Consider the following 72089-nt stretch of genomic DNA (forward strand, 5'->3'; position numbering starts at 1 on the left):
ACTAGAGTCAACTATTCTCAAAACTACTGTAGTATGCAATAAGTGATCCAAACTCAGCTCTTTCATTGTAATAGCATTCATAAGATTTATACTAGATCCTCCGTCTACTTGCACTCTCGATAATAATAGTCCATCAATTGAGACATCAATTGTAGGTGTACCCGGATCGGGATTCAAACTTACTTCTCGGATTTCTTTATTTCAAGATCTACGATAAATTAATGAAGAATTCAAGATAGTTCGACACTTAGGTGCTACCGCCAATAATTGCTTCATAGAGATCGTGGGCTGTATGGTGCCAAAATCTTTTAGAATATCATATGGTTCTGTATTAGTGGTAATTTCCAATGTCTGTTTCTTCTTCCCAGTCCTAGACACCAACGTAGATAAATTGGTTTCTTCTATATTGGAAATTGATTAAGCTACTGGAATTGAATTTGATGGAGCATGTAAAATCATTTTTTTCAACAGGTAAGATTGTTCTCTCAATTGGACTGATATTGGTTCCTTGGAATTCACGCCTTTGAAAAGATCTTTCAATAGAAAAGATGTTTCCCAAAACTGTGTAGAGAACAGAACATCTTAAAATGGAAGCAAAGCCTCTGTAATTAGTACCTCACTAGGGTGCACAACCGATTTAGATCTTATACTGAGTAAGAGATCCATGTCAAGACTTGGATTGGATGTCCCCATAATTGGGTCCAATTGGTCCTTTGCTTCAAGATCACCCAAATGTTGAATTGGTCCTTTCCTCTTTTACTGACTTCTTGTAACGACAGCTTGGACTACTTCTACCCAATGAATTGGTGAATCTTCAGGACCTTGATTTATCTCCTCCATTTTTTCTTGGCTTTGGATCTGTTGATCTCAATTATTAAAATTGAATGGAGTATTACATTGCTGATAAGTATGTCCCGACTACTTGCAATTCACATATACTAGCGCATAATTGTCACTAGCTCTAGGATTGAGACATTCATTAACATAATGACCAATCTGACTGCAATGGAAATAATGAAGTAGTCTTCTTGTACCTCCATCCGGCATATTAGGTATCTCCACCGGTATATATTGTAGAATAGATATTAATTTTTTTTTGAAAGATATTGATAAAATATATTAATAGTCCATATAATAAGAAATTCAGGAGGATAGATCAGTGATTTAGTTATTAAAAGTGGTTAATTATAGAATCACAATTAAAATTTGAAGAATCAAGGAAAAGTATATAGGAGTTGTAGAAGTTAATTAGAGTGCCATCGTTGTGATAGTTGTGAGCCGGGGTAAGCTTGGTACTACTTCTTTTCTTTTGTTTGTTATTTACTTTGAATAAGAGGATTGAGAGTTTCTGAATATTGTGAAGTGAATTATGGAATGGAAGTGTGATTGGTATTATTTGAAAAGAAGAAAGAATGAATGCCGAAATCTGATTGTAGTTCAGCACAGAGAATGAGTCTGTGTTTGTGTGAAACACTGTAATGTGAATGGCAGTTCTGTGTGAAGAATTCCAGTGATTGGAACGAGGATAATTGTGTCCTGAAAGCTGTGAGGGTGTAGTATCACAGTTGGAGATTATGAGGGTGAATATACTGGTGGAAATAGCAGTTATTGGTATAACTGAATTACTGTAAAGAAGAGACCGATAAGGTGAAGGAGGAGATTATAGTTTCCTTGTGTGTTCAGATATTGGAAATAGAGACGATACATTCAGGAGGTAATTGATTATGTGACCCTAACGTGAACGCTTAAGCAACTAGTCATTCTCCGTATTTGAATCTCCCTATAATCGTTTATGCTGGGAGATTTCTTTCGGAATAAGTAAAACGAGCAATCGTATTTTGGTGCTGCTATCAAGGAGTGATAATAGCTTTGAGTGTTAGGAATTAATTATCAAACGTATAAAAAAATTTGCAATAGAAGACGATTTTAGTAGTATTTAAAGCAAGATTATGGTTATTAAGAATAAAAATTTAATAGCAAAGAGAATAAAGCAATCAAAGGAAAGAACAAAGAGATCACAAGCAAGAAATTTGTTACGTAACAAGCGAGATCATAAATTGAAAAAGAAGCATAAATAAAGTTGGATTAAGCCATGGTTGCATGCTTGTCAACATATTCGATCGTACCCAGAAGACCATTGACCTCTAATATTTCAGAAGTATATACCGTTAAAAAATTGCCAAGAGCACTCGTGGGGAGTGCTGCTAATAGTCCAGCATACCTCTCAAAGCCACTAACGGAAAGCGAGGAAGGCACAGAGGAATTAGGTACCTCATTGGATATTTTCTCAATTAGAGATACGTTCAATTCTAACAAGACTGGTTCTGAAGATTGGCATAAATCACTTGTCGGTAAAGACCAATTTAGAGTTTATCAAAAATTATCATTTTTACCTCATATTCAACTAGTAAAATTATTTGGAGATAATAATAGTCAATCGAGAAGGCCTGGAAGTCTGAAAAAGACTTTTACGAGAGACAATTTTTATTTTAATAAGAAATTGAGCAGAACACCAACATCTTTAATGGCATTCGAAAGACCAGCAGTTCCGATTGCAGTTCAAATGGGTGCAGTGGACGATCGAATGACTAGTGTCACTTCACTACCTACTTTTTGGAGATTTTCGGATGCGGATCCCGATCAATATTTGTCTCAGTTTTTTACAACATATATAGCTAATAATGGCAAAATTAAAGATATTTGATTGCGATGGCTGCTAGTGACCTTAAAAGACATGGCATTTGAATGGTACAACTGCCAACTTGTGGGAAATTTTATCAATTGGGAGGCATTGAAAAATATATTTTTAGCCCATTTTCAATGAATTGGTTTTGAAGAATGTCTTAGAGAAAAATTAATGAATAGCAAAATGGTACCATGGGAAGCGATATAGTCATATTATAGTCGTGTAGTAGATATACTTAGGAAATGGCCAAATAACCAAATGTCGAAATCATTTATGTTGTCCATATTAATTAACGGACTACATCCACCAAAATTGAAGATGTTTGTAAACAAGGTCCAATCAGCCACCATTGCATCATCTCTTGAGTGAGCAAAAGTATGAGAGGAATGTCACTATGACCAGAACTTAACAGTTGGAGCCACAATGATTCTATTCCAAAGAGGTTATTAAATGACAAATTGGAATGACACATCAGAAAGTTATCTGGGAAAGAATGATTATAGTATAATTCTATAGAGAATAGTGGATGTTGTTCCATTGCAGGTTGTACCACCATCATCATTACAACCATATGCGTCTTATTCCACGTATCAAAAACCAATATCTACAAAGGAATTACCAAATGCATTAGTATCAAGGGATCGCAATTAGTCATTGCTGTTAACATTGACAAAAAAATGGATGAATTGGCTGTGAATCTGGCCAAGGGTAAAGAAAAAAGGTATAAACCAACCAATATGCATCCCAATGTCAAGTATAGCAATTGTAAGGGACAAGGTCATTTAGTAACAGAATGTCCTTCACGTCTCCAAATGACTATACAATGTACCTTTTGGGGGGGCAAGCATATTACCACCAACTGTTGGAATTTACGGAAGCAACAACAACTCAGTAATCAGATAATGACTGAAGCAACTTTGTGGGATGTCAATCAAGTACAAATGAATAATAGGTTTGGTTGGAATGGAAATCGAGCGAATAAACAAAACAGGAATTATTCCAATTTTCTAAACTTTGAATTTTACCAAAAAAATGTATCCAATACTCACGGATTGGCGATGAACCAACTAGGATACCATCAATATCTACCCATGACGAAGCCGATGCTAGAGTCTACAGTAACAATGGTTTAATTATGATCCTTTATTCATCCGACATGGAACAGACCTAGTCGTTATATACCAGTAGAGACACCCAATATCCCTGAAGGAGTTGGCACAAGACAACTTTGTTTCTATCGTTGCAGACAAATTAGATATTATGCGAGTGAATGTCCTAATCCAAGGGCCAGTGATGACTATGCTCCAATATGTGGAAATTGTAAGCAGTCTGGTTACACTTATCAATAGTGTAATGCGCCCTTTAATTATAATAACCAAGACTAGCAAATACAAACAAGCCAACTGGTGGAGGACAAAGGCCCTGTTCAACGAGAGTCACTCATACATCATGTCGAGGTGGTAAACGCAGTGCTTACCAAAGGCCAACAAAAAGATAAGAATCCAATTCATGACCTGGATGAATTAATTGTAGGAGAGCAAGTAGCACCGTCCACGGGGCTAAACGAACCAATATCAATATTGGGACGTATCCCAATATTGAGACCTTAACGGACTAAGGAACCCAATTCGATTCCACTTGCGAATTTGCTAAGACCATCAAGAACAATCTCAACTAACCAAGTACCAATACCTATACAGTCCAATAAAAGATCTTACGCATTAAAAGAACCTTTAGTGATAGAAAAGTTGGCGAAGTTACCAGCGGCAATCTCAATCGCGATGAAGGAATTATTGCCAAATAGAGTAAAATCAAAACCAATGAAATACAAAAGAACATTGGAAATTACTCTTTATATGGAACCCTATGACATTTTGAAGGATTTAGATGTTATTCAACCTTCAATTACAATGAAACAACTTTTGGCTATAGCATCAAAATATCGATCTACATTAAATTCAGTGCTAATACAACAAAGATCCTACACTAAAGAAATTCATGAAGTTAGCTTAAACCCAGATCCGGGAGCACCAACAATCGATGTATCAATCGATGGCATTTTAATTCCAAGGGTACAAGTCCATGGTTGCTCCAGTGTGAATTTAATGAACGTGGATACACTGGAGGACTTGGATCTAAAGCAATTGCTACTTACGACATTGGTCTTGCAAATGGCAGATCATAGTCGGGTAAAGCCAATGGAAATCTTATAAAATATTGCCACTAAAATCACGAGATTGACATACAAAATCGATTATATTGTATTTCAATTATAGAGTTCTATGTTATCGTATTCTATTTTATTGGGCAGACCTTGGCTTTATTAAGCCAAAGCTAAGAATGATTGGGGCCGAGGCACATTGACAATTGGAAAAGATTAGGACCAGATTGTTCTATAGATGTACCTGGTACAATATCATGGAGAATCTCAATTACCAAAATCAAAATTTACATCGGACAACGAGAGTCAATTGATTGAGGAAGATGCCAATGCTATAGATTCACCACAATTTGGGGTAGGACAAAATACTTCAATAGCAAAGGTAGGAGTCTACCAATATAGAAGTCATGACAAATATTTATTTCATCAGGAGGATCATGCTATTGCCGAATAGATGAACAATTCCGTAGTCAATAGACTCAACACATTGGAACCAAATTTGGATGGTTCCTATATGTCAGATAATACAAGATATTCAAATCAAGAGAAGATAATTAAATCAGAGGTTGTTGAAAATCCTGTGTGTCAATCTATTAACCTGGGCACCAACAAAATGCCACAGCTAATTAAAATATATGCCGGTATTATCGGTATAGAATTGGATGCTTGAAAATAGTTTTTTGTCCATCACAAATCTACCTTTGCATGGTCGTATGCAGATTTGAAAGGGATCTGGTTGACATGTGTGAACACCACATTATTTTGGAGGAGGGTATTACGTCAGTTCATAGAGGCAACACCAGCTTAATCCAAAATATTTCCTTTTAATGAAAGAGGAATTGGATAAACTTCTCAACATGGATTTTATTTATCCTGTTTCACATATTACATAGATGTCGTCAATCGTGACAGTACTGAAGAAGAATAGAAAAATCAGGATATGTCATGTTTTTTGAAAGTTAAATGTGGCCACCAAGAAAGATTACTTTTTATTACCTTTCACAAACAATATGGGTAACCTGTTGTCATTATCACTAGGTGATAAAAGAATAGGAGTGGGACACCAGTTAAAGTCATTTGGTGGTATCTTTTTGGGTTGGCTGGAGTGCCATTTTCTTGTATTTCTTGTGCTTTTGAAAGTAGTAGTTCTAGTTAAGAGTTAACAGTGAGGAGCCGGTCACAAGTGTCCATTGAAGATGTTCTAAAATGGATGAGTCAGCAATACCAACAATTGGAACTTCGGGATGTCGAGATCTTGAAACTAGAAGCTTAAGTCTATGTACTCGGTGAGTATAATGAAGATCTCTCAAACCAGTTGAAGAAAGAGTCAATGGACAGACTGAAAGAGAAAGAAGAAGATGTGTAATTGGAACCAGATTTGGTCAAACCTACATTCAATAATACAGCAAATGATTAATTAGGTTGACCAAAGGAACTAGTAACTTTGTAGAGATTTGTTAAGTATTTTTTACATAGGAATCAATTGAGTATTTATGAGGATGTTGCACAGATAGGAGTAGAGCTATGTAGAATAGATATTAATTTTTTTTTTAAAAGATATTGGTAAAATATATTAATAGTCCATATAATAGGTAATTCAAGAGGACGGATGAGTGATTTAGTTATTAAAAGTAGTTAATTACAGAATTACGATTAGAAACTGGAGAATCAAGGGAAAGTATATAGGAGTTGTAGAAGTTAATTAAGGTGCCATTGCTATGATAGTTGTGAGCCGGGGTAAGCTTGGTGCTACCTCTTTTTTCTTTTTTGTTATTTTCTTTGAATAAGAAGATTGAGAGTTTTTGAATATTGTGAAGTGAATTATAGAATGGAAATGTGATTGGTATTATTTGAGAAGAAGAAAGATTGAATGTTTAAATTTGATTGTAGTTCAGCAGAGAAAATGAGTCTGTGTTTGTGTGAAACACTATAATATGAATGGCAGTTCTGTATGAAGAATTCCAGTGATTGGAATGAGGATAATTTTGTGCTGAAAGCTGTGAAGGCCTAGTATTACAGTTGGAGATTATGAGGGTGAATATATTAGTAGAAATAGTAGTAATTGGTATGACTAAATTGCTGTAAAGAAGATACCGATAAGAAGAAGAAAGAGATTATAGTTTCTTTGTGTGTTCAGATATTAGAAATAGAGACGATACATTCAGGAGGTAATTGATTGTGTGACCCTAACATGAACACTTAAGCAACTAATCATTCTCCATGTTCGTATCTCTCTATATAGGTTTATTTCCATTAGATTAATTTGGACTAAGTAAAACGAGCAACCATATATACCTACTAGGCTTGTTCCATGTAGAGTTAGAAAATGATCCTAGTTATCTCATTTGTACGGAGGATACTTAGTTTGATAACGTCGATGGAGCATATTACTGATTCTTGTGCTACTCCTTCTCGTAGTTTTGGGGGTTTGATGCAGGCCCGTTGTCGTATTACGTGCTTTCCTGCTCGAGAATGCGCCTGGCATCTGGCTGTAGAAGGTAGTATGGAGATTCGCCGATAGTCAAGCAGTCTATCAGTTTTGACTGCTGGAATATAAACGACTGCAATAATGTACCGTAAATCTATACGGATGCTCTTCGACTGCTTGTCGAAGTCCTTTTTACCCCAGCCGGTAGGTCTCTAGACGTTACAGAGAACCCCGAACAACCCAAACTGTTAATCTTCAATACCGCTTTGTACTTACGATCTTGTATCCACTGACTGTCTTGTTAGATTAAGCCAATAAATTTCATTCACTCCGCATACTCAATCTTATAGACACCCTTTTAATCCTTCAATCACAGACATAACTCGATTTCACAAAACAGACAAGAGTATTCAAACCCACTTCATTAAAAATCCCGATTCACCATTACAATACTGACTTCAGCAGCGATTGCTTCACCCTTCCCAAAACTCTACGAAGAAGAAAAATCCAAATTCTATGTCTTTCCTTCCCCAACCCGAAGCATGAAGCTCCTCTCTCTAATCCCCTTGATCTTCAAAAACCTCCAATGAAAACCGAACTAGTAACCTTGCAAAAGCTTGCAAACTAGCTCCCCCCGATTCTCAGAAAAAAAAAAAAAAAAAACCCCCCCCCCGCCAAAAAAAACTCTCTCTCCTAACCTTATCCTCTGAATTTCTTCAATCTTCCGTCTTGGATCCGGAATTGGCTCTCGCCATAAAGGCTTAGATCCAAAATTGGCTCTCGCCGTCAGAGCTTTTTTCTCCCTCATTTTTACCTTTAAGAGATCCTTTTACCGAAAACAAAGTTCCCTGAAACGGCACAGAGAACAGGACAGCCCGAAACAGAATCAAAACCCCGTAATCGAGAGCACATTGACTCGCCTAACCAATTCAGGTCCCATATTGGATAAGATGCCCATAATAACCTGGATGTTCCCGTAATTGGGTCTGCATTGGGTTGCCCGGCCAATTCAAGTCTCATATTGGGTAAGAGGACCCGGATTGGATTCTCGAAATTGGATCCAATTGGCTCTTTGAACCCATCGTGTGAATTGGTCCTTCTCTTGCTACTGACTCCCGTTATTGAAATTGAATGGAGCATTTCAGTATGCCCCGAATGACTGTAACGGGGTGACTGAACCTGACCACTCAGTATTTGTACAGGAGTTGGTCAATGCTCCCAATATTCGAGGTAACTAAATATTAATAAAATTCCCCTTTCTTTTTATTTTCACTGTATACTCGTGTTACAACACGACATCCACCCCCTCTGAACCTGTGCATCCTCCGGTATGCACCAATTTACCCAATTGCTGTTTGATTCAAAATATATCCCCTACGTCTTTGTCCAGTTCGTCTTCGTCACCTTCATTATCCAAATCACTTTCATCTTCTTGCTGCGGAATCTCTATACCTTCATTAAGGTCTTCCATATTCATCTCTGCGTGTCTTCGTTTAAATATTTTTACTCGCTTCCCTGCAATTGGTATTTTCAATTTTGTACCATCTAACTCCCGTAATGAGTAAGTCGCATTATCATGAACAGTTGTTACCACATATGGTCCAAACCAACGTTTTGAGAATTTCCGCAAAGTACTATGTTGATAATTCAAACTATTGTCATAAACAAGTACCCAGTCACCTTCCTCGATTGCTTTAGGTCTCAATCAATGTTGCTTATCAAATCGCGCCTTGTTTTGTAACCTTGTTCTTTTTAACCTTCCCAATGCTATCTGGACATCTTCCGTTCTTTGCTCCAATTGTCGAATCCTAATAGCCAGAAGTTCTTCTCTTGTCAATCCATCTTCCCATGGTAGCATACTCCAAGTAAGTACCTTTTCTTCAATCGGCATAATTGGTTTTTGACCTGTCATAAGTTCTACTGGCATATATCCTATCACCGAGCTATGTGTTGTTCGATCAGCCCATAATGCAAATGACAAAAGCCGTGGCCACTCTTTAACTTTCCCATTACAAGCTTTAACCAATGCTTTTACAATCGGTGGGTGACCACGTTTGCTTTTTGCATTCCCTTCTGGATTATAAGCAGTAGTCAGTGATAGTTTAACTCCACATCTTTCAAAGAACTTACAAGCTTCTCATGTATTTAATTCTCCACGATCTGCAGTGATTTTTCGTACGCACCCGTAATGGCAAATGACATCTTCAAGCAAAAACCTACAAATCCCCTCTGTAGATTTTGTCCTCAATGCTCTTCCTTCTACTTGATTTGATAAATCTTCACGAGCTAAAACCAAATATCTCATCTGCCATAACCCAACCGACATAATAACCAAATCAACAATCCATTTAAAATGAATAGCTAGAGGATACATAGGATGAAGACCATCTCGATGTCGGATATTAGAATACGATTGACAGATTTTACATGATTCTACAAATGAGAGCACATCTCGATACATATTTTTCCACCAATATCGTTCCTTGAGTTTAGCAAAAGTAGCCCAGATTCCTCTATGCCCTGCCCATAAACTATCATGAAACTCCTTTAATAATTTTAGTTTTTCTTCCCTTTTGCCTATCACTCGTTGTCGCATCCCAATTCCTTTCTTCGGTCTCTTCCATAAGAATCCATCTCAAAGTAAAAATCCATATGCTTTTTTTCTTATTTGTTTGAATTTTTCTGTAGACCAATTCCCCTGCTTAGACAAGGTATTCAAATAATGACCAATATCCAATAATTCTCCTTCATAAGATTCTTCAAGAAATAGCTTCTCTTCTTTGTTGAGATTTGATATTGAATAAAATTTCAATCCGACGTCATCAATGTCTTCAACCATTTTGTCCTCCCTCTCGTATCTTGCTCGAGATAGCATGTCTGCTACTAAATTGTCCTTCCCAGTGATATGCTTAAATTCTAGATTTAGTGACTTAATATAAGCAATCCATCTCAACATTGCAATATCTGGCGTTGAACAGTTAATAATCATTCCAAGCAATGGCAAGCAATCTGTTTCAATTACTACTACTACCCCAATCAAATAGTCCTTTTCAGCTTTCATAGCCGAAACGACTCCCCAAAGTTCTCTTTTGACTTGCGAATATGCACGCTGACGAATACTTAAAACTTTAGCCCCAAATCGAATTGCAAATCTACTCCCATTTGAATCATCTTGACCCACAGCCCATCCAACGGCAATTGGACTAGCGTCCGTAGTAAGAATCACAGGTCTATTGCACTTATAATCAACCTTCCTCAATATTGGAGGTGACATCAATAAATTCTTCAATCTTTGCATTGCTTGAATATGCCTTTCTTTCCATTTAAATCGGTTACCCTTGCATAACAATTCATATAATGGATCCGCTATGTGAGCAAAATGAGGGATCTAGATTCGATAAAATACACATGCACCCAAAAACCTGCGAACCTCTGTTAAAGAATCACAATCCTCTTTCATCCTTCCAATTGCATCAACTTTAGTCGAATCTGGTTTTCTTCCGTAGGATCCACATAAATGTCCAACAATTACAACCTCTCGTACTCCAAATACGGACTTCATACCCAATAATGTAAGATGAACTTCTCCAAGCCGAGTTAAAATCTTTTCACAATCTTGTATATGATCAACAACATATCTGCGACACCCCCTCGTATCTAAAGTTTCATCCTTGTCTCCTTCTCTGCACCCTTTTATAGGAACATCATCCAGAAAAGGCATAGTCTTTTCTGGAATAAAATCTCTCAATACCTTATTCATCCCATTCATCATATGCGCAACTGAGTTGGTCGTGCCTTGAGGAAGAGTGCACATTCTAACCAATCCAAGCGGTGTCCTCATCGTTGTCATATCTCTACTTCCTTCGCCAAGTTGAAATTGATCATAACCTGAATACAAATCACCCATTGAATAGATTGCCCTTCCGGCAAACGCCTCAGCAAATTCATCCACAATAGGTCCAATTCATGCATTCTTGACAGTTACAGCATTCACCGACTGCATATCTTCAATAAACCATAGTGACCCATTCTTCTTAGGTACCGTAAACCATCGACTAGAATACGGTGCAAATGAAGGTTCCAATATTTTCATCTTTATCTTTTCTTTCAATAGTTCCACCAATTTAGGTAAATGTGCCCTCAGTATTGGAATCGGTCTTAGATTCCAAGGTACATGCGGTACAGTGAAGATAACCATAGGTGTTATAATATTTGGATCCACACACCCAATTTCATGAGATTTGAAGGCAAACGATCTACCTTGTTTAGTCAACATCTTTTTGAAGCAAGTAATTTCCTCCGGCAATAAAGAACCATCAGAACCAATCTTCAATTCTTCAAAAGTCTCTTTAGTAAACTGATGTCCAATACTCATTGGATCTCTTAAACTTGGTTCTTTTGATGCTTCTCCCATTTGTTCTTTAGAATCCTCTGGTAATGGTCCGGCAACAGGCTTTACCTTCTTATCTGCCGTTTTATATCTCGTCTCTACTGTGACTTCTGGTGCTTGAAAAGATTCAAGCATGGTATAAACCTCTCTCGAATGAATCTCAACAATCTTATCATTATCCCCTAACCCAATAGATGTAATCAATTCCAATGAATCTTCCAGCCCATTTTCTTCATAAACACCCAAAATCCTCTCATCATCTTGCAATGTACCTATCTTGCGTAACTGTCCTTCAATATCATATAATCTTTTTCTTTCTTTTCTTTTAAAATCATCAACTTTCTTATACATAATATTTTCATTCTCCAATATACCAATAAAACTCGCATCAAAGGCACCTTCATCTCGCGAGAGTACCCCCTCTTTTGTACCTCCATAATCTCGCTTTACAGTGGTACCTCCCCAAAATCCTTAAATCCTTCAACAATCTTTGGCAATGGTTTCTCCCTCAACCTATCTCGATTCCGTTCATGGTTAGGAGGTACTGTTAGAAATTGTACAGCTTTCCTCCCATCTTCGCTCCGTACCCTTGCATAAGCAGAACCATCGTCAAGTACCTTTATTTCCATCCGTGTTGCCGTGATATAAGGTTGTCCTAAAATCAACAGATAAGACGTTGTATCTTGAACGAAGAAATGTTGCTCCGTAGCAACATCCCCAATCCGAATTTTGACATCTGGACAAGCTCCATATAATTCGCCTCGTGTGTTATTAGTTGCTCGTATTGCCCATCCATGTTCCATATCAATTGGCCATTTTTGCTTCTTATAAAGATCTTTAGACATGAGATTTATTTCAGAACCATGGTCCACCAAGGCAACTATTGGTTCTTCTATATCTCCTACCTTCACCAATACCTCAGTAGTTGCCCTTGCCCAATGCTTTCGAGTATAATGGCTCAAAGTTTCCATTTCCTTGTCACTAGAATCTTCGAAACGTACTCGCTGATTATACCCATTCTTTTCATTTGTTGGTTGCTTGTAACCAATATCAACCTCTTCTTCATCTCTACATATTCTTGCATCAATAGCATGACTCATTCCAGTTTCGCCCATTAATTGCCTCTTTCGCTTAATGCTGTCAATGATAACATCATGAAACTCCTTCTTTGCAATTCCCAAGACTTCTTTCAATGTGAATTCCACCTTAGCGTTTAATATACGTTCTTCCAACACCCCTTTCAAATTTGTTGCCGCTTCAATGTCAGAAAGTAGCTTATAAGCAATTGATTTGTCCTTATCTTTTGTCTCCGTTGTTTTTCCTTCCAATGATGATGAGGTATCCTTTACAGGCAATTCTTGTGAAGCTGCCTCCTGAGCCTTGTCTCCTCGAGTTTGCCTCTTAGAAGAATTTCCTTCTCTAGTATCATCAAAATTTTCTCGTCTCTTTTCTTCCATCAAAGCTTCATGTTGGCTCTTAGCAATATATGCATGAACTGAAAGAGACTCAACAGGATCCTCCCAACCTGTTCTACCTTGTATTGTAGCTGCAGTTCTCAATAACGCTTCTCGAGGTAATTTCCCTTCTTGCATTGTAGAAACGGCAGAAGCCCAAAACTCACTAGTTTCCGTACTTCCACCAATTTCATCATCTACTCTAGCACCATAACTTGCACTTTCTCGTGCTACTGTTTCATGCTCTTTTAAGTAATCTTGAACCAATGCTCTCATTCCTCCTTTGCCAAAATTGGTTTGAAGAAGATCCTCCCTATCTTTCAATGCTATCTTCCCATCTTTCCAGCAAATAATTTCCTGCCGTATCATATTATTAAATTCATTGCAATCTTTTCTAGTGTGTGAAGCATCATCACACCAAATGCATCTTTGTACATATCCTTGTTTTGAAACATTCTTCGAATTGTTTATAGAAGTATTCTCTTCAAGTCTTGCCAATTTGATTTGAAGATCTTGCATTCCTCGTATAATTTCTTCCATACCCATATCTGCTTTCTTTGACAAGGATGTCGAAGGTTGAACTGTAGGCATTGTTGGTGGTGTTGTACGTACTGGAGCTTTGGGTGCTTGTACTGTTTTCAGAATATCGCTCCTATCCTTCCTCCTTTCTCTTTTTGTAAGCAACCCCACCGCATCTTCAACGTTCTTCCACTTCGTTGTCAATCCTTCATCTTCTTCTTTGTCTTCAAGAAGGAGTTCTAATTTCTCTTGCAATTCTCCATCAGCAGCTTGAAGAAATAGATCAACTTTGTTCGGCTCCAATGTCAATTTTTCTACCTTCGATAATTGAGAGTACTGCCTCTCAAATTCCCTTAGTAGCTCTGTTGCTTGCAAATTCTTATTGGGCCATTCAATCCATCCCAGAAACAGCTTCTTAGTAACGCGATCAGCATCTTCCAAGAAATATTTGTCTTTCAATGCATGTAAAAAATCCTCCCATGAATTCCCATAACGATCTGTAATCGATGTAATGTGGTCTCTTATCTCTGGTATCGTGGCAAGTCCAAATAGTGCAACCATTTTCTTCTCAGAAACCCGATTTAATTCCATTTCATGAACATAACATCTTAAATACCTTGAAATATTCCTCCCATCAAATTGATCAATTTTATTGACCACTGCTTGCAATGCTTTGGTTGCCAAAGCTTCCTTTCGATCATTGCTTTGCTGTTGCTGCATTGACAATGAGAAGGCTTGAAACAAACTAGCAATAGACAGATCCATGTGCATACCTTGTCCTTTAGAAGACTCCCTACCAGAAACTCCTCCCAAAAATCCTTCCAAATTTTTATTTTCGTTTTTCATAAAATAAAGATAAAATCAACCGAAATCCAATACCTTCTACCTCAAGCTTTCACGTCGGGTTCACCACTTTTTGTCGTATTACGTGCTTTCCTGCTCGAGAACGCGCCGGGCGTCTGGCTGTAGAAGATAGTATGGAGATTCGCCGATAGTCAAGCAGTCTATCAGTTTTGACTGCTGGAATATAATTGACTGCAACAATGTACCGTAAATCTATACGGATGCTCTTCGACTGCTTGTCGAAGTCCTTTTTGTCCCAGCCGGTAGGTCTCTAGACATTACAGAGAACCCCGAACAACCCAAACTGTTAATCTTCAATACCGCTTTGTACTTACGATCTTGTATCCACTGACTGTCTTGTTAGATTAAGCCAATAAATTTCATTCACTCCGCATACTCAATCCTATAGACGCCCTTTTAATCCTTCAATCACAGACGTAACTCGATTTCACAAAATAGTCAAGAGTATTCAAATCCACTTCATTAAAAATCTCGATTCACCATTACAATACTGACTTCAGCAGCGATTGCTTCACCCTTCCCAAAACTCTACGAAGAAGAAAAATCCAAATTCTCTGTCTTTTCTTCCCCGACCCGAAGCATGAAGCTCCTCTCTCTAATCCCTTTGATCTTCAAAAACCTCCAATGAAAACCGAACTAGTAACCTTGCAAAAGCTTGCAAACTAGCTCCCCCCGATTCCCAGAAAAAAAAAAAAAAAAAAAAAACCCCCCCCGCCAAAAAAAACTCTCTCTCCTAACCTTATCCTCTGAATTTCTTCAATCTTCCGTCTTGGATCCGAAATTGGCTCTCGCCATCAAGGCTTAGATCCAAAATTGGCTCTCGCCGTCGGAGCTTTTTTCTCCTTCGTTTTTACCTTTAAGAGATCCTTTTACCGAAAACAACGTTCCCTAAAACGGCATAGAGAACAGGACAGCCCGAAACAGAATCAAAACCCCGTAATCGAGAGCACATTGAGTCGCCCGACCAATTCAAGTCCCATATTGGATAAGATGCCCATAATAACCTTGATGTTCCCGTAATTGGGTCTGCATTGGGTTGCCCGGCCAATTCAAGTCTCATATTGGATAAGAGGACCCGGATTGGATTCTCGAAATTGGATCCAATTGGCTCTTCGAATCCGTCGTGTGAATTGGTCCTTCTCTTCCTACTGACTCCCGTTATTGGAATTGAATGGAGCATTTCAGTATGCCCCGAATGACTGTAACGGGGTGACTGAACCTGGCCACTCAGTATTTGTACAGGAGTTGGTCGATGCTCCCAATATTCGAGGTAACTGAATATTAATAAAATTCCCCTTTTTTTTTATTTTCACTGTATACTCGTGTTACAACACGACACCGTGATTAAAATTGGAACTTTAAAAATTATTGAATGTTTGATTTTGTTGATTAGATCTATTTTCAATCCATCCATACATATTTCTCATTTAAACTTAATTGACTTTCCACTGAGTCGATGGGATCATGGTCGGATTACTGAATTGTTGCCTTTGTAAATGCCAGCAGTTTTTGGTAGGGTGATTTCCTTCGCAGAATGTACATTGAACACTCGTTTGTCTAGGTGATGGATATTCCGTATCAAAATAACCTTATTCCTTATAATTATTATACCATATATTAGGTCTCATATTAGAAGGCTTATGTCGTTTCTCCTTATCTTTAGCCAAATTCACGGCCAATTCTTTCATTTTCTTTGTTAGATTTAATAACAAGGCTTCGTTTGGATCTTTAATTATCACATTTGTGAACATCTTTGGTTGTTGATAGGTTGGCGATATAAAATAAGGTGTCATCATTATTGGCGCTATTGCTTGGAGTGGTATAGCATTAATTGGTTGTTGCAACATAACATTCTTCACATTGGAGGCAGTCATTTGTGGATAATTACCCATTCACACATTTTTCTATTATATTTGTTAGCTTCCTGAACTTAGAATCATCGTGGCCCCCACTGTTAACAGTTGGTCATAATGACATTCTTCCCACAACTTTGCTCGTACCAATGATGTTTCTATCATAGCTGATCGAGCCTCTTTTACAAACATTTTCAATTTTAGTGGATGCAAATTGTTAATTAATATCGACAATATAAATACATCTGGCATTTGATTATTTGATCATTTATGAAGTATATCCGTGATCCAGCCATAATAAGATTCTACGGATTCCCCTGTAAACATCCTATTATTCATAAAACTTTCTCGAAGTCGATCTTCAAATCCAATTGGTCTAAAATGGTTAGGAAGACATTCCTCAAGGCCTTCCAATTGGAAAATCTACCCACTGGTTGCCGAATATACCATTCAAAAGCTGTATCTTTTAAAGTTACTGACAACCATCTCAAGCAAATGTCTTTAGTTCTACCATTATTAGCCACATAGGCTATCAAGAATTGAGATATATGGTGATGAAGATCAGAGCCCAGTCAACTATTAAAAGTAGGTAATAGTGCCACGCTTGTAGTTCGGTCTTCTACTGCTCCCATTTGTACTGCAATTGGTACTTCTGGCACTCCCGCAGCCATTGGTGTTATTACTAGTCTCTTTACTATTTGAATCTGAATTTTTCTTCTTTTGGTTTTTTTTGAACCTGCAATTCCTTTTTGTCGTTCACGTAGGATATTTCTTATGCATAATTGCTCCTATCTTTCTTTTGTTTGTTGATTAATTCTTTGATAATCCTCCTTTTTATGATTATTATTCATAATCTATCATTCTTCTTTATAAAATCAATATTGTCTTGAATTATAACTCACATATTTGTAACCCTAAAACTGATTCTTCTCACATTTTCATTCAACATATAATTCCATCTCCCATACAATCAATTTCTAACATTTCATATTGTTATCATTTCTCTGGCAGCGGCACCAAAATGTTATTCTCGTTGCGTTCAAGCTTCAATAGACCAAAGCAATTGAATTAATAGAGGTAGGTTTGAACACGAGGAAAGACTGGTTATATGAATTGGGTCTGTTAGTGTCACAATTGACTATACTCTGGCTATTTGAAATCAATTATCAAACTACAAAATACTAAGGCTTACTACTTTCATCTTAATTCAATCTATAATCGATTCTACGATTATTAATTCAACAATACTTCTCTCAATCATAATTCTTCATAAGCAAATAATAAAGAAAACAAAGAGGTAGCACCAAGCTTACCCCAGCTTACGATTCTCTTAGTCTGGCTCTCGGCTTACAACTCTCACAGATTGGCCCTCAGCTTATGACTCTCACAATCTGGCCCTCGGCTTATGACTCTCACAATCTGGCCCTCGGCTTATGACTCTCATAATCTGGCTCTCGGCTTACGACTCTCACAGTCTGGCTCTCGGCTTACTTTCCTCAACCTATTTATCCTACCAAAAAGATGATCCATTGGCCAATAGATTCCAAAGGTTATGAGCCTTTGAATTCTTAACCATTTATTCCACTAACAACCTACTGTTACCAACTAAACTGCCTAACCATCAGTCTAATTCTCAAGGTTGTTAATAACCAACTAATAACTTACTACAAAGTTTATTTACCTATTCTACATTATATAATCTTACATCTCTAAATATTTGTAATATACAACAAACATGAACTTCATGCTCTTTTATATTCTTAAAGTAGATTAAAATATTGCCTAATTAACAAACAATAAAATCATCAAGAAATTTACAAAAGATATTATTTATTAGATATTGAAAAGTAATTAATTTATTTGTGAGTCCAAAAGATATGACTTATATTCAAAATATCTATACTTAGTTTGAAATGTAGTTTTTCATTCATTTCTTTCTTTAATGCATATCAAATTATACACTCTTCATAGATCTATTTTTGTATAGATCTTTTCTTGATTCAATTGATCAAAATGTCCTAAAATCAAAGTTAGAAGATACCTATTTTTGAACGTGATCTTATTGAATATTTGATAGTCTACACATATCCGCAAAGATCCATCTTTTTTCTTCACAAATAAAATAGGAGCCTTCATTAGAGATTTAGAATGACGTATAAAATTCTTAGCCAAGTTTTCATCAATGTATTCCTTCAATGTAATCAGCTCATTTTGTAATAGGCTATAGATTGGTCTAAATGGTGGTTGAGCTCTATCATAAAGATCAATGAAATAATTATAAAGACAATACTTTGGAAGAATATTTGTATTTTTTTTTTCAAAAATATCCTAGAAATCTTGATATTAGCTAAGAATATGACTTGATGTCTTCTTTCCATCAAAAATAGGCATGGCATATAAAGCAAAAGATAACCTTTCTTTTGCGGCATGCATAAAAGCTCTTGCACCTACCAATATGGATTTGGATGTATTAAACTTATGTATTTCTACTTGACTAACAAGATTTTGGATTAAACTTTCAAAAAACTTAAGATTATAAGAAATTCAATCTATTTGAGGATTATACTTTTTTAACCAAAATAATCCTAAAATAATGGAATTGAATAGAGATCATATTATAATAAATATTATTATATTATTATGATCTTTAATTACTACATCTAAAAGAATAATCTCATGCATAATATCTCCAAAAGAAAATAAATGACCATCTATGACTTCTACTTGTACAAGTTTAGTTATATTAACCAACAACATTTCTTATTTTTTGACAAAATCTTTGTCTATAAAATAAGCTGAGGCTCTTGAATCTAACAAAGCTAAGACTTTGTAATTTTTTAGTCTTAAAAAACTTCTATTGTAAAACAAGGTGAAGGATGTGATGAGAGAACAGATCTTTTATTAGAAATTATACAAGATTCTAATTGTACAATTCCTATTGTAGCTGGAAAAACTTGTTTTCTAACACCTCATTTTTTTTTGGCAACCATACTTTTTATTTTGTGATTGCATTATTTTTTTGGACAATGTTGAGCAATTTCTTTAGCTTCTCCACAATATAAGCATAAACCCTCCTAACATTATCAAGTCTTTTCTTGCTCCATGAGGGATTTAAAATATATCAAATCAATTCGCATTAGTTTTGGCTTTGATGAATAAGTTTCTGAAAACTTGGGAGCTGCCATCATAATTTGATTTATTCTACTCTAGCCAAATTTTTTTTCTTGAAGTCTTTCAAATAATTGATTTTCACATGTAATGGCTTGAGCAATAAATTATTCTAAATATTTTGCCTTTGACATTATCAATAAAAAATCTTTGACATTATCAATAACAAATCTTTGACATTATCCTTCAATCCATATCAAAATTGATTGATAAGAGCTTTATCATTCCAATCCACATGACAAGCTAGGTTTTAGAATTCAATAGAATTTATGGTGGTTGACCATGATTCTTACCATAAAGATAAGAGCTTAATCTTTGCTACTCTTTCTTGATTATTTTTTTGAAATATTGGCATAAATACTTCTAAAAATGAATTCAAATTATAAAGAAATTATAAATCTTTTCTTTTAAACATGCAAATCAAAAGAGAGCACTTCCTGATAGAAGTGCATCTATGAATCCGACTTGAATAAATCCATCAGAATATTAGAAGGTATGCAATTATAAATAAAGCTTAACTTATTAAAAAGATCTTCAAAATTTTGATCTTATTCCATGAAACTTCTCAAGTATACTAATCCTTCTCCCTCTTATACATATAGAAGCAAAACTTCTTAAATTTGGTTGTGACATTGATATACTTACTTTCTTCAATTGTACAATTTTTTTCCTCAGACTCTAAACTTCTTTTATTGGTATAGGTATAGTACTTCTATACTTCACATTAGAAATATGTGAGAGTTTTACTTTTAGAATATTGACAAATTCATGAAGATCTGCAATAGTTGCAAATCTATTGTCTTTTTTGCCAAGAATAATATCTATGATCTTTCCTTCTATAGACAACTCAAATAAATTCAAAAAATTAAATTAAAGGAAGATAATCTGTAATCTTTAATATCAAATGAAAATTTCTATAAAAAAAGATAATCTACTCTTTTTAAGGAAAAAATCAATGTTAGAAAATAAAAAAAATTATTTAAAGGTAGATAGTCTATAACCTTAAAAATATAAAAATATAAGTAGAGTACTCTACTTACTTCTAAAATAAGACAAAATTAGTAAGTTAGTATTCTTGTCAAATTACAAAGACATGAATCTCAAAGAAAGAAAATTCTTAATATATTCTTGTCATACTAAAAAGAACTAAAAAGTCACTTAAAGATAATATTTTATTGAATTAGTATAAGCTATCAACATGTGGTTAATTTGTTGACCAAGTTTCTAACCTACCAATCAACTACAAATACATGTAAAATCAAATCGACATCTATAAAGCTTCTAAAAATATTTTTTAAATATATTATGAAATTAATCTATTTTTATTTATTTTTACTTACTTCTATCTAATCATATAGGTATTTATTAGAATACCTATGTATATCCATGACATATAAAAGCCAACTATAAGTCTTGCAAATATAATAAGAAAAGTTGATAACATCTATCTAAACCAAGATGAAGGATCAAAAAAAAAATTGTAATAAAATAAAACAAATTCAATAAATATTTTATTTTATATTCTATCTTTTTTATATTTTCTTTATATGTATAGTGTTAAAATATAATAAATCAAAAATCAATAGATTCAAATCAAGAAGTATCATATTTTGGATTATTAGAGATGCCATTGAGATTTTTAGAATTTTCAAGACAACATAATAGAAATGAAGACTCTTAAGAACAACATGTTATTTCTTATTTAAGTAGCAAGATAATTTGCAAGATAGGTATCTAACTGACAAGGCAAGTTTTTAACATATGCACCATATAACTAACTTGTTGGCAAATTTTTCCTATTAATTACCTACAAACACTTATAAAGTCAAATTTACATCTATAAAATTTCTTAAAAGCATTGCACCAAGATATTAACAAATTTAACATATTTTTATATACTTCTATTTACTTTTTTTTATCTCATTAATTTTTAATATTAATATTAATATCTATATAATTATTCCTTCTTATAAAAATAAGTTCTACAAGGAATATTTATCAAACATTGAAGAAGTTTAAGATACAAAAATTATATTTTTTACATATTCCAATTTTTGCTTACTTCAAAAGTAATTAATAGGTCTTTTCAACTATTAATAATGTTTAATACTAAGATGAAAAGATTACCTTATTATTTGATTGTTCTTAAGGTCTTTATAATTTTTTAAATAAAATATTAAAAATACCATTAGATTTTATTATTACCTCAAACAAGATTATCAAACATCAAAAGTCTCTTTCAAGGTTATGATATCAAATTCATTATATCTTGCTATTTATTCAAGTAATAATATGTCATTTTTAAGGATCTTTGTTTCTATTATATTATCTTGAAATTTGTGACTAACAAAATAGTTTTTTTAATATCTTAACAAACAATAGCTCTTGAATTAAATATTATGGATGTTGATTCTTTATTGAATATATAAAAAATATCACAAATAAAGATAAAAGATAGAATGTAATCTTCATTGAACATATTTTACTTTAAAGTAAAGAATATATTTTCTTCTCATGTTAGTTTTGATGGATGTTGTTGATAAAAAGTACCAACTTTTTTTTATTTCATTTACAAGATTTCTAGATTGCTACTATGTACATTCAATAATTTTTAAAGATATGAATGAAAAAATAACCAAATTGTCTATAAAATCCAATATTACTATAAATATATACTTAAAAATAATTATAATATTAAAAGTATAATAGCTAATACCAAAGCTAAAAAAATTAGAAACTCTTGAAACAATACCTAGAATAAAAAAATAAGAAAGGTCTTATTTTTAATTCTATTTTTATTATCTAGTTAAAGAATTATGAGGCAATGTTCTATATATCATATGAGATCTATCCAACTTGTAAAATATTTGTCTAATTTAGAAGGTAAGTTTTCAACATATAAGCTATATGGCCAACTTATATTACAAATAGCTAAAATGCGCAATATGTGTCAACTTATAAAATAATTGGTCAATATGTGTAATATATAGCTAACTTTTTTATTAAGATTTTAACCTACCATTCACTTATAAATATTTATAAAATAAAATTTGCATCTAAAAAACCTTTAAAGAAGCTTATTTATAACATATTATTAAATTTATCTATTATAAAGTACTATTATCTTATTCTTCTTATCTTAATAATTATAAATATTAATATGTACATCTATGACATTATTTTTTTAAAAAATAAGCACCACAAAGAAGGGTTATTACATATTAAACAAGTCCAAGGTGTAAAAAATTAGATTTGACACATATTTTGATTTTCGATTTTTTTAAAAGTTAATTCATAAGCTGTTTTATTTACTGATAGTGTCTATATAATAATTAAAATAATAATATATTATTTAATTAATACTATTTTTTTATAAAAAAATAAAATAAAATATTTGAAACACAATCAAAACTAGTCTCTATTTCTATAAGTATCACCAAACATTGAAAGTCTCTTATAAAGTTGTAATATCAAATATATTGTATCTTTTTAAGAAATAAATGCAATGCCTTGGATATACCTATTAAAGCTTCAGTATACAAAGCCTTAAAATTTCAAAATAATTTCTTCTTTTTTTATTCATAAAGACTTTAGTAGGTGATTCAAAATAAGCCAACATACAATCAAAATAAGCCATAGTTGCCAACTTTGAAGAATTTTGGGACAAAGCCACGAGTTTAATTTTCTTACTAAAATGCTTCACTATTACTAAAATATATATATTTTCACATGGAATAATAATAAATAGCCTAATAAAATCAATAAACCAATAATAGTCCAAATCTATGACTATTAAAAGCCTCGATTAAGATAATAAAGTATTAAAACTCAACATAATTTAATTATATATTTTACATAAAAAATAAAAAATAAAAAAATGTGGCAATCTCTTAATACAGGGCAATTCACCATCATTGATTGCATAACATAAAATATATTATGTGCACCTCAAAATGTCTAAATTCCTTATTTATTTATTGTATTAAAAAAGCTTTATGATCTAACCTTGGAACTATATTCTTAGCTTTATTAGACCACACATAAAATAAAAATTATTTTCTCAACAAAATATTATTATTCTATGACTAATCCTATCTTGTTTCATAGCAAAGGTAAGTAAAAACAATGTCTCTTATTGAAGTTTGTACAAGACTACAAGGTCCTTTTGTACATGGCTAATCACTTAGATTCTATTAATTTTTTTTATTTAAGCATTAATCAAGCACCACAAATGTAGAGCTTGATAATAAAATAAGATATGTTGTTGCATATCAACTAAGAATTATCTCTCTATTTTTGTTGTATTATGTAAAAACTAACTTGAAAATACACCAAAAATTTGATAAAAGAAAAGTTTAAATTTATCTTGAAGCTTGATTTATAATCCAAAATAATTTATAAGATATTTATAAACACTATTTTTTATCCTTGGACAATCCAAATAAGCTTGTAATTATCTTTAAAATATCTTATCAAATTTTAAAAAATCATAGATAAATCATATCATACTCTAATTAATTTTAAAATAATCCTTAAAAATTCTTTAATATACTTTAATTAAATCTCAATAAAATTCTATTAAAATTTTAAACAAATAATAATTAAATTTTAATTAAATTATATCTAAATCCTAATAAAATTCTAAGAAAATTCTAACCAAATTCTTAATCCTAAATTCTAATCAAATCCTATTCAATCCTTAATAAAACTTTAAATCCTAAAAAAATAATAATAAAATCTTAAACAAATCTTAAACCTTAAATAAAGCCTAATTAAACCTTCACCAAATTCTAAAGCAAAATAATAACTTAATAATTAATAACTTAATTATTACTTTCAATTCAAAAAAATTACAACCTTTAATTTCTTAGTTGAAAATAAGTACAACAATTTTGAAAAAAATCAAGCATATCAAATAGAAGATAATCTTTATAATCCACTTGGATATTGGCTAGCCTCAATTTCCAAACCTTGATGTCAATCTTCTAGAGCTAATATCTCTTGAATTCATTATTTAGTTGCTTTTAAAATTTTCACAATTGAAAAAAAAAACAATTATGTAATTAGTTTCCAAAATTTTATCTTAATCCAACTAAAAAATTACTAAAAATCTTAGAAATCTTTTATGGTCCTTCAAACTTCAATATATATATTGATTTCAATAATCTTCAAATCAACTATTTCATCAAGCTCAAACTCAAAATACACATTCAAAATAAATATGGTTACACAACTACAAAATTTCACTTGTAGATCTATTCAAATTCTTTCAAGTATAAATCTTGTATATTTGTATTAAAAAAAAAAAAAAAAAAAAAAAAAAATCCAAAACAACCTTGATTTTGTAAAGCCTTTACAAAGTCATTACAAATACAAATCAATCAAAACCAACCTTCAAAGAAACTCTCTATAATATGCTCTCAAACCTTACTTTTGATTAAGTAAAGAATACTTATATCACCATAAGTGCGTGGTTTTATGCCTCAAGATTTGATTTCAATCCTAGTTCACAACTGGTCCTCTCCAAGTATCAATTTCCAAGTTTTTAAGATAATTTTTACTATAAACTTTTTTTAAACTTTTTTTTAAAATTTCTATATTATTTATTGTTCTAATCTATTTATTTTTTACCTTATTTATAGCTATAAAAAATAAATAGAAGCCTATTTTACTAAATAAAGTATTAATATCTTTTTTTTTATCTTCTGGACTACTGTCTATATTTCTAAGTTAATTTGTTATAATATTTTGAAGAAGCTCTTCTATAATAATAACTTTATTTTTCTCTTTTACGTAATAGACATGCTACAATACACCATTGTAATCCCTATATCATCTATCTTTGATTAAGTTCTCTTCTAAAGGGCTTAGATTATGAGAAAGTTTGTCCAAATCTCAATTAGTAATGTCTACTTGATGCACAACTTCAAAGTCATACTTTTAAAGCAAGTAAGCCCATCTAACATGCTTGCTAATAAGTTTGTTTAATTCCATGAGCCACTTCAACAATTGATATTTAGTCACAAATATAAATCATTGTCCACATAAAATAAGGTTGGGAGTGAATAATAGTCTAAACTGTTGCCAAAGCTTCTCTCTTATAAAATAAATAGTTAGAATTTATATTGTTATTACTTCTAGAAGAAAATACAAGAACATATTCTTCCTCTCTATCATCTTTTTATATCAAGAATATTTTCAATCCTATTATACTCTAGCTTGTGTACAATTGAAAAAGACTAATACATATTGAAAAAGTCAATATAAATAAAATTTTTATTATTTTTATATAATAATTATATATAATTACATATAATTTTGTCTAGATTTTTTTTCAATTGTTGTTGTGACTAATATAGTTTTTACTTAAAGAAGAATGTATTCTATTTCATAATATTTATTTTATGTCTGAAATATAAAAATCCTAATACTTATGGAATTTAGTAACCCTGTGAATTGAAGTTAAATTCTATATTTATTTTTAATAATAAAAATATTTATTTTAAGTCTATAAAATATTTTTTTAATATATTTCATTTTGGTAAGATAATTCTACTTAAAATTATTTGATATATATATATATATATATATATATATATATATAACTTCATATTCTACTAAAAGAATTATCTTATATTTAAAAAATAATAAGTTTAATATGTGAAGCCCCAATTATATAATTAAATATACTTAAGTATATTTAAATATCACTTTATAAGAAATTTTCTACCATAGAATTTTTTTAATTTTTTTTTTCTCTAATTGAAACAAAGATATACATATAAATTCACATTTTATAGTGTTGAAGACAATATTTGAATTTTTGCTTCAACTTGTGAATGAAGAATTTAATTGTACTTTGAAATACTTTCTTCACTTCAATACTAAATACCTAAGTCCAATCAAATATATTCTTCAAATGTAGAGATAAATAGATAATATGTTCTCAATATACAACCAAATTGGATTGTGTTGATTTACATTTATATCCCGTGTCAATGCTGAATAACATCTTAATTATACTATTTATATTTATTTATTCTTTTATTGATAAATATAAAATTATTGACATATTTTCTTGTTAGTTTTTATATTATTCTTTTGCAATAGTAAAAAATTATTAATAACTTTTTATATGTTTCTTTCTAAAATATAATATTTAATATTTTTTCTACTATCAAAAATAATTTGGAACTAAAGGAAAATATTACTTCATTTTGTTAATTATTTTGAATTGTTAAGTTATGAACATAACAAACTGCTAAGATTAGGGACCAACAAAACTTATTTATATATTTATAAAAATATATAAGTTATAATGAAATTCTCAAGTGGATGAATCAAGTGAACATTCAAGGTCACTGGTGTTTCAATCTAGTCCTGGACATTTTTATTTTTACGTTTCGGCTTTGAATACTTCTTTTTAATGTTACATAGTAAACAAACATTCAGGTGTGAAATCTCGAGAAGGTAGATCGGATGTCCAAGTTGAGCCTCGTGCTTAAGTACTAAAAATGGACTGAGTATGTGGAAATCGAGTCTGGTTCCCTTTTTTAGGGATGACTATTTGTTAAACATCTGTGAATGCTCCAGCGGCAAATCTGGGATAATACTAGTTGCTGATATCAGCACCTGGAATAGCAGTCTCATGCTTTGCACATGGGATGCGAGATAGGGAGAAAATGCTTTCTTGTGATAAATAGTATTGTCACTTTTTGTTGAATTTTTCCCACAAGCGACATTAATGAACTTCGCACAGAGTCTCACGTCATGCTACAGGTGGATATGTCAACAGCCTCAGGCTACTCAAGAGCACGATTAGAACCTACATAACCCTAGGGGTGAAGCCTACATGTGCGTGCAACTCTTCGCCCTTGGGCTTAAAGATACGTCGGCGCATCAAGAAGGCATTTGTGTCAAGGCTGAGGTAGTGAGTCTTGCTCGATTTGCTTTTTAGTTGCAGCTCGTAATAGGTTGAAATCATGATGAATCTGGTACAGTAACGCCTGAGAATTCTTGTATTGCTTTGCGCAGTGAGTCATGGAGGCGATTGTCATGAAATCTTCGTCGACGTTTGCACTTCTGTGCGTGTTGGCATTGCTGTTGGACGGCAGCGCTGTCACCGCAACGACCATCGATAATGTTGCAGTGCAGTGGAACTCACTGCTCCAATCAATCATCTGCACTCGAGGCATCCTATTCAATGATGCCAGTGGCTATTTGTCCCAGATGCACCTGGCCCAGTGGCATGCGCTTCTGGCTCTCAAGAACACTGACCGCTGCAGTAACGGCGCCACTGAAGAGGCCGCGGTAGCGTACGCAAGTCGTGCCGTGCTCGTGCAGTATCTGGGCTTCGACACAAACACCATCCTGGATCCGTTCTTGCAGAATCAGCTTGAATCGCTGGACCTCTCCGCTTCTCAGAAAAAAACTGCCAAGGAGATCGGTGAAGTGGTGGCGTTGCGGCTAGTGCAGTCTCGAGTGGGTGGTGACTTGGGGAAGGATTTCGTGTTGGATGCTGTAACTGATGCACTGGATGAGTCTACTCCTGCACCTGGAATCTATCGGTACCAGAGCACCCCGGGTGCTGCTCCTTCCAGGTTATTCTCCCAGCTGGGGCAAACGAAGACTTATGTGCTGCCCAATCCGGTCGCGATGAGGAAGCACTTTCTGAAGAAGTACAAGCCCCCCGCCGTGCCCTCGAAAGAATGGGACACTGAATACAATCAATTGAAGGACATTGGTCGCGCAGATTGGCCGGGGCGCACCCCCGAGATGGATAATCAAGCTAGTTTCTGGTTCGGAGGACCGAAGAAAGGCTCCCTCTGCACTCAGGACTCGTTCTGGAATGCCGCTGTCTTAGCTCTGTTACCAGCAGGAACCTCCCTCTACGACACCGTCGAATTGTACGCGAAATTGCACGTCTCTATACATGATGCGATTGTGTTAGGGTCCTCTATGCAATGGGCATTCTGGTTCTGGCGCCCTCCAACGGCCTACAAAACTGGAGACCCGGGTCACGCCCCACTGCCAAATTGGAATGCATGGTTGGATTATAACGCCCACCCCGAGTACCCCAGCCTCACCGCGGTGATCACAGCCGCAGGCGCTAGTGTGGTGCAGAAGTATTTCGACCGCAAGAGCATGAAAGTTAAACCCTTCACTGTGGTCGGAGGCAGCCTTGGCCCAGTGTGCGACACGTCGAGCCCTGGGATCGGTCCCAGACACTACGATTCCTTATCAGCAGTAGTAAAGGATGCACAGCTGGGCCGCATGTACGCCGGTCATCATTTCAATGTGTCTGTCACGGATGGCGCCGAGATTGGAGCAATTGTGAGTGAGTATGTGGATATGCATTGGACTGAACCTGGTGGTCCATCGGGCGTGCTTCCTGATGCCGCGTATCTGAGTGTCTTCGCCCGCGTGCCGTCGAAGGCCGGAAAATCTAGCGACATCACATACAAAGTCTAAGCAAGGTTTCAATCCTCCGGTTGATGCGTAATCGATCAATTGCTAAACATGGGGAACCTCCATTCTCAATCAGAAACTGAAACAGTTCACAAATCTATTGACTCCGTGTACAGTGTTTTACAAACACACATAATGGACAGAAAAATATGAATTCTCTGCTCTCTGGTGTGGCTTACTTGCACTATACCTCTCTTGTGTCGATCTGTCGTTAATTTTTCTTATTTGGTTACAACTAGTTGCAAGTCATTCTTTCGTCACACAATGTTCTTAGTGCATTTATGCAAGTCTTCTTTTGGTGTGGGTTGAGCATATTTTATAGTATGAATTATGCAGTCGTGTGTTAATATATGACGTAGAATACGATATAAATTTGAATATTTATCATAATTGAGAATATGTTAGTTTCACAGCGGCTTTGTACTTATTACTTTTTAAATGTTCTTGAATGAAGAATCTATTATGTAAATAGAGATCATAAGACACAACAAATTGGAAGTACGAAATCAATATCAAGTGTGCTATCTAGATCAAATAAGAAAGCATAAGCAACATTCCTTCAAGGAAAGATGGAAAATCTGAACACAACTTAGTCAGGCTATCTCTCACATCTCAAAGGGGGAATTCAAGAATTCAGAGAAAATTCTAAAACTTTATTAAATGACTAAATCATTATAAACAAGCATAATTTTACAAATATAAGGTCAACTAACAAGGTCGACTAACATAAAATACTAAAAATAAAAACCCACTTAACAAAACTAAACTATACTGTCATGTAGAACCTAATCCCACATCATTTGACATGTCACTAACTCTTATTATGTAATATATTATTCAAGATTTTTGAAACATAATAAAAATAAATAGATAAAAATCTCTTGCAACCATTTGGATATAATATCTTTTCACAAATTATTGCTCTATAATTTTACAGTATATTGAAGGCTACAATTGTGTCCAATGTACTTGTGAATGATTAGAACCACATCATCATCACAATAAATGATTGTATAATATAAGAGAAACAGACACATGAGGATATTTTTGTGCACACCAATATCTCTTTCTAGGGCTGAGTGGATAACAAGTTGATGAGATTCAGATTGCCTATGCTACTTGTCTTCAATATTGACAAGAACTTCATCTACACCACTTTATCTACTTTATCTACATTTGTATTTATTGCAATCTACAAAGCTTCACTGTAAAAACGAATTTTTCTCTAAAACAACATTGGAAGAACTTCAGTGTGGCTTCACATTGGTGTACCACCAATGTAGCACACTCTTAAGCCAAGACACAAAGCGTTGTAAAAACATGTCCAGCTGGTGCAAACCAATGAGAACACTTCAACCCATATTCAGTAAGCAATGTTGTGGAAACTCCATCATAAAAAAGCGCATCGATTTCATTTATCAGCATTGGGAAAAGAAGCTGGTGCGGGGCAGGACGTGACCAAGGCCTTGCTGACTTGTGGCGACCATATTCCAATCGTCTGTCATTTGAAATGAATCATCAGTGCTCGTTGACCTTAGGGAAAGGTGTTCCGTTTCAAGATGCGAGGCGTGGTTGGGTTGCAGAAATCGGTACCGGACGGTGAATTTGCTATGCATGGATGTCGTGGTTGTGCCAGTTGGGCTGTCGCTTGACTGGTTTCTACCGATTCTCGCATTCCGGCATGTAGTTATGGCATCTTGCCTCGCCGGTGGCTTGCTTACGTTTGTGATCCGCGCTTACGTCGGTTTGTTTGTGGGCTTTGGGGGATTGTTGGTGTCATGACGGGATCAATGCGGTTCTAGGATATGGAGCGAGGAGTTCTGTGGGATTAGTTCCGTGTGATCGTTGATGATCGAGGAGTTGGGAATCGCTGTGAGCCGAAGTTCGTTGCAATTTGTCTTTGCTAGTGACGATGTCGATCGTCCGTCACTTTTATTCCTCTGACCGAGGCGGTGAAGAAGCAGGTGATGAGAGAATAGCTGGATTGACATTTCTGCGAAGGAGAGGACATTGAATTGTACAGGGAGTTGATCTTAATTTTTGAATCAACATTGTAGAGCGGGAGATATAGCCTATAGGGTTTGATTGTTTTTTCACTGTTTTTCGTCGGAAGCTTTCACGACTTTTCTCTCCCTTTTAATTGTTGGCACATAGATATAACCTGCTGAATGCATGATGAATCCGTCGAATACCATGTGCCCGGCCCTGGCTGCACCCAATTGTAGTACATTCACATGCTTGCGTTACTTCTTTGCTGGAGTTGTGGGACTTGGTCTCGTTGAATTGGTACTCGCTTTGTATTTGCTGAACAAAGTTTGGATAGTGAACTGTAGACCAAGACTACCTGTTAGCTCTGAGTCGATTTTGAATATTGACTGTGAAGACGGCTCTATCAGCCTTCAGGTTAGTTTTTCCTTTTCTACATTCTCTTTCTGATGTGCAGCATGAGCACCAGTATCCTCTGCTTCTAGTGGTAATTGTTGACAGTGATCATAGGTTTGCTGTGTGATTCTTAATGTGGTCAGATCATGAGTACCTATTCTACTTTCACTTAACTAAGGCGCAGACTCGCAAACGTAGTTGAAACCATGTCGATCACGTGTCCTGTCTGAGTTTAAGAATGTAATTTATGTTCAGGGAAACGCGTGGATAGCCCCATTTCCTGACGGTGATTTGAGCAAACTAGTTATAAAATATCCTCGAAAATACAAGAAGAACAAGGATGGCCAAAGAGTGGGTTCAAGAGTTGATGGCACGTTAGGGGATGTACTGGAAATTGCTCCTATGTGGAGGCGCGCTTCTCTGAAGAACAAGGTTTTATTCCTGAAAGCAGTTGATGGAACTACTGAAGAAGTCTCGCTCGAAGGCTGTGAAGTATTAAGCGTGTCAAGTAGCCCAGGACCCAACCGCAAATGGTGCTCATCTTCGTAACACATTTTCACTAATGGCTTACATTCTTTTCTAGAGGTTGTTCAGGATATTATTTACATGCCTTGTATCATAACACAACAAGAAAAATGTCAGTTTGAGTGATAAGCACTTTGTGCGATTGCGCAGTCGCTTGTCGAGTGGTTCTATTGGATTGACTTGCATGCCCCTGGTCGTCACCTTTAAGATTCAACTAGTGATCCTTGTTTTTGTGATTGACTATGAGCTGCTTTGTGTATGTTGGGTGCACAATTCCTTTAATTGCAGGGGAAAGAAGTTCCCAATCAAGCTTCACCATCCAAGTCGTGACATATACCGGGGGTGTAAGCAATTTCTATTCTATTTAGAGTCAGGATTTGCGAAGGAAACTTGGTGTCAAGGATTTCGAGCTGTAGCCAGTCAGGGAATAAGCGATTGGACTCTCTTGATGAAACGTAGGTACAAGGAATATACTCGAGTAGCTGAAGGAAACATGCCATATCTGACTAAGTTCTATTCGGGAGGCGAGGATCGGCTTGTGAACTTCAAACAGGAGGAGGCTGAACGGCGTAAAAAGAGACGGATAATATGGAACATGTTGGCGCGGCGTGTTTCAATCGGGAATGGTCACAAGAGATCAAAATTCGTCATTGCCGTCGACGAAATTCAGCGTGGAACAGAACCTCTTTCTCAACAGCATGATGACAAGAACAGGAAAAAAAAAGATACTGATCTCCATGAGGGTCGTAGCGCCACTAACCCCTCTTTTTCAGAAACCGCAAAAGTTAATGATTCCAATCATGTCCATGACTATCGTTGTACACTTCCCGAAAAGTTGCCAATCTGTGAGCCTGATGTGAATGCCGGTGAAGGAAATAATCCTGCTTCTGGATGCACCCAGAGCGACGATCTTGATGAAGTTTCTGCAACCTACCGGAAGTTCCAGAAATCAAGGGGGGGCAAGGAGATCGAACAAGGAGTGCTTTGCCTGAACATGATTATTGCGAGGCTTTACTTTGACTTCAATCAAAGTATAGAACGGCTCGCAAGTGTAGATCGGTTTTTTCAGGTGTGTTTTTCCAATTGTAATATCCTCACGAACACGTTTGTTGCTGAATGTTATGACTACAACTGATACGTGCTTTTCTTCTGACTTATTTTTCTTCAATTTTAGTGCAATCTATCTAGGGTCCCTGCATGATTTTCACAAGTGAGCAGTGACTAAACTTTCACAAGTTTAAAATTTGATACAGTTATGTCCAAACCTGTAGTCATCTTTGTTGCCGTTGTCGCAAATAGATGACCGTCCCCTGGATATTAGCTCGTAATGAAGTTACCTAGCATGGGTTGCTAACCTTCGGATGTGGTTGATTATCAGAACCTCATTATGAAGATAAAAATTCCAAGCTACATAAAATCAATTGATGTCAAAGAATTTGACCTGGGGAAAAAACCCCCTTTTGCGACAGCCATCCGTATTCTCCCTGCAGATGCTGAGGGGACCATAGCTATGGAGTTGGATGTGGAGTGGCATGGTGGGGGTTATCTCACGTGTGAGACACGTTTGGATTTGCGAGAGCAATCAGCACAGGAGAATGTTGCCGTTCAATTGTCTGGATCAAGGTCAGAGGGGGATGCTGCTGCAGCAGTACTATCCGGTATACGAGGGGACTTTGGTTTGACAGGTTCATCAGATTTGTCGGCTGCCGTGCAAAAGGCAACAGAATGCAATCTTTCAAACAGCTCCGAAACAGGTACTGGAATTGTAATGATAACATTTAATTCTATTTCCATTTTCGTTTGCTCTTAGAGTATTTTTGTGTATCCTTTTTTTGAACAATCTCTCCTTTATCGTAGAACATGTTTACTTGTAATTCGAAGAATACATGACGCATGCTCGAGAAGAACTATGTCTACATCTAACACACAAGCATTGAGTTACATGAATCTAAATTTCCTTGCAGCATTGACATCGAACATTGAGTAAATGGTTACGTTTACTAAAAAAATAGAGTGTTTTCGGAAGTATAGTCAATGGAATCATTATTGTACATTGGCTTTACAATAAGCTTTGCAAACGCATCCTGGCAAGCTACTTAGGTGTACTCGAAGTACCTTGGCTTCTGTTTATAGGTGATGAAGGAAGTAGTAGGAATGGAGGGTTGAGACGACCATTTAAGAGCGTGATGTCTCGTGTCGCAGATCATGTTTCTCAGGTTTGTACCTCTCTCGCTAGCTTCATTCTAGTGAACGTATTTAATTGCTTCGATTGATGTAAATCGATAACATATGGCCGAAATTTCCTTAACTTTCAGTTGAATTGGAGCTACTTTATTATCCAGTGAACACTCATCTCTTCTGGATATCTCTATAATTATTGCATGCGGCTGAACAGGTGCCAATAACCTTGAAGATCAGGTTAGTGTCGTTGAAGGGAACTATCGTATTGAGGCTGAAAGCTCCACCATCAGATCGGGTTTGGTTTGCATTTAAAGAAGAGCCAGAGATCAACTTTGCACCAGAGCCATGTATCGGTGAGCGTCGGATCAGCAGTACTACATTGGGAGCATATGTTGGTAAACTCATTAAGGTATAAAGCAGTTGAAAATTTCTAAACCTTCCGTTGTAAAGGGTTCCTTTTGTAGCAATCGCTAGTGTGAATATCTACAGGTCTGTGAAGTTTACATCTGAACTTAATTTTTCGGTGGAGACTTGTTTCTGAGCCCATCTATCCTATTTCAGATTTAATCCGCTGGGTTTGCATCGGACTCATTGCTGATGAGACCTTAGATCTTGAACGGAAATTTTTTCGTCGTTCGATTTATAATTTATACATTATAATAAACCTAGCATTTGAACTAAGCTCAACACATTCCTTTCTATTTTGACCAACTCCTTGTATTACCGCAGGCACGAATTCGGGAGTCTGTTGTCATGCCGTTTTGTGAAAGTTTTCATCTTGATTGGATGGTAGCAGACAAAGACAACTGGCTACCTCAAAGCCAATTCCCCTTATCCTTCTTTGTGGCGAAATCCTGGGAAGCTGAGCGCCAAGCCTCCAAACAGGAACTTGAAACGTCTCATTCGCCTTTAAGGGATGTGGCATGTAGCCCTGATCATCAATCACTTTCTGGCTCACAAAGCAGTGACAGCGGCCGAAACAAACCTCCCAAGGCTCAACCCTTATGCTTTCGCTCTCGTTCTCGCTCTCAAAGTGAGTTGCATAGAGACTCATCCAGACTACGGAAAACAGCATCATCATGAGCCAGCCACAACGGCGTTTCAGGATGTCATTCTTGAGGAAGAAGGACGGAGCAATGCTGCAGAAAAGCTGCACCGCAAGAGACCAGGCGATCTGGATGGTTCGCCACACTCTCAATGCATGGACACATCTGCACATGAATGCAAGCACCTCATGGTTGTAACTGATCTGCTCTACATCTAGGTTTTGATAACCGAGTTTCTTCGGTGGAAAGCATCATCTGGAGCGTATTCAATGACTTAGCAGATTGGCATAGAAGCAATTGGTTGTTCAAAACAACAATAGCGGTGATAAGTGAAGTGGATATGGAACTGGTTTGGACCCAAGTGAGGTATACAAAGAGTTGATGATTTCATAGGTTTCTAGGGGTTAACAGCAAGTGGGTGCTCCCATACTCGGTTTCAATTAAGAGGTATTTGAGGGGCATGGTCATTGCCAAGGGAATTCCCTCGAATGGAGGTCTGATAATTCCTTTGGCAATGATTTTCTTACAATTTTAATTTTATTCAGTTACGTTGGTTGCCGAAGATATTCTAGCTTCATTATAAACTTGAACAACATTTAACACTTATTACATGTGCTGAAGTCTTCGCTATATATTTATTACGTTATATCGAAATGTAAATTTAAATAGTTGTGAATGTCTGCATGAAATAAGTGTGAATAAACGAACAAATACATGTCCTTCCAAGTAATTATTTGGTCATCACTATTTTTTTTTGATATTCAGGTGCAAATCCAAAATTTGCACTAAACATTAAACTTTGCATGTAACATGAATATAAATGAGACTCATTCAGTGCATTTGTAGCCACAAAACTCATACTTTTTGAAAAATGTTTTGTAACCATAAAATTATATTTTTCTATAATTAAATAAGTAATTTCTTGTGTAACTTAGCTTTTTCAAAACTAAAAAAATATCAACGTTGATGTAGTCATTTACATTATACCTTTTTTGGTGATTAAAAACTACTAGAAGTGAATTTGTGGTTTTAATTGGTGTCATCAATAAATATATATATATATATATATATATAATCAAGTTTATAATTTTTTTATTTCATTGTACGAATTTCATGATGTCTTTTTTTTATATCTCTTGCTGGAGAAACATGGAAATCATTAATATTTTACAAAAGTAATCATGGATTAATATAAAAGTTGGAAAATACATGTATAAAAGTTCGATAATCATACTATAATATTAAAAAGTATATTTTAACTGTGTAGCAAATTTACATACAAAATTTTAATTATCTATTTAGAAAATATTTTAAATTCTCTTAATGCACATAGTCGGATACACATCTTGATTACAAATACATCAATTGAGAACATAATGCATGTTCATAAAAATATCAACCGTATTGTGGACGCAGTCTCATACAAAATATAATAATACAAGATAAATCTAACGACTAACAAACAAGCTCAAAGTCATGATTATTTAACAGCTGCCAATCAAATAATCTACAACCTTCCACTTTCTAGTCATGTTCATGTTGTGCAACATTTGCCCATATAATCGAAAGGCTCATTACATATTTTGTTCCTCTTATATCTTCTATCCGATAAGCTTACTCAAATGTGTTTTAGTGACTACTGACCAGTGACAATACGTAACAAACTATCGTAGAGAATACCCCTGCAACATTACAAATTTGAACGAAACATCCAACTTGGTGGGATGTAGTAATTATGGCACTCCCAATTGATACATGATCCAACACAGTAAGGTTGTGACATAAGGTACATGACAAAGTTGGTGCGGTGTGATCAGTCTGTAGACGATTCAACTGGGAGGTGTGTTTTTACTTCTATAGACAATCGTACTTAAGCTTGCACATAGAAGTGTATTAAACAGATGGTTAGTTATGGCATGACATTTTGTTCAGTCCGCTGTGTGTCCACCTTAGATAAAGATTACAATACCCTTAAATTGAATAAACTAAGTCGTAAGCACAGTTGTCATACACAGCCATGTGTAAATGTCTATAAGCTACATTATTCCATCAGCTGTGCTGCACAACAGCATCAATCAACTTTTGTACAGACGTCAGAGGCCACGCAAAGCCACCTAAACCAAAATTCTCAAGTTGGGCATGCATGAGCCACCAAATTCTGCTACACAATGAGCACCTAATCGGCTTCATGAGTCTGCACCTTCCTTCTTTTTTTGGCGACGCTTCTGATTCTTCAAGGCGCTCTTGCTGAGACCTGCGGATGACCTGTTAATAAGCGCACGCCACTGAATGGATTAAGAATTTACAAGACCATATTGTCAGAGTACCACCAGACCACAGAAAAGGGAATACTCAGGTAGAGTATAGGAACTGTGACCACTGTGTACGAGTATCATACACTGGATTTGAGTACACATTCTTAGATAACTGCCTGGACTGTAAAAACGAAGTAAACGAGGTAGCTGGGAAGGTGAAGATCGCTAACCCTGTGCTAGCTTTAGATGTTTCGTCAAGTCCAAGCAACTGCAAGTGAAAATAAACACTGTTATACTAAACTGGTAATGCACGAAAAAAATTACGAGACACCAATCATTTTATAAGCATGGCACTGAAACTTGGGTGACCACATCAGCTAAAAAGATTCCAAAGCATATTGACGTCACACAAACTCATCCTCATTAACATTCTTCTATAAACAAAAAAAATGATCGGAATTACCTGAGCTTTAACAGAAGCTGCCTGGCCAGCATGTGGTGGACGATATGCTCCTGGTTTAGTGCCTGCCGAACATGCCAATTGTATGTGATCATTTGAATGCAGCATTAATGGCATGAAGCAAAAATTATTGTCTTCTTGTTTCCTTAAAATAGAAATTAAATCAACAATAATTCAACCTCATCCTATTGGACCTCAACAGCGTCTGATACTCATTTATAAATATTCTTAGACCACAGTGAATATCTCCAAACTAATGTGTGCGTGTATGTGAGTTCTAAAGTCTAAAATACCATAGAGTTCCGTGGTATAGGAAGTCTAGACCTCACAGCAACAAGGAAAAACGTTGGCGCATACCTGTCCTGGGTTGGACAGTTTTTGGTGCCTCAACCTTGCTTTCAAGCTTTCGGGCTCCTGGAGATGGGGGTCGGTCTGGGTAAACGTCGCTTGAAGCAGGGCGCCATTCAGCCTGGAACACCCCAAAGGACGACCGCAAAAATTAGTACTCTGATCTTTGGAAACTTTCGCTCCAAAAGCAGTATCAATCGAAACCAAAAATTCGAGCCATACAAGAAGTAAGGAGATGGCCAGAACGGCATTCGGAGAAGAAAAAACCTGATAAAGTTTGTCATATTTTTTCTCATAGTGAGGGGTACCATCATATTTAAACACCTTGAACCTGTTCAGCAAACAGACAACTCATTACTCAAATCTAACTACAATAGTTGGTTTTTTAATTTTTTTTAAAAATAAAGTCTACAAAGACAGGAACTGATCAAAGAGATAACCTCTGAAAAATTGGTACAAAGATGTTGAAAAAAGTTCACCAATTTTAGGAAAGGGCCAAATAAGTACCCATTGTCTACTTGAAGACGAGGCGCAGTAGTGGCTGTCATGAAATAGCGGCCATCAGGAGACCATTCAGCTGTAACGGTCACAGGAGCTTTTAAGGTGTGAAAGCATTTCAGACTTTCTCGATCCCAAAAGGCCTGTCCAAAAGAAACATAAACATATTAACTACCCCATAATTTGATGATGCTGTTCAGCCACAAGCGAGTGTATATGATCGAAAAAGTTCACTGATACTTACCACGTCTCCTGGAAGATTCCCAAAACCCGCCAAGCAGATGACTGCAGTTGATGTTAAAGGCACAATCGAGATGGATTCTTCAGATAAAAAACAAGAGTCTAATGCTTTAAGCACGACACTCTTAAACGCAACGTCATACAACACAACTTAGGAAATCACAAAAATGGATTGAATGAAGTCATTTATCCTATTCGTCTCTCTAAACCATAGAACTCTACTCACGGAGAATAGATGAGGGAAGTCGTGTTTGAACCAAACAACAAACTTAAGGTGTAGCAATCCTGCTTCATGTACAATACCCCAACATTGATGGGTCTTTCATAAGGAGGATACAACTGCCTTGAGGATTCCACCGCAAATAGTTGTAAGGGCCTTGTCCGAACTCAAAGAGTGGCTTGCATTGAACATTGAATAGGGTCACCTTTGCAGGCATAACTGCAAAAATGTCAAGGACTAACAGAAACCAATATAATAGTCACAGAATCTACTGCAAGTGTAAGAGCCAGAAATTAGATAGAAGCAACTATATATATATATATATATATATATATATATATATATATTAAATAAACTGATAACGGCCCTCTTCTGCGATGGAAGTTCGCAAGGTATGAAAAAGCACAACAGCACATGATTTGGCAACCAACATCTAACTACATTCAAAAAATACCACTAAATAATCGTTAAGCATATATACTCATTAAGTATAATTGGGCAATGCTAGTAACAAGTGGATACAGCCATAAACGACCAGAAATTCTTTGCCGTTTGGAGACCACTGCACGTCATATATTGGACCCTCCTTACCTGGTACATCAAAACAAGCACAACAATTTGAGGGGGAAAATCGGTCACATGCTTGAAATTCAAAGCATTTTCCAGGTGCGTATCAAAAAAGCATATGAAGCACATAACCAACAATCAAAAAATATTACTTCACATCGATACGAAAGATGGACAAAATATCATGTTGACTAAAATGATTGCCGGTGACGAGAGACCCGACATCAAGGGAACGCACTCAAAGGTACAGCCCCTTCATGGCGGCCATCGCTAGTCAAATAGTGCAAACGCGACTCTCCATAGTAGTTCTGGTTAGTCTTGTCGACATCTGACTGAGCCAACACCAGTAGGCCTGTGGAACCTTTGTTCCATGATAATTGAGCTGTATTTGACTTAAAAAAGCTTCGTCTAGCAACCGATTGTGCTTGACTAACATTCGCAAGTTCGAATATACGTACATTAGCTGGAGCACCCTGGCACAAGAGAAATGAATGAGCTAGAATAGGTAAAAGGCTTCATACATATTGCGCATTGACATCATTCAATACTAGCAAGTATGCCGCTCTCACTGAGTTCACCCTTCCATGCAGAGCACCAAATTTACAATCTCCAGTTCAGGAGAAGAAAGTGACGCCTACAAGCGACTCAAAACGAACAGCATTAAAGATAGTCTTCAATAACATAAATCTTAGATAAGGAGAAAAAGGCATGTAAAATAACCTTAATCTCAGGCACGTACGCGGCAATGTGTGAGGCAGGTGAATGTGCAAGCTGAACACCATCAATTCCTGGCAACCGAAGCCGATCAATGATGCCTTTCGAGAAATCATGCCCATCAAATATGTGTACTTCGTTTGTCACTAACCGACATGCAACACTTTCATCATCGCTGAATTGGATAACAGGCCTGAAATGCAGACACTGAAATATTCATTCCTGGAGCCATCCCAATTGAAAGATCATGCAGGAAACGCAATAGTTTCGTACAAAAGACGCTGCAAGTGCGACTTCAAACAAAAAAAAGACATACTAACCATGAGGTTTTGGAAATGGCCTTCTGGAATTGCTGCAGAACAATAGAACCAGTTTTCGAATCCCACAAAACCAAATTTTTTTGCTGGCCTTGAGGCTTTTGGAAAGTCTGCAAATACGTGCCCAGTGGTGAGAAAACAGCAGACGCCACACCGGCTGCTGGTATTTGAATAAGTTCTTTGCCAGAGTCGGTGTCATATATAACTAGAGCATTTGGTGTAGTCACTGCTAGCTTGCTTCCATCGTTACTAAACTTCGATGCACTGCATGGTATCCTGCCCAAGCTCACATGACAACAACAACCGCACAGCTAAGTTCAATAAACTGAACCATCCTAAACCAGGAACACAGCATATCACAATTTGATTTTATTGCTACTGCTTCACCAAATTTTTAACCTGGACCAAGCTTCCCGAAACACTACCCTCCTGAGCAACACAAGCTCAACTAGATCCAGCATTGAGACCTCGCTTTCTCAAACTCGCCAAAAGACTATCGAGATCTCACATTTAGAATACTAATTGCACAGTGACCTTGCCATCCGCAAAAACTTCCCATCCTTATTCTCTTTTCTCGTTTCCATAAAATTTTCTCCACGCAATCAGATGAAAAGCAGATATACTGTGTGTGATTTTGTGTGTATGTGTGTGTGGGAAGTATATATATATATATATATATATATATTCATGTTGCAAATTGAGTACACAGAGAAGAAAATAGGAAAATCTGAAGAAGGTAAAAGCTCACTTTTCAAAAGTGGCTGCAGGCTCGCCACTGAAAGGCGGTCCAGTGAGCAGCGACAGTCCATTGGGGTCTCGAACTGCAAGCAGACCAAATGAACCCACAGTACTAAGAATCACCGACGCAATCCCAAATTTCTTAACCTATGGTATTGAATCGAAGGTTCAGTCTCCAATCGCTCATACACCATTCCGGAGCTGTACAACATTGCAATCAGTAAAAAGGAAAAAAGAAATGCTAGATTAGTACCAGTGAATTTGAGAGGCGGTACGGTGGCCATGGCGAGCAGCCACTTGGAAGACTGGATCGTTCGATCGATCAAACGATCGAAATGCTGGGTTTGGATAGCAATTTCTCTTCGCCTCTGTGCACCAGCAATTGTACTCTCCCTCCTCCCAAGCTTTAAACCCTAATCCTTCTCCCCCTTTCCACCGCCGTGTGAAACGGAATTTTTCTAATCTGTTTTCACTTGCGGCTTTTTCTAAACTTTGTATTATCTTTTGCTTTTCAATGGCGAAGAATCTTCGTTGTTTACCATCTATGACATATGCATATAACTAGATTCGTTCAGTTAGAATTAGGTCTCAGAAGAAATTTTATACATGGATTCAAGGAAATATATACCAATGATGAAAATGTTGGCCGGTTTTCTTGATAGTTTTTAAGGCAACAACAGCTCATAAAATGTTGTTACATCTGTTGCTGGAATCTCTAAATTTTCATACTTTAAAGATTATTTAGTGATTTCTTTGAAACATGGTTGTCTTTCCTTCAATATAATAAATTAAAAATTAAAAAAGATGAAATGGAAATGAAAATAAACACACCTTATATATATATATATATATATATATAGTTGTTATTGAAAGCATCATATTAAGAAAAAAAATATTCAATTTATTGAAAGCAAAATAGATAAGCAGATAAAAAATTCACTTTGTCATAGAAAATTAATTGTTTATAAACATGAACATACAACTAAAAATACACAAAGTTTTATTGAATGATACTTTTGGTAACTTTCATAAGTATATTTACATAATTTAGGATGTCATCTTTATAGCTTATAATTTATTTTCTTTTGTAATTATTTTTTTATTTTGTACATTCAAAAGACTTGTGTGTGAATAAAATATGTATATTTATATTTTCTTATATGGATGGAAGAAATACAAATTATGTATCAAAATATAATAATAATAATAATAAAAAAAAAAATCTAAGATAAAAAATTAAATGATTAATAGCAATGATTATTTAAAAACTAATTTAAACTAAATAAAATTAAACAAATTTTTTGGTACATTTTTATCAATCATGTTATATATATATATATATATATATATATATATATATATATACATATAAAAATTAAGACATAAGCATATTAGAGGTTGTAGATTATCCATTTTTAAATTATTATTGTACTTAGAATTTTCTTTGTTCTTAAATCTTGTCTTATACTTATTTCAAAGGATATTAAATATCTTTTTTTTTTATTGTGTTATTAAAGTAGAGCTTATTAAAGTAAAGAGTTCAATAATACATTTGTAAGAAAAAATAAATGAATTAATGCTTATAATGCACCAATTCAATTCACCACTACAAAGAATAATAAGATTGGCTAAAAATAAAGATGTAGAGATAATTAAAACTACTTTAATATCTATACCATATTATATTATTTTTTCTATGGTAGAACATCATTCAAGCATTAAAGAGCTAAGAATTGTCTTACTTGAGAAGTTTGATGGTACAAAATTAAAGTTTTAACGATTCATCAATCAAGTACAACTAGTGATTGAGCTTCAACCTTAAAGTTATCAAACTTCAAAATCACAAGTTAGAATTATTCATTTTTTTTTTTTTTTTTTTTTAATCATGATTTTCATCTTTTCTTGAATAGTATAATCCAATGTTCAATAATTTGGAGGCATTTTTGCCAAAATATGAATCTATGTATAAAAAACATGTTATAATTTGTGCTGCAATTAAAAAGATTTATATTTTGTATCAAGAAAATTGTTTAATAATATTACATACTTCACAAATTCAAGAACTTGTAATTGATTCCAAATAAAATAATATTACATTTGTAAATCAATTTTTTTTGGAATCATAATATGATTTTAGAAAAAAATTGATATTGAAATTATTTGATCTTCAAACATTGGATCAAGTTATTGATTTTGTTGTGAAATATAACAATTGAATTTTTGAATTTTGATCTAAGAATTGTATAAGTAAACCTCAATGTTTCTACAATTCAATGGCAATATCAACATCTTTACAATACATACATTTGGAAGTAAAAGTCACAAAAATTGACTTGATATGTTTTAAACCTCTCATTTAATTAAAAAAGACTTGTCATTCTCAAGAAGGATTATACTTATATTATAGAAAATTTAAGTATATTGGTCAATATTGTCAAAAGAAATGATACAACTACAAAACAAGGAGCATGGCTTTTAAAAAAGACAATGTATAAAAAAATAATTTTATTGAATTATAATAAGGCTTTGTGGCTAGAATCTTGTACAATACCTAATAAAGGTTCTATTTTTTCTTAGAATCCTTTCTTTGCTTTACAATAGGTATTTGTTTACGACCTAAAAATTACAAAGATTTGAGAAAAACCTACATATTTAACATACTTTTTTATTTTTTGTCACTTTTCTTTTGATACAAATTTCTCAAGTTTATGCATCTTCTTTCAGTTCATGTCCTTGATAGATTGAAAATAGTGCACTTATAATATTAAAGCTTTGTCTTCTCTTAATTAAGAGTGAATTACCCCTTTTTTTTGATGAGACATAAGAATATTAGAAGTTACAAATTACCCTCTTTTAAACTGATATTGTTCTTAGTATTTTTTTTGTTCTCAAGTCCTTTCTTTTACTTATCTTCAGCAATATTAGACATTTCTTTTGTAAGTATTATTATCGTAGAGCTTCTTGAAATGAAAAATTCAATGGTAGAAAGATAAGAATAATTAAGAAAGTTGATGCTTGCAATGCATTAACTTAATTTATCACCACCATGAGTAACAAAAATGGCAAGAAGTGAAGATACAGACATGATTGGAGCAGCTTCAACATCTATATCAAATCACATCTCTTCTCCTATAATAGAATATCCTTCTATTTTTAAAAAATCTAGAATTGCTTTACCTAAGAAGTTTGATGGCACAAGATCTAAGTTTCGAGGATTTATCATCCAAATACAACTTGTGATTGAACTTCAACCTAAAAGTTATCCAACCTGAAGATCATAAGTTAGATTCATTGTTATACTTCTTTTAAGTTTGGTATTATCATGGTTTTCATCTTTTCTTGAATGATGAGATCCAATATTGGATAATCTAGAAGCTTTTTTGGCAAAATTTGATCTATGTATAGAGAACATGATGCAATTTATGTTGCAACCAATAAGTTTCATATCTTCTAATAAGGCAATTAATCACTGACATCATATACTTCATAATTTTGACAACCAGCAATTGATGTTAAGTAAGATGATATTGCCCTTATCAGCCAATTTCTCTATGGATTATAATATGAGGTAAAGAAATTAATCTTCAACTTATCTAATCCTCACACATTTAGTCAAGCAATTGACTTTGTTGTGAAGTGTAATAATTGACTTTTTGAATTTCAATCTAAAAATTCTACAAGAAAACTTTCACATTATTATAATTTAATGATAATTCCAATGACTTTTCAATCTAAACATTTGAAAGTAGAAGACATGCAAATTGATGTGGTACATTTTAAACCTCTTATTGAATAAAAAAAGATTCATCGTTGTCAAGAAGGACTATATTTTATGTTGTGAAGAAGTTAAGCACACTACTCAATATTATCCAAAGAAATGGCAGAACTAAAAAAATGAAAAGTATAACGGTCAAAAATGAAAAAATATGAGAAAATAAATTTATCTAGATACAATAGGAATTATGCAACTAAAATCTTATACGAAAAAAGTTTTATTCTCTCTTCAAAATCCCCTCCTTATTTTATAGTAGATGTACATTTAGAACCTAATTTACAAAGCCTCTGTCTTAATAGATTCAAGAGCCTCAGCTTTTTTCTTAAATGAAGAATTTTTTTTGTAGAAAGCCATGTGTCTAGTATAGCTAAATCCATATTTGTAGGTACAAAAATTTTCTTGCATGCTGTAAAAGAAGGATCTTCTTTTGTTATTTATGTTATACCTATTTTTAATAATAAATAGACTTCAAGTCATATTCTAAGTCAATATTAAGATTTTTAAGATGTTTTGAAAAGAAGAATTCAAATATTCTCTTAGAGTATTGTCTATATGATTACTGAATCGATCGTAAAGAGGGAAGTCAGCCACCATTTGGTCCAATCTATAGTTTATCACAAAATGAATTGACTAAACTTAATAAATACATTAATAAAAACTTGGTCAAGAATTTCATATGCCATTTAAAATTCCTTGCTGGAGCTCCTAGCTTATTTGTGAAGAAAAAAGAAGGATCACTCCAAATGTGCATAGATTATCAAGGACTCAATAAGATTACCATCAAAAATAGGTATCCTTAATCTTTGATATCTCAACTTCTTGATCAACTAAATCAAACTAAGATCTATATAAAAATAGATCTATGACGAACATACAACTTGGTCCATATTAAAGAAGAAGATGATTAATAGAATACATTTCAACTAAGATATGGGTACTTTGAATATAATGTCATGCCTTTTGAATTCACAAATGCATCAACTACATTTCCACATCTTATGAATGATATTTTTTGTAAGTTTTTAGATGATTTTGTTGTCTATTTTTTAGAAAATATTTTAATCTATTTTGATAATACAAAGAGCATGAAATTCATGTTTATTGTGTATTACAAAAACTTAAAGATGCGAGATTATATGCCAAGTTGGATTGAAATGTCATCTAAGTACTTCTTGCAATCATGGATTTTTTTTAATGATAGAATCATTATTTAGAAGGCACTTCTATTCTAATCACCATATATACGGATTATAAAAATCTCAAGTATTTTATGTCAGCATGTCTTTTGAATTATTGCCAAGCTTGTTGGAGCATGTCTTTGTTAAGATTTAAATTCAATATCACTTATTATACAAGAAAACAACAAGATTTATTTGATGCCTTTTTTAGACATTCTTATCTTATACCTAAAGAAAGAAATGTAGCTTTTGATTAAAAAAAGATAATTTTATTGAAACCAAAATAATTTCATCTTTGAGCAATAAAATCAACATTGATTGTTGATTTAATTTTTCTTAAGAAAATTCAATTAAGTATGTCGTCTAATCTTCTTGTTTATCATATCAAAAATACTTCTTTTAAGTCTTGTGATACTTCTAAGTTTAAGTTCAAGAACAATCTACTTTATTTCAAAGGATGCTTATATGTTTCAGAAATTAAAGCACATTGTCATGTGGCGTGATTTGCAATCTAGAAATATACATGGTATTTAGCTGTAGAGAGTTTAGCTTTAACTTATTGACTAAGCTTTAATAAGTGATTTATTCCACTTTTAATTTATATACAAAGTCTTAGCTTCCAAAACCTCTTTATTTTATATAAAATATCCAAATTGTAGCAAAACCTCTCAAAGGATATTTTTTTTGCAAAAGATTTCTTCTTTCTAAACTTAATAACATTCTTTTCTTTTTGAACATTATTTTTTCTTTCTAAACTTTAGAAATTCATATCTTTTGATCTAACAATTCAATTTCTTTCAAATTTTTATATAATATAGCTATTATCTTCAAGCTTTATTATACAAAAAAATAAACTATAAAATCACTATTAATCTTTTGTCATCTTAGAAATCCTAGCAGGTACTCTAAACTCTATCTTATAAGCACTAAAGCACTATTTTCTTTATATCTCAAAAATCCAAAATTCAAATGCCACAAAATTTATGCACAAAATTTATTAACATGATTATATACATTCTTAGAAATTTTGAACTAAAATCTCATCAAATTACTCAAGATATAGTTCAACATAATAGCCAAACTATAAGATGATAATGTTTACATATTCTTCAAATACATCACAACTTTCTACTAGTATGATATTTTGGATACAACAATACTTTGGAACTAATATCTAGAGATTTTTTGATGGCCACAAGTGTAGAAGGCTGTAAAAGACTTTGTTCAATCATGTGACATATCTTCAAGTTCCAAAATTCCTTGTCATCAACCTTATAGACTTCTTCAACTATTATATATTTCAAAACAACCATAGTCTTCTAATTCTATGGATTTTATTATAAATCTTCTAATCTTAAGTTCGTAAAATTTTATATTTGTGATGGTAGATCATTTTATCAAAATGGCACATTTTGTATTATGCACAAAATCTATCAGAAGTGAAAAAATTGCCAAGCTTTTCTTTGATAATATCTATTGATATCATAATATTGAAGAAACACAATAAGCAAGACACAAGTAAGTAGAAATCAACAAGGTTAGACATAAGAGAAGTATGAAATGTATTGAAGAAATACAATAAGCAAGACAAAAGTAAGTAGAAATCAATAAGGTTAGACACAAGAGAAGTATGGAATGAGTTACCTCTTACTTCTAACACCCTTTACTTATAGGTAGAGGTTACATCTATTTTGGCTAGCATTCATCTTACTTTCATCCAATTAAATCCTAGATTCCTCTTAACCTAGCTGCCACTTTAAATCTTAGTTGCCACCTATAATCATAACTACCACTTATAATCCTAGCTGCCACTTTGGTAACTTTTCTTCATCCTTTTGCTGCCCTTTAATCATTAGCAACTTATCTAAGATAATATCTTTTACCTTCTAACTTATCTTCAATTTATTTTAATACTCCCACTTTGCTATTGGTCAAAGGCTAATAAATCTAATCCCTTTGTCAATTTATAATGTCTATCTTTCACTAATGCTTTTGTGAGCAAATCAGTAAGCATGTCTTCTGTTGCACAATATTTCATGTCAATTATTCCCATCCCAATCTTCTCTCGTATGAAGTAATGTAGAATGTCGATGTGCTTTGTCCTTGAATGATGCTTTGGATTCTTAGCAAAAGCAAGGCATCCTTGATTGTCATACTTCATTGGAGTTGCTTCCAATTGTACAAGCCCAATGTCTTCTAAAACTTATCTTAGTCATATTACCTCTATTGTACCATTACTTGTTGCCATGTATTCCGCTTCCATTGTAGACCTTATAATTGTTGGTTGTCTCTTGTAATTCCATGAAATTGCTCCCATTCCAACAAAGAATATATATCCCATTGTTGATCTTCTATCATTTGCATCTCCAGCCCAATCCACATCATAATATCCATGCAATGTAATACTATCACCTCCAAAAGACAATTTGAAGTTCAAAGTACCTTTTAAGTACATGAAGATGCTCTTAATGGTTGCCCAATGAATTGGTCCAACCTTTGACATGTGTTGACTCACAACACTCATCGCATATGCAAGATTCACCTTTGTACCAACCATTGCATACATAAGTGAGACTACTACTGTCTTATATGGAACATCTTTCATTTCTTCTTCAATTTTAGTAAATTCCTCATCTGTGAGCTTCATCAACTTCAAATTTGCCTCCAAAGGTGTTTCAATGGACTTGCACTCCTCCTTATTGAACCGTTTCAATACTTCTTCAATGTACATCTTTTGGCTCAATGTAATGATCTTCTTAGCTCGATCTTTTACAAACTCCATTCCTAAACAATAGTGGAGCTCTCTCAAATCACTCATTTCAATTTTTTTTGCTAGCTTTGCCTTCAACCAATCCATCTTTTTCAAAGTATTGGTCAAAATGATCAAATAATCATCATAAAGAATAACAATTAGCAAGAAAGCTTTTAATTGCATCACATACATGGAATGATCAGCCTTACTCCTCACAAATCTTTCATTCACAAAGAAGGTGTCGATACGTTGGTACCATGTCCTTGATGATTGTTTAAGTCCATAAAAGGATTTCTTCAACTTACACACAAGGTGTTGTTTGCCATCTTCAAAAAATCCTTGAGGTTGATCCATGTAGATGTTTTCTTCCAATTTTCCATTCAAAAAAATCGTCTTCACATCCATTTGGTGTATCTCCCAGTCTATTGGTGCCCGAAGTACCACAATGGTTAGAATGGTGGTGAATTTGGCCACAGGAGCAAGTATCTCATTGAAATCAACACTAGCAACTTATGAGTAGCTTTTGGCAACCAATCTTGCTTTACACGTCATAACATTACCCATTGCATCCCTCTTTATTCTAAACACCCACTTACAACCAATTGAAACTCGATTTGGTGGAAGTTGAGCCAATTTCCATGTTCCATTATCCATGAGTGATTTTTATTCTTCTTCCATAGCATTTTCTGACTTCATAGCATCCATGGACTTTATTACATTACATAAACTCAACAGATCAGCAAGAAGTGCAATATTGGCATGTTCTTTAGTTACTTGAAGAAAAATGTGGTCCTTCCACCATTCACCACGTTGTTTTCTATCTCTCAAAGGATATCTCCTTTCATTTGAAGAAGATTCAACTTGTTGCATTCCATGGTTACCTCCAACTTTCTTTTCTTTTGAAGATAGTCTTTTCTAGATCAAAGGTTCATAATCCTCATCACCATGATCATCAACAACTTCATGCTCTTCATTACTGGTCTTAACAATTGTAGAGGCCTTCTTGTCCACCTTCTTTACCTCCTCATCTTCATTTCCACCTTTACAACCATCATTGTCTTTGTTTTCTTCCTTCTTTGCTGAATTTGAAGATGTGTCCACAAACACACCATTACTTCCACTTAAATACATCTCAAAGTACTCACAAGCACTCTTGTACTCCAAAAACTCAACATCACAACTTTTGATGATCTTTTTAGTCTCCAAACACATGAGCCTATAAGCCTTTGTACCTTTACAATATCCAACAAACACACATTTTGTACCTTTTGTATCGAATTTTGATCTCATACAATCTGGTATCTTTGTATATACTATGCATCTAAAGGTCCTCATGTGAGAAACATAAGGTTTCCTCCCACTCCAAGCTTCTTCTGGTGTCATTGAGGTAAGTGCACTTGTAGGACACCTATTTCTTATGTACACTGCATTCACCACTGCTTCTGTACAAAACTCATGTCCAAGGTTTTGTACATGAAGCATACTCCTTACTATCTCCACAATAGTCTGATTTACTCTTTTAGCAATTGTATTTTGTTGTGGAATGTAAGGAGTGGAGGTTTGTCTTGCAATACCATGCATCTTCAAGAAATTATTGAATTGCTTTGACATATACTCACTTCTATTGTCCATATCCAATACCGTAATTTTGCATTCACATTCCTTCTCCACAAGTACCTTAAACTCCTTAAACCTTATGAAACACTCACTCTTTGCTTTAAGGATGAAAATCCAAACCTTCTTTGAAACATCATCAATAAATGTGACAAAATACCTTGCACCTCCTATTGATTGCATCCTCATAGGTCCACAAACATCTGAATAGACAATCTTTAATAACTTGATTGCACATTGTCATATGGCATGATTTGCTATCTAAGAATACACTGGATATCTAACTATAGAGAGTTTAATTTAAACCTTTATATGAATCTTGTCTTAGCTTCCAAAATTCCTTTATTTTGCATAAAACTCAAAATATAACAAAATCCCTTCAAAACATATTTTTTCTACAAATGATTTTTTTTTCTTCAACTTTAGAAATTCATAACTCTTGATATAATCGTTCAATTTATTTTAAATTTATAAGATAGGTAGAATTCATCCTTAAATTTTATTACAAAAAAAAATCAATTGTAAATTCACTCTCAATCTTTTGACATCTAAGAAACCCTAGCAAACACTCTAAACCCTAATTTACAAGCACTTGAGTACTATTTTCTTAATATCTCAAGAATTCAATACTCCAATATCATCAAACTTATATAAAAAGTTTACTTACATGAATTTATACATTTCCTGAAATTTTGAGCCAAAACCTTATCAAATGGCTTAAGATATAGCTCAAGACACAACTACTAGTAAATCAGGTCACTTACCACCTTTAGATTGCATGTGCTGACTTCAAAATCCAATAACTCCTTCATTTCAACTTGAAATTCCATAAGCAGTATGTGAAAAGTATAGTCGCAAAAGTACTCTCTTGAATCGCAGTTGCTGATACTCAATTGCTGTCCATATGCATGCGTTATGCCAAAAAGAGTGATAGTAGCTCTCAAATCAATACCTTAACTTTGAGCGCTTGTATCTCCTTCATATAAACTCCAAACCATTGAAAATTTGCACCAAAACCATAGCCAAAAACCTAAACTTGCTGATCCTAGCCTTCAAAGCTCGAATGGCCCCGAGAAACTAATCCTAATCCCTAATATGGCCTTGGACAACCTCCTCAAAGCCCATTGGTCATGATTTTTGACCAATAGGAATGGAGATTTTCATCATTTATCTCCATTCATCTCCATTCATCTATATTGGTACCTTAATTACTCCATTTGCTATCAAAACCTTTTTTCAATCTTTTTTCTTATAAGATTTATATAATTTATGTTCTAAATACCAAATAAAAGAACCAAAATAAGTTTTTAAAGGTCACCAATGTCAAACAAAGGTGACTCTAAATATTTTTGAAGTTACTATCAACCAAAACCAATCTTAAAAGCCACTATCAAAAGGAAATTATAGTTATACAAATTCTATGGTAATCTATTTAAACAACCTCTTTTCAAGGTAATAATCAAATTATATTCTACAACCGACTAAAATCTACTAACATGGCCATTATCATGTTACTTAATAAATTATATATTAAGTACATAATTACATTATTTTCATATAATAGCCGAACCACAACACGATAACGTGTTGCAATTCTACTTGGAAATAAAGCCCTTTATTGTTTGCTTTGAATACAACCTTTACAAGCAAGTGTCATAGCATTGTGGCTTATATGACCAAGATCTAAGCCACTTACCATAGATTGGAGCTCTTTTATACTCTTGGCATTCAAATGACCAAGGCATCAATGCCAAATGCCAAATTTGTCTTGATCTTGAGGAAATTCAACAAATACTGCCACTTCAATTCCATTCACCTTCTTACACTTGATGAAATATAGGTTGCCATCTCTAAAGCCCTTTGCAATATGATCTCCTTCCAATGTCTTCACAAAAAATCCATTCTTATCAAATTGCACTTTACAACCATATGAAATGAGTTTATTCATAGAGAGGAGGTTTTTCTTCATCTTTGGCATATATAAGACGTCCTTCAATTTGATCTTCTTGGTTTGGTCTTTCACAACAATCTCTATAACAATGGAGCCCATTCCAATAGCTTGTACTATGCCATTGTCTTCCATGAGGATATTTGCTATTAAAATCTCTTCATAAGTGTCAAATAAACACTTGTATGGAGTCATGTGCTTGGTGGCACCAGAATCAATGATCCACTTGGACATGGCAACCATGGAAGTACCTTCACTTACCATGAATGTATAATCATCACCTCCATATTATCACGAGCATTGTTTGCACTTTCTTTGTCTCCTTTCTTAGCCTTGTAGCAATTTTGAGGAAAGTGACATGGCTTTCCACAAATGAAATAAGTTCTCACTTTGCCACATTGATTAGAATGACTCTCCTTGCCTTGTCTTGAAAAGAGAGCCGAATCCTCACTTTGGGGCTCTATTTCTTTTATCTTGGTCACTTCATGGGCAAGTCTTGCCGTCACATAATCCATTGTGAGTTCTTTTAGCTTGATGGATTCTAATGCCACAATGAAGTAGTTATAGGACTCGAAAAAGATCATAAACAAGGTCATGATAATATCACTTTCTTCTAAATGCTTGTCAACAATAGCAAGTTGATTAGCAAGGGCCTTTATCTTATTGACATGAGCCATGAGGTCTTCACCTTCTTCCATCTTACAAGTGAAGAATTTCCTCCTTGTGAAGATGATATTGGACAAGTTTTTGCTCTCATATATGTTACAAAGAGTTTTCCATGCTTCTACTGGTCCTTTGCAAGAGATGATGTGAGAAAATTTGGTTTCATCCAAATTAGTGGCAATCATGCCAAAAGCCTTCTTTTCTCGTCTTGTGAAGTCTTTCTCGTCTTTAGCATCAGCATGCGTACTTGGAGGCTCTTCACTTTTATCTAGAATGTCCCAAAGGTCCAAAGATGCCAACAAAAGCTCCATTTTGACATTCCAATGGTAGAAATTGTCACCTCTAAACTTCTCAATCACTCTCAAACCTTCACCCTCACTTGAAGCCATGTCTTAGAAGAGGTCTATCAAAAAATATCAAGAAAAAGAGTCTCTATGTGCTTAAAATCACTAGAACAATTTTGTACTAGCAAAATCTCAGAATGCCCTATTGTAAACAAATAAATGTTTTGTTAAATTGAATGGAGGATAAGTAAGAAGGTAAAAAAATATTATCTTAGATAAGTTGCTAGAGATCAAAGGGTAGCAAAATGATGAAGAAAAGTTACTAAGGTGGTGGCTAGGATTATAGGTGGTGGCTAGGATTTAAAGTGGTGGCTAGGTTAAGAGGATTCTAGAGTTTAGTTGGATGAAAGTAAGATGAATACTAGCCAAAATGGATGTAACCTCTACCTATAAGTAAAGAGTGCAAGAAATGAGAGATATCTCATTCCACACTTCTCTTGTTTCTAACCTTGCTGATTTCTACTTACTTGTGTCTTGCTTATTGTGTTTCTACAATAGGTTATGGGTCCACACACACTTTTTTTTGCTATTCAAGTAAGTTGAAGTCATTTGCTAGTTGTTGCTCTTGTGTTGAATAGATCTTATGGTGTTTGCTGATATTAGAGATTCTATGATCTAATCTAGTGTTTTGACATGTGGAGGTTCTGATTTAGGCCTTATAGATCTCTTATATTAGTTTGAAGGTTCTTAACTCCTAGGATTGAGTAATTAAGACCTTATACAAAAATCTTGATAGTATCTTTGATTTTGGGTGAAAAAGTGAGTTTCATGAGTGGAAGAACTTGATAAAGAGGTTGATTGGAGTTCACATACTTGTAAGAAGCTTCAAAAGTTGATTTGGGAGTGTTTGTAGTGAAAAAACATTCATTTGTTCACAAGAGGGCATTCTGAGATTTTGCAAGTACAAAATTGTTCTAGTGATTTTAAACACATAGAGACTCTTTTTTTTGATATTTTTTGATAGACCTCTTCTAAGACATGGCTTCAAGTGAGGGTGAAGGTTTGAGAGTGATTGAGAAGTTTAGAGGTGACAATTTCTACCATTGGAATGTCAAAATGGAGCTTTTGTTGGCATCTTTGGACCTTTGGGACATTCTAGATAAAAGTGAAGAGCCTCCAAGTACGCATGCTGATGCTAAAGACGAGAAAGACTTCACAAGACGAGAAAAGAAGGCTTTTGGCATGATTGCCACTAATTTGGATGAAACCAAATTTTCTCACATCATCTCTTGCAAAGGACCAATAGAAGCATGGAAAACTCTTTGTAACATATATGAGAGCAAAAACTTATCCAATATCATCTTCACAAGGAGGAAATTCTTCACTTGTAAGATGGAAGAAGGTGAAGACCTCATGGCTCATGTCAATAAGATAAAGGCCCTTGCTAATCAACTTGCTATTGTTGACAAGCATTTAGAAGAAAGTGATATTATCATGACCTTGTTTATGATCTTTTTCGAGTCCTATAACTACTTCATTGTGGCATTAGAATCCATCAAGCTAAAAGAACTCACAATGGATTATGTGACGGCAAGACTTGCCCATGAAGTGACCAAGATAAAAGAAATAGAGCCCCAAAGTGAGGATTCGGCTCTCTTTTCAAGACAAGGCAAGGAGAGTCATTCTAATCAATGTGGCAAAGTGAGAACTTATTTCATTTGTGGAAAGCCATGTCACTTTCCTCAAAATTGCTACAAGGCTAAGAAAGGAGACAAAGAAAGTGCAAACAATGCTCGTGATAATATGGAGGTGATGATTATACATTCATGGCAAGTGAAGGTACTTCCATGGTTGTCATGTCCAAGTGGATCATTGATTCTGGTGCCACCAAGCACATGACTCCATACAAGTATTCCTTTGACACTTATGAAGAGATTTCAATAGCAAATATTCTCATGGGAGATGATGGCATAGTACAAGCTATTGGAATGGGCTCCATTATTATAGATATTATTATGAAAGGCCAAATTAAGAAGATCAGATTGAAAGACATCTTACATGTGCCAAAGATGAAGAAAAACCTCCTCTCGGTGAATAAACTTGTTTCACATTGTTGTAAAGTATAATTTGATAAGAATGGATATTTTGTGAAGACATTGAAAGGAGATCATATTGCAAAAGGCTTTAGAGATGGCAACCTATACTTCATGAAGTGGAAGAAGGTGAATAGAGTTGAAGTGGCAGCATTTGTTGAATTTCCTCAAGATCAAGACAAGTTTGACATTTGGCATTGACGCCTTGATCATTTGAATGCCAAGAGCATGAAGGAGCTCCAATCCATGGTAAGTGGCTTAGATCTTGGTCATGTAAGCTACAATACTATGACACTTACTTATGAAGGTTGTATTCAAGATAAATAACAAAGGGCCTCATTTCTAATTGGAATTGCAATACGTGCAACCAAGTTCTTGGAGATTGTCCATTTTGATGTTTGTGGACTATGATTGCTCGTTTTACTTATTTCAAATGAATCTAATGGGAATAAATCCGTATAAGAGGGGTCGAACATGGAAAATAACTAGTTGGTTAAGCGTTCACGTTAGGGTCCTACAATCAATTACCTCCTGAATGTATTGTCTCTATGTCTAATATCTGAACACACAAGGAAACTATAATCTCCTCCTTCACCTTATCGATCTCTTCCTTACAACAATTGAGTCATACCAATAACTGCTATTTTTACCAATATATTCACCCTCATAATCTCCAACTGTAATACTACGCCTTCACAGCTTTCAACATACAATTACCCTCATTTCAATCATTGGAATTCTTCACACAGAGCTGCCATTCACATTACGGTGTTTCACACAAATACATACTCATTTTCTCTACTGAACTACAATAAGATTTCAGCATTCAGTCTTTCTTTTTCTCAAATAATACCAATCACATTTCCATTCCATAATTCACTTCACAATATTCAGAAACTCTCAATCTTCTTATTCAAAGATAATAACAAACAAAAGAAAAGAGGTAGCACCAAGCTTACCCTGGCTCACAATATCATAGCAATGGCATGTTAATTAACTTCTACAGTTTCTATATACTTTCTTGTGATTCTCCAGATTCTAATCGTAATTCTATAATTAACCACTTTTAAGAACTAAATCAGTCATCCGTCCTCTTGAATTTCCTATTATATAGACTATTAATATATTTTATCAATATCTTTCAAAAATGAATTAATATCTATTCTACATAGCCCCACTCTTATTTATGCAGCATCCTCGCAAACATTCAATTGATACCTATGTAAAAATTATCTAACAAAATTCTACAAAAATTAAAATCCCTCTGGCCTATTTAATTGATCAATTACCATAGTATATGTTATTGATTCTACTGATTCCGGTTCCAATTGCAAATCTTCTTCTTCTTCTTCCAGTCCATCCATCGGCTCCTGCCTCAATTGGTTTGAGAGATCTTCATTATACTCATCCAGTACATGGACTTGAGCTTCTAGTTTTAAGATTTGGACATCCCGAAGTTCCAATTGTTGCTGTTGCTGACTCATACATTCTGGAACATCTTCAATCGACACTTAAGACTGGCTTTCACTGTTAACTATTAACTGGAACTACTACTCTCAAAAATACAAGAAATACAAAAAAATGGCACTCCAGCCAACCCAAAACAATACCAAAAAATGACTTTAACTGGTGCCCCACTCCTATTCTTTTACTACCTGGTGATAATAACAACATGTTATCCATACTGTCTGTGAAAGGTAATGGAAAGTAATCTTTCTTGGTGGCTGCATTTAATTTTTGAAAATCTTGACATATCTTAATTTTTTCATTCTTCTTCAGTTCCATCACGATTGGCGACACCCATGTACTATGCTGAACAAGATAAATAAAATCTATGTCGAGTAGTTTATCCAATTCCTCTTTCACTAAAAGAAAATATTTTGGATAAAGTCGATGTTGCCTTAGACGAACTAGCGTAATACCCTCCTTCAAAATAATTTGGTGCTCACATATATCAACCTGAATCCCTTTCAAATCCGCATACGATCATGCAAAGGTAGATTTGTGATGGACGAAAAACTATTTCCAAGCATCCAATTCTGTACTGATAATATCAATATATATTTTAATTAGCTGTGGCATTTTGTTGGTGCCCAAGTTAATAGATTGACACACACGGTCTTCAACAACCTCTGATTTAATTATCTTTTTCCGATTTGAATATCTTGTATTATCCGACATATGAGAACCACCCAAATCTGGTTCCAATGTGCTGATTCTATTGACTGCGGAATTGTTCATCTATTTGACAATAGCATGATCTGAGTTAGTTGCATCTTCCTGATGCAGTAAATATTCACCGAGACTTCTACATTGGTAGACTCCTGCCTTTGCTATTGAAGTGTTTTGTCCTACCTCAAATTGCGGTGAACCTATAGTATCGACATCTTCCTCAATCGATTGACTCTCGTTGTCCAATGTAAATTTTGATTCAGGCAATTGAGATTTTCTATGATATTGTATCGGATACATCTATAAAATAATTTGGTCATGGCCTTTTCTAATTATCAATGTGCCTTCGCTCCAATCATTCTTAGCTTTGGCATGATAAAGCCAAGGTCTGCCCAATAAAATGAGATACAATAATGTAGAACTCTATAATCAAAATACAATATAACCAATTTTGTATGTCAATCCTATAATTTCAGTGGCAATATTTCGTAAGATTCCCATTAGCTTTACCCAACTATGATCTGCCATTTACAAGACTAATGTCGTAGGTAGCAATTGCTTTAGATCAAAGTCCTTCATTGTATCCGCGTTCATTAAATTTATATTGGAGCCACCATCGACTTGTACCCCTAGAATTAAAATACCATCAATTGATACATCGATTGTTGGTGCTTCCAGATCTAGGTTTAAGTTAACTTCATGAATTTCTTTAGTGCGGGATCTTCGTCGTATTAGCACTGAATTCAATGTAGATCAATATTCCGGTGCTACAGCCAAAAATTGCTTCATTATAATTGAAGGTTGAATAACATCCAAATCCTTCAGAATGTCATAGGGTTCCATATTGAGAGTAATTCCCAATGCTCTTTTGTATTTCATTGGTTTCGATTTTACTCTAATTGGCAGCAATTCCTTCATCGCGATTGGAATTGTCGTTGGTAACTTCGCCAACTTTTCTACCACTAAAGGTTCTTTTAATGCATAAGATCTTTTATTGGGCTGTACAAGTATTGGTAGTTGGTCAGTTGGGATCGATCTTGATGGTCTCGACAAATTGGCATGTGGAACCGAATTGAATTTCTCAGTCTGTTGAGGTCTCAATATTGAAATATGTCCTAATATTGATATTGGTTCGTTTAGTCCCATGGACGGTGCTACTTACTTTCTTGTGATTAGTTCATCCAGGTCCTGAATTAAATTCTTGTCTTTTTGTTAGTCTCTAGTAAGCACTGCGTTCACTACCTCGACACGATGTACTGGTGAGTCTCGTTGAACAGGGCCTTTATCCTCCGTCGGTTGGCTTATTTGTATTTGGTGGTCTCGATTATTATAATTAAAGGGTGCATTGCATTGTTGATAAGTATGACTAACTGCTTATCATATCCACAAATTGGAGCATAGTCATCACTGGCCCTTGGATTAAGACATTCACTCGCATAATGTCCAATTTGTCTGCAATGATAGCAACAAAGTTGTCTCCTGCCAAATCCTTCACGCATAATGGATGTCTCTACTGGTATATAACTACTAGGCTTGTTCCATGAATGGTTAGAAAATGATCTTGGTTGTCCCATTGATACTGAGGGAACTTGGTTTGATGATGTTGGTGGAGCATATTGCTGATACCTCTGTTGCTCTTTACCATAGTTGTGGGGGTTTGATGCAGACCCCTGATTAAAATTGGAATTTTGAAAGTTATTGAATGCTCGATTTTATCGATTAAATTGATTTCTATTCCATCCAAACGTATTTCCCGTTTGCACTTGATTGACGTCCCACTGGGTTGGTAAGATCATGGTTTGATTACTAAATTATTGTTGTTGTCTTTGCCAATTCCAACAATTTGTTGTTAGGTGCTTTCTTCTATAAAATATACATTGACCCATTATTTATGAGGGTGAGGGGCATTCTGTTAAAGAATGACTGTGGCCCTTACAATTACTGCACCATACATTGGTCCTAGTATTGGTAGGCTATTGCCTCTTTTCCTTATCTTTGGCCATATTGACGGCCATTTCCTCCATTTTCTTCATCAAATTCAATAACAAGGTTTCATTAGAATCTTTTAGGACTGACATTATTGGCATCTCTGCCGTAGTTAATGCTTGTTGTTGATACAAAAAATATGGAGCATACGCTGTTGTTACGTTTGGTGATATAGCTTGCAATGGGGTGATATTAATTGCCCCCTAAATATTGGTATTGGAATTGGCCCTTGTTTCTAACATTCATGGATAACTATCCATTGATTTGTTCCAAGTCGGATTTTGATATCTACCTTGAACTGGAATCATCGTGGCTCTTGCAGTTAAAAACTGATCATAATGGCATTCCTCCCAAACCTTGGCTCTATTAAGGGATGCAGCCATCGTAATGATTTGAGCTTCCTTTATAAAATTTTTTAGCTCTGGTGGGTACAAACCATTGATTAATATGCATAAGATAAATGCCTTCGACATTTGGTGATTCAGCCACTTACTGAGTATATCAGCCACTCGGCCATAGTACGATTCCACCACCTCTCCTAGGATCATTCTGTTCTTCATTAACCTCTCTCGAAGGCGATCTTCAAAACCAATTAGCCAAAAATGAGATAAAAATGCATTCTTCAATGCTTCCCAATTCAAAAATTGACCCACTGGTTGGCGGTTGTACCATTCAAACGCCATGTCATTTAAGGTCGCTGGCAGCCATCACAACCAAATATCTTTAGTTTTGCCATTATTAGCTACACATGTTATAAGAAATTGAGATAAATATTGATCGAGATCCGCACCCAAAAATTCCCAAAAAGTAGGTAGAGGCACGGTACTAGTCGTACAATTGCCTATTGCACCTATTTGTACTGCAATCGGAATGGCTGGTCTTCCTGATGCCATTGAATTTCTTGTTCTGCTAAACTCCATTTTAAAATAATCTCTGCTTTTCTTTATTCTAATTTCCGAGCTCTTAGTGCTCCTCGATTTACTATTATTTCCTGTAATTAGTTTTATTGGTTGAATTACAGGTGAAAACGTCAGATTTTGAAATATAATATAGTTATCTTTATTAGCGACCAATTTGTGCCAATCTAAAGAGCCACTATTGGTCATTTCAACGGTACCCCTTACTGAAAAAATACCCAATGGAGTACCAAATTCTTCTATACCTCCTTCTCTTTCAGTTAACGACCTCAAGATTTCCACTGAAATGTTAACAAAATTTTCTACGAGTATTTTTGGCAGTTTTTCTAATGGTATATACGACTATAAAACTAATAGTCTGTCCGGTTCTTGATATGTTCAGATGCATCGACAAGCTTGTAACCATGGTTTAATCCAATTTTATCAATGCTTCCTTTTAAGATTACGTTCTTGCTCCTCTCTAAGCAAGTTCCTTCCTTGTGCTCTTTCCTGTCTTTCTCTCAACTGATTTATTTTCCTCAATGCAATGCTCTCGTTCTTATTAATCATAATCTTACTTCAAATACTATTGAAATCGTCTTCCATTATCAATTTTTTCACACGTTTGGTAATTAATTCCTAACACTCAAAGCTATTATCACTCCCAACAATGGCACCAAAATGTGATTGCTCGTTTTACTTATTCCAAATTAATGTAATCGAAATAAACCCATATAGGATGATTCGAACACGGAGAATGATTAGTTGCTTAAGCGTTCACGTTAGGATTACACAATCAATTACCTCTTGAATGTATCGTCTCTATTTCCAATATCTGAACACACAAGGAAACTATAATCTCCTCCTTCACCTTATCGATCTCTTTTTTATAGCAATTCAGTCATACCAATAACTGCTATTTCCACCAATATATTCACCCTCATAATCTTCAACTGTAATACTAGGCCCTCACAGCTTTCAGCACACAATTATTCTCGTTCCAATCATTGGAATTCTTCACACAGAACTACTATTCATATTATAGTGTTTTACACAAACACAAACTCATTCTCTCTGCTAAACTACAATCAGATTTCAGCATTCAATCTTTCTTCTTTTCAAATAATACCAATCACATTTCCATTCCATAATTCACTTCACAATATTCAGAAACTCTCAATTCTCTTATTTTAAAAAAATAACAAACAAAAAAAAAGAGGTAGCACCAAGCTTACCCCGGCTCACAACTATCACAACGATGGCACCTTAATTAACTTCTATAATTCCTATATACTTTTCCTTGATTTTCTAGATTCTAATCGTAATTTTGTAATTAATCGCTTTTAATAACTAAATCAGTCATCTGTCTTCCTGAATTTCTTATTATATGGACTATTAATATATTTTACCAATATCTCTCAAAAATGAATTAATATCTATTCTATATAGCCCCACTCCTATCTGTGCAGCGTCTTCACAAATATTCAATTGATACTTATTTAAAAATTATCTAACAAAATTCAACAAAAATTGCGATCCCTCTGGCCTATCTAATTAATCAATTGCCACAATATCTGCTATTGATTCCATTGATTCCGGTTCCAACTGCAAATCTTCATCCTCCTCCAATCCTTCCATTGGCTTTTCATCAACAATATCCATCAAAATCAAGATGAAGACCTTTATAAAAGAAACAAGATCTAGACAAGATAACATTCTACTTTCAATCTTTGTTTGTAGCTTCTTTGTAGTTGTGATGTTAAGGAGATGGAAAACTGTGATTGCTCATTTTACTTATTTTGGAAGAAACCTCCTAGAATAAATCTGTATAGGGAGATTCGAACATGGGGAATGACTAATTGCTTAAGCGTTTACGTTAGAATCACATAATCAATTACCTCTTGAATGTATCATCTCTATTTCTAATATCTGAACACACAAAGAAACTATAATCTCTTCCTTCACCTTATCGGTCTCTTCCTTACAGCAATTCAGTCATACCAATAACTGCTATTTCCACCAATATATTCACCCTCATAATCTCCAACTATAATACTGCGCCGTCATAGCTTTCAGCATACAATTATCCTCATTCCAATCACTGGAATTCTCCACACAGAACTGCCATTCACATTACGATGTTTCACACAAACACAGACTCATTCTCTCTGCTAAACTACAATCAGATTTCAGCATTCAATCTTTCTTCTTCTCAAATAATACCAATCATATTTCCGTTCCATAATTCACTTCATAATATTCAAAAACTCTCAATCTTCTTATTCAAAGAAAATAACAAACAAAAGAAAAGAAGTAGTACCAAGCTTACCCCGGCTTACAACTATCATGGCGATGGCCCTTGGTTGATGACTATTACAGTCTGGCATCCTAATTAACTTCTACAACTCCTATATACTTTCCCCTGATTCTCCAGATTTTAACCGTAATTTTGTACTTAACAGCTTTTAAGAATTAAATCACTCATCCGTCTTCCTGAATTTCCTATTATATAAACTATTAATATATTTTATTAAAATCTTTCAAAAAAAAAATTAATATCTATTCTACATAGTTCCACTCCTATCTGTGCAGCATCCTCGCAAACACTCCATTGATACCTATCTAAAAATTATTTAACAAAATTCTACAAAAATTGTGATCCCTCTGGCCTATCTAATTAATCAATTGCCGCAGAATCTGTTATTGATTCCTTCGATTCTGGTGTCGTGTTGTAACACAAGTATATAGTGAAAATAAAAAAAAAATAAAAAAAAAGAAGGGGAATTTTATTAATATTCAGTTACCTCGAATATTGGGAGCATCGACCAACTCCAGCGCAAATACTGAGTGGTCAGGTTCAGTCACCCCGTTACAGTCAGCCGGGGCATACTGAAATGCTCCGTTCGATTCTAATAACGGGAGTTAGCAGGATGAGAAGGACCAATTCACACGACGGGTTTGAAGAGCCAATTGGATCCAATTTCGAGAATCCAATCCGGGTCCTCTTACCCAATATGAGACCTGTATTGGTGGGGCAACCCAATGCAGTCTAGTTACAGAAAATTCGAGGTCTTACTACGGGCCTCAGCCAGTTTGACGCGAAGACCAATTTGACCCAATTATGTGAGCATCCAGGTTACTACGGGCATCTTACCCAATATAGGACCTGAATTGGTCGGGCGACTCAATGTGGTCCCGATTACAGGGTTTCGATTCTGTTTCGGGCTGTCCTGTTCTCTGTGCCGTTTCAGGGAACGTTGTTTACGGTAAATGGATCTCTTAAAGGTAAAAACGGAGGAGAAGGCCTTGATGACGTGAGCCAATTTCGGATCTAAGCTCTGACGGCGGGAGCCAATTCCGGATCTAAGATGGAAGATTGAAGAAATTCAGAGGATAAGGTTAGGAGAGAATATAGTTTTAGGGAGGGAGGTTTTTTTTTTTTTCGGGGGAATCGGGGGGGAGCTAGTTTTCAAGCTTTTGCAAGGTTACCAGTTCGGTTTCATTGGAGGGTTTTGAAGATTAAGAAAATTAGAGAGAGGAGCTTCATGCTTAGGGTCGGGGAAGGAAAGACATAGAATTTGGATTTTTCTTCTTCGTAGAGTTTTGGGAAGACTGAGGCAATCGCTGCTGAAGTCAGTGTTGTAATGGTGAATCGGGATTTTTAAATGAAGTGGGTTTGAATACTCTTGACTGTTTTGTAAAATTGAGTTACGTCTGTGATTGAAGGATTAAAAGGGTGTCTATAGGATTGAGTATGCGGAGTGAATGAAATTTATTGGGTTAATCTAACAGGACAGTCAGTGGATACAAGATCGTAAGTACAAAAGGATATTGAAGATTAACAGTTTGGGTTGTTCGGGGTTCTCTGTAACGTCTAGAGACCTACCGGCTGGGGCAAAAAAAAGACTTTGACAAGCAGTCGAAGAGCATCCGTATAGATTTACGGTACATTGTTGCAGTCGTTTATATTCCAACAGTCAAAAACTGATAGACTGCTTGACTATCGGCGAATCTCCATACTACCTTCTACAGCCAGACGCCCGGTGCATTCTCGAGCAGGAAAGCACGTAATACGACACCGATTCCAATTGTAAATCTTCGTCCTCCTCCAATCCTTCCATCGGCTTAACTGAGCTGAAAGGTCTTCATTGTACTCGCCCAATTCACGGACTTGAGCATCCAATTTCAAGATTTAGACATCTCGAAGTTCCAATTGTTCCTACTGACTCATCCATTCAAGAATATCTTCAATCTACACTTGTGACTGGTTCCTCAGTGTTAACTTTTATTTGAAACTATTACTTTCAAAAACATAAGAAATACAAGAAAATGGTACTCCAGCCAACTCAAAACAACACCACAAAATGACTTTAACTGATGCCCCACTCCTATTCTTTTACTACTTAGTGATAATGACAACATGTTATCCATATTATCTATGAAAGATAATGGAAAGTAATCTTTCTTGGTGGCTGTATTAAGTTTCTTAAAATCTTGATAAATTCAGATTTTTCTATTTTTCTTCGGTACTATCACGATTGGCGACACCCATGCACTATGCGAAATAGGATAAATAAAATCCACGTTGAAAAGTTTATCTAATTCCTCTTTCACTAAAAAAAATATTTTGGATTAAGTCGGTGTTGTCTTTGACAAACTGGCATAACACCCTCTTTCAAAATAATCTAGTACTCACACACATCAATCGGAATCCCTTTCAAATCTACATACGACCACGAAAAGACAAATTTGTGCTGGATAAAAAACTGTTTCCAAGTATCTAATTCTGTACCAATAATACCAGCATATATTTTAATTAGCTGTGGTATTTCGTTGGTGCCCAAGTTAATAGATTGACATACACGATCTTCAACAATCTCTGATTTAATTATCTTTTTCTGATCTGAATATCTTGTATTATCCGACATATGGAAACTATCCAAATCTGGTTCCAATGTATTGACTCTATTGACTGCGGAATTGTTCATCCATTTGGTAATAGCATGATCCGAGTTAGTCGCATCGTCCTGATGTAGTAAATATTTGTCAGAACTTTTATATTGGTAGACTCCTACCTTTGCTGTTGAAGTGTTTTGTCCTACCCCAAATTACAATGAACCTATAGCATCGGCATCTTCCTCAATCAATTGACTCTCGTTGTCCAATGTAAATTCTGATTTTGGCAATTGAGATTCTCCATGATATTGTATCGGATACATCTATAGAACAATCTGGTCATGGCCTTTTCCAATTATCAATGTGCCTCGGCCCCAATCGTTCTTAGCTCTGTCATGATAAAGCCAAGGTCTGCCCAATAAAATGGAATATGATAATGTAGAACTCTATAATCAGAATATAGTATAATCGATTTTGTATGTCAATCTCGTAATTTCAATGGTAATATTTCGTAAGATTCCCATTGGCTTTACCTGACTATGATCTATCATTCGTAAGACCAATGTCATAGGTAGCAATTACTTTAGATTCAAGTCCTCCATTGTATCCGCGTTCATTAAATTTACATTGGAGCCACCATCAACTTGTACCCCTGGAATTAAAATGCCATCAATTGATACATCGATTGCTGGTGCTCCCGGATCTGGATTTAAGCTAACTTCATGAATTTCTTTAGAGCAGGATCTTCATTGTATTAGCACTGAATTACATGTAGATCGACATTCCGGTGCTATAGCCAAAAATTGCTTCATTATAATTGAAGGTTGAATAATATCCAAATCCTTCAGAATATCGTAGGGTTCCATATTGAGATTAATTTCTAATGCTCTTTTACGTTTCATTGGTTTCAATTTTACTCCATTCAGCAGTAATTCCTTCTTGGCGATTGAGATTGTTGCTGGTAACTTTGTCAACTTTTCTACTACTAAAGGTTCCTTTAATGCGTAAGATCTTTTATTGGACTTTACAGGTATTGGTAGTTGGTCAGTTGGGATCGATCTTGATGGTCCCGACAAATTGGCATGTGGAATAGAATTGGGTTCTTCAATCTGTTGAGGTCTCAATATTGGAATACGTCTCAATACTGATATTGGTTCATTTAGTCCCGTGGACGGTGCTACTTGCTATCCTACGATTGATTCATCTAAGTCCTAAATTGGATTCTTGTCTTTTTGTTGGCCTTTGGTAAGCACTGCGTTCACCACCTCGATACGATGTACTGGTGAGTCTCGTTGAACAAGGCCTTTGTCCTTCACCAATTGGCTTGTTTGCATTTGCTAGTCTCAATTATTATAATTAAAGGGCACATTGCTTTACTAATAAGTATGACCAAACTGCTTACAATTTCCACATATTGGAGCATAGTCATCACTCGCCCTTGGATTAGGACATTCACTTGCATAATATCCAATTTGTCTATAATGATAGCAATGAAGTTGTCTCCTGCCAACTCCTTTAGGGATATTGGATGTCTCTACTAGTATATAACGGCTAGGTCTATTCCATGTCGGATGAGTAAAAGATCCTGATTGATCCATTATTACTGTAGACTCTGGCATTGGCTTCGTCATGGATAGATATTGTTGGTATCTTGGTGGTTCATTGCCAATCCGTGAGTATTGGATACACCTTCTTGGTGAAATTTAGAGTTTAAGAAATTGGAATAATTTATGTTTTGTTTATTCGCTCGATTTTCATTCTAGCCAAACCTATTATTCGTCTGTACTTGATTGACATCCCACGAAGTTGGTTGAGTCATTATTTGGTTACTGAGTTGTTGTTACTTCCGTAAATTCCAACAGTTGGTGGTAATATGCTTGCCCCCGCAAAAGGTACATTGTACAATCATTTGGGGAGGTGAACGACATTCTGTTATTAAATAACCTTGCTCCTTACAATTTTTGCACTAGACATTGGTCCTAGTATTGGTAGGCTTTTGTTTTTTTTTTTTTTTATCCTTGGCCAGATTCACATTCAATTCATCCATTTTTTTCATCAATATTAACAGCAATGACTCATTGGGATCCCTTGATACCAATGCATTTGGCAATTCTTTCATAGGTATTAGATTTTGATACGTAGAATAAAGTGCATACGGTTGTGATGATGATGGTGGTACAGCTTGCAATGGAACGGCATCCACTATTCTCTGTGGAATTATACCATAATCATTCCTTCCCAGATAACTTTCCGATGCATCATTCCAATTTATCATTTGATAACCTCCTTGAGATGGAATCATTGTGGCTCCAACTATTAAGTTCTGGTCATAGTGACATTCTTTCTATACTTTTGCTTGCTCAAAAAATGATGCAATAGTGGCTGATTAGGCCTCGTTTAGAAATATCTTCAATTCTTGTGGCTGTAGTCCATTAACCAATATGGACAACACAAACTATTCCGACATTTGGTTATTTGGCCATTTTCGAAGTATATCTGCTACACGACCATAATATGACTGTACCGCTTCCCTTGGTACTATTCTGCTGTTCATTAATTTTTCTCTAAGACGTTTTTCAAAACCAATTGATCAAAAATGGGCTAAAAATGTATTTTTCAATGCCTCTCAATTGATAAATTGTCCCACAGGTTGGCAGTTATACCAATCAAATGCTATGTCTTTCAATGTTGCTGGCAGCCATCTCAACCAAATGTCTTTTGTTCTTCCATTATTGGCTACACATGCCGCCAAGAATTGAGACAAATATTGATCTGAATCTGCACCTAAAAATCCTCGAAAAGTAGGTAGTGGCACGACACTAGTCATATGATTGCCTATTGCACCCATTTGTACTGTAATTGGAACTGCTGGTCTTCCGGATGCCATTGAATTTCTTGTTCCGCTAAACTCCGTTTTAAAATAATCTCTGCTTTCCCTTATTTTAATTTTTGAGCTCTTAGCACTCCTTGATTTACTATTATTTTCCGTAATTAGTTTTATTGGTTGAATTATAGGTGAAAACATTAGATTTTGAAATACAATATAGTTAACTTTATTAGCGACCAATTTGTGCCAATTTGAAGAGCCACTATTGCTCATTTCAGCGGTACCCCCTACTTGAAAAATATCCAATGGAGTACCAAATTTTTCTACGCCTCCTTCTCTTTCAATTAACGGTCTCAAGATTTCCACTGAAATGTTAACAAAATTTCCTGCGAATGTTCTTGGCAGTTTTATTAATGATACATATGACTGTAGAATTAATAATCTGTCCGGTTTTTGATATGTTCGGATGCGCCGACAAGCTTGCAACCATGGTTTAATCCAATTCTATTGATGCTTCCTTTTAAGATTACGTTCTTGCTCCTCTCTAAGCAAGTTCCTTCCTTGCGCTCTTTCCTGTCTTTCTCTCAACTGATTTATTTTCCTCGATGCAATGCTCTCGTTTTTATTAATCATAATCTTGCTTCAAACACTACCGAAATCGTATTCCATTGCCAATTTTTTCACACATTTGGTAATTAATTCCTGACACTCAAAGCTATTATCACTTCCCGGTAGCGGCGCCAAAATATGATTGTTCATTTTACTTATTTCAAAAGAAACCTACTAGAATAAATTTGTATAGGGAGATTCGAACACAGAGAATGACTAATTGCTTAAGTGTTTACGTTAGAATCACATAATCAATTACCTCTTGAATGTATCATCTCTATTTCTAATATCTGAACACACAAAGAAACTATAATCTCTTCCTTCACCTTATCGGTCTCTTCTTTACAGCAATTCAGTCATACCAATAACTGCTATTTCTACCAATATATTCACCCTCATAATCTCCAACTATAATACTGCGCCGTCATAGCTTTCAGCACACAATTATCCTCATTCCAATCACTGGAATTCTTCACACAGAACTGCCATTCACATTACGATGTTTCACACAAACACAGACTCATTCTCTCTGCTAAACTACAATCAGATTTCAGCATTCAATCTTTCTTCTTCTCAAATAATACCAATCATATTTTCATTCCATAATTCACTTCATAATATTCAAAAACTCTCAATCTTCTTATTCAAAGAAAATAACAAACAAAAGAAAAGAAGTAGTACCAAGCTTACCCCGGCTTACAACTATCATAGCGATGGCCCTTGGTTGATGACTATTACAGTCTGGCATCCTAATTAACTTCTACAACTCCTATATACTTTCCCCTGATTCTCTAGATTCTAACCTTAATTTTATAATTAACTGCTTTTAAGAACTAAATCACTCATCCATCCTCCTGAATTTCTTATTATATGGACTATTAATATATTTTACCAATATCTTTTAAAAACAAATTAATATCTATTCTATAATAACCAACAACTAGTGGATTTGATTGAAGAGCCTTTATTTATTGATCTGCTGGATAAAACATTGTAATTATCACAACCTTCAAGACGACACAATCTAGATGAAGATCATCAAGAACAATATATTTTTCTTTGAATAGATGGTGAGATACAACGCGCTTGGTATCATGACCTTGGAAGAGACTCTCAATGTTTGATAATTTTATCAGGGATAGGAACAACTTCTAATGGTATTTCAATTATTTTATTTAAAGGAAGTTATAAAGGCCTCGAGAATGATCTAATAACAAGGTGGTCTTTCCACCTTGGAATGGAACACTATTGATGGTTGAGAGGCCCTATCAACCATCTTCGAAGAGAACAAAGATCTGCATATGTGGCAAATATAATTCGCTATATCATAGATTTCTTCAACATATAATGATTGTTCATCATGGAACTCGTTGTCGTAATATGTGAAGTCTTGCTTGAGAATGCTCTAAGCACTTCACTTTGGAAGGAAGAATGGAAAATTTAATAACAAAATCTTAATTCTAATAGAATACTAACAATGCTCTAATTAAACCATAATAATGCTAAGTAAGCTTAATCAAATTCAAAAAAACCTCAAAGAAATTTCAAACAAATAATAAGAATTCTTAAAGAAACATTAGAAAGAACACAAATATCACTCAAATACATCTCAATTCAATCTTAATTTAATTCTAATTAAAATCCCATTAAACTTCATTCAAACTTTAGGCCAAAACTAATTGAAACTTAAATCTTAATAAAATCCTAAATCCTAAATCAAACCCTAAACAAACTTTAAATCAAACTCCAACCAAATCCTAAACCAAATCCTAAACCAAATCCTAACCAAATCCTAAACCAAATCCTAAACCAAATCCTAAACCAAATCCTAACCAAATCCTAAACCAATCTTAAATCCTAAATCAAACCCTAACCAAATCATAATCCAAATCTTAAATCCTAAATAAAATCCTAACCAAATCCTAAATCAAATTCTAATTCAAATCCTAAATCCTAAAGCAAACCCTAACCAAATCCTAAATCCTAAATCAAACCCTAATCCAAATCTTAAATCCCAAACCAAACCCTAACCAAACCCTAAACCAAACCGTAATAATTCCTACAACAGATTTAAACCTCAATAATTAATGAATTAACCATTGATCTTAATTCAAATTTTTCACACTTCTAAAAAAATAAGTTAAAAACAAGAACAAAAAAATTGATAAAGATCGGAGTTACCAAATTGATGATAACCTCAAAAATATGCTTGGATATTGGCTAGCCTCCTTCTCCAATCTTCCAGAGCCAATATCTCTCTTTTGCACCATTCGATTAATCTCAAAATTCTTATACACATAGAAAAATAAGTCTAATATCCTTTCACGTATATTTCACTCCAATCCAACCAATAGATTGCAAGAAATCTCAAAAACCCCCACTAAACCTAAAATTCTACTTTTTGAGACCTTGACCCACTTAAACCTCAATATCTCTCGATTTAACTATTAGATCAAGCTCAAATTTACAATACATATTAAACACAACTATAACCATAAACCCACAAAATATCACCTATAGATCTATTATAAAACTCTTGAAATCATCCAAAACGTAAATCCTATTTTATTTCAAAAAATCCAAGTCATCCAAAACAAACCTTGACTTTGCAAAGCTCTTAAAAAATCATATCAACTCCAAATTACCCAAAATCAATGCTCATAGAAAGCCTATTCAGTCTGCTATCAAATTTCACTCTCTGATCTCCAAAAAAACCCCGGAGTTGTCGTCAAGACTTGGTTCTGTGCCCCAGGGTCTGATTTCAACCGTGGTTCATAACCGGTCTTCTCCGGATATCAATATCTAGTTTTTCTAAGTAATTTTTTTCTAGAATTTACTCTTAACTTCCTTCTAAAGATGCCTAAATCATTTATTTTTCCAATCTACTTTGATTTTCCTTACTTATGGTTCTACA

General features: G+C 34.7%; 3 protein-coding genes across 5 annotated transcripts; 2 read left to right on the top strand and 1 right to left on the bottom strand.

Annotated features, from left to right (window-relative positions):
* Window positions 1–27391: 27391 nt before the first annotated feature.
* Window positions 27392–29153, top strand: LOC112283674 (uncharacterized). Its single transcript, XM_024522722.3, has 2 exons — window positions 27392–27450; window positions 27558–29153. Exon 2 carries the CDS (start codon window positions 27564–27566, stop codon window positions 28992–28994), a length of 1431 nt encoding a protein of 476 aa, XP_024378490.1. The 5' UTR covers window positions 27392–27450; window positions 27558–27563; the 3' UTR covers window positions 28995–29153.
* A 1306-nt stretch (window positions 29154–30459) lies between these two features.
* Window positions 30460–35731, top strand: LOC112284022 (uncharacterized). 2 transcript variants are annotated; one of them, XM_024523486.3, is made up of 7 exons: window positions 30460–31394; window positions 31629–31906; window positions 32187–32967; window positions 33277–33652; window positions 34032–34114; window positions 34294–34488; window positions 34809–35731. In XM_024523486.3, the coding sequence occupies exons 1-7, from the start codon at window positions 31164–31166 to the stop codon at window positions 35160–35162; spliced, it is 2298 nt and encodes a 765-aa protein (XP_024379254.1). In that variant the 5' UTR covers window positions 30460–31163; the 3' UTR covers window positions 35163–35731. The 2 variants fall into 2 exon arrangements, with proteins under 2 accessions (XP_024379254.1, XP_024379255.1); XM_024523487.3 differs by having other exon boundaries at window positions 31026–31394; window positions 32358–32967.
* A 1343-nt stretch (window positions 35732–37074) lies between these two features.
* Window positions 37075–41856, bottom strand: LOC112283089 (eukaryotic translation initiation factor 2A). Of its 2 annotated transcripts, none has more exons than XM_024521388.3 (14): window positions 41736–41856; window positions 41493–41565; window positions 40748–41020; window positions 40434–40620; window positions 39952–40186; window positions 39669–39737; window positions 39264–39365; window positions 38931–38971; window positions 38696–38829; window positions 38456–38519; window positions 38198–38309; window positions 37844–37905; window positions 37611–37648; window positions 37075–37379 (listed from the first exon to the last, which is right to left on the bottom strand). In XM_024521388.3, exons 1-14 carry the CDS (start codon window positions 41764–41766, stop codon window positions 37175–37177), a joined length of 1626 nt encoding a protein of 541 aa, XP_024377156.1. In that variant the 5' UTR covers window positions 41767–41856; the 3' UTR covers window positions 37075–37174. The 2 variants fall into 2 exon arrangements, with proteins under 2 accessions (XP_024377156.1, XP_024377157.1); XM_024521389.3 differs by having other exon boundaries at window positions 37075–37390.
* Window positions 41857–72089: the final 30233 nt, after the last annotated feature.

Source organism: Physcomitrium patens, chromosome 6 (assembly GCF_059467195.1).
Source record: "Physcomitrium patens ecotype Gransden chromosome 6, ASM5946719v1, whole genome shotgun sequence".
Taxonomy (NCBI): domain Eukaryota; kingdom Viridiplantae; phylum Streptophyta; class Bryopsida; order Funariales; family Funariaceae; genus Physcomitrium; species Physcomitrium patens.

Coding starts and splice junctions, on each gene's coding strand:
- LOC112284022 (XM_024523486.3), top strand. CDS start 31,164: ATGATGAATCCGTCGAATACCATGTGCCCGGCCCTGGCTGCACCCAAT. Junction 31,907..32,186: donor CCAGGACCCAACCGCAAATG/GTGCTCATCTTC, acceptor CTTTAATTGCAG/GGGAAAGAAGTTCCCAATCA. Junction 33,653..34,031: donor TTCAAACAGCTCCGAAACAG/GTACTGGAATTG, acceptor TTCTGTTTATAG/GTGATGAAGGAAGTAGTAGG.
- LOC112283674 (XM_024522722.3), top strand. CDS start 27,564: ATGGAGGCGATTGTCATGAAATCTTCGTCGACGTTTGCACTTCTGTGC.
- LOC112283089 (XM_024521388.3), bottom strand. CDS start 41,766: ATGGCCACCGTACCGCCTCTCAAATTCACTG. Junction 39,738..39,951: donor TGAAGGGGCTGTACCTTTGA/GTGCGTTCCCTT, acceptor TTGATGTACCAG/GTAAGGAGGGTCCAATATAT. Junction 37,380..37,610: donor ACATCTAAAGCTAGCACAGG/GTTAGCGATCTT, acceptor GGTCATCCGCAG/GTCTCAGCAAGAGCGCCTTG.